We start from the raw sequence: 72,089 nt of genomic DNA, 5'->3' as shown, positions 1-72,089 counted from the left end.
CGAAAGCTATCTCAAAGGAAATTAATCTACTTTGCAAAAATGAACTGAAAGCCAACCAAAACATGGAAACCCTAGTAAACCCTAATCTGACTAGCTTAATCTCTATGATGCAATGGTGGGAGTGCAAGTGTCTAAGAATGATGCCATTACTGCTAGTGATATGAAATGCATAAACTTAAACTACTTCCATTTAAAAGAACATTGTTTTTGTATTTTTGCTTAAGTGGTTGGAGTGATTATGGTTTTGTTTCTTATTAGGGTTTGGCTGTGCAGAGGTGGTGCGAAGGGAGAGAAAGCTTGGGAAAGGTCAGGAGGGCTAGGAGAGGTCCCAGGGGATCCCTAGCATCATTCCACAGAAGTCCACAACGTTCAGGTGCTCGGCAACCAAGTTTGCAGGCTTCTACAGGATGTCTGCAGGGGATCCTACAGGAAACTCAGGAATTCTACAGGAAGTCTGCTAACTTCTACAGGATGTGTTGTAGTTGGAGTTTTGGGTGATGGAGGAGTGGAGGAGTGGTATGAGTGGATAGGTAAGATGGAGATGGAGCTTGTGATGGCTCAAGGGCAGAGAAATAAGATGGAGAAATAGTGCATGAAGTTGGTTGGTGGATAGAAGGGTGGAAGAAGGAAAAGTTAAAAAGATGGAGCTACGTGAGAAGTAGAAGGGTTGGAAGGCTAACGAGCTGAACAGAGGTCAAGCAGGTGGCTTTAGGCGTGGTTGAGAAGAAGAAGAACACGATAACGTGATGCTATGCATTGTAAAAGAAACAAATCCTCTATATCTTGCACAAAACCGAGAATTCCATCAACCTATTCTAACTGTGTTATTAAACCAATGAACAACAATGTAAAGTGTGGAGAAAAATTGTGCATGGTGTTGGAACGAAGCAGTAGTGCTCAAGAGAAAAATGCATGGATGGATCTACAATTGCAATGACTGTGTGGCAGCTTGCATGAAAGCATAAGACTGCGTTTTTGGTGGTTGGTACAGCCCACACCCCCAATCTCTAAACAGAGATGGTAGCGAGTGAACTATCAACCTTTTTTGGAGCTCTAATGAATTACAATCCTCCTACTCTAATCTAAGCAACTGAAAGCACTTGAACTGTAAACTAATCCTACTCAATCACATAAAAGAAATCAAATCAGCAGACTGTAAATTCTAAATGCATGTCAAAACAGAGGAAATAAAGTGCTGCAAGGAAACAAGTAACAATACAAGGAAGAGGAGGTCTATTGCTCTCAGGTTGGGCCCTAACCTGAGAGCTATAGCTCCCTTAAAAACTCAGAATTGAATCCAAAGCTGCCTGCCTTTATTAAATAATCATGAGTCTAACATCATGCCAAAACTGGCTTACAAAGAGCAAAAACCCAAATTGACTAACTGAAATGAGGTCTTAAGCCCTCTTATTTATACAATTTGAGGACCCAACAGTCCTCCTAGAATTTAGGGACTCGGCTGCCCAAAACTTGGAGTTAACAGCAGTCCTACTTGACTTGCTTGGCTGCCCTTGTGTTGATTGATTCGGTGGCCCTTGAACTCCGAGCTGATGGTGGAGAATTCGAGGTAAGGGCCCATAAATGAAGGGGACACCTTCCTACAAATCCTCTAGCTTGTTCTCCCACGAATTTGGCTGCCAAGTGCTCATTAAGACCTTCAATTTTGTCTCCAAATTGACCAAAAAGGCTGGAAGTCGAACGACTGCTTGTGAAGGCTTTTGCTGTTGCATGCTCTGATTCTGCGGTTGCATGCTTGGATCCTTTGATTGCATGAGGTTTGGATGATGATTTTGATTGCTTTTCCTTGTGCAGGTGTCCTTTGGCCGGATCTGAGCTGCATGCAATTGTTTTCACGTTCAGATCTGCACCTTCAAGCTGCTGCTGCTGCATGGTCACAAAATCAGAACTTGTTTTCGCCATTGCTCTCAAACGGTAAACTGGATTGATCTGAAACTCGGTGAGCATGTTCCTATCATCATTATGAATCTCCCATAGCAAAATTGTGATCAATGGATGCACGAATTTCGAGAAAAATGGAAAATGATTGAATATTTCAGAGCTCGATTTCTCGAAAACCGTGCATCGAAATCGGCTGAAACTGCTTGGGTAGGTTACGATCACTCATATGCATATCCCCTTGAAATAGGTTTTGAAACGGTTATGGAGAAAATGAAAAAATGGTTGATGGTTATGGAGGCTGATTTCTTGGAAACCGTGCACCGAAATTGGCTGAAACTGCTCAAGCATGTTGCCATCACCCTTGTACAATTCCCCATAAAACAGTTTGTCAAATGGATGCATGGTTTTCAAGTTATGGCAAAAACAAATTTTGTTCTATGGATTTTTGCCTCAAGGCTTTTTGCAAGTGTTTGCATGGAAGGAAAAACTGAGCTTGGGCTGTGATGCAAGTATGGAGATGATGGAGGAGGAGTTGGAAGATTGCATGAGGACTTCTGAACCCTTGAGGAAGCTACCATGTTCGCCAAACCACTTTTTGAAATCCATGTCTAGTTTCCCACAATTTCTACAGGAAGTTCCTTTAGAAGCACAATGAGAAGCACAAGGAGGTGGAAAAAATGATGGATAAAGGCAAGGGATGGACACACAAGTGCTTGTAGGCCTAATCAACAGATTCCCACCATTAGATTCACTTTTGAAATTGGATTTGGCTTGTCCAAAGGTTCTACAGGATGTTTCCTGTAGAAATACAGAGCTTCCTGTAGAAGGCAAAAAAAATTCTTTTGACCTTGATTTGAGTGCTCCTCCTGTCATGAAACGTCCTTCTTGCAACCTGCAATGTCATTGCTGCAACATGAAATTATTCAATGGAGATTAGCTTTATTTTTCTTTTTCTTTTTCTCTTTTTTTTTTGAACAAAAACTAGGGCGCCTCATGGAGGTTTTCACCCTAATTGCCTGCCTTGGGCGCCTCCAAGGGAGGTTTTCACCCAAAGATCTTATTCTCTTTTCTCTTTTTTTTTCCAACCCATTGACCGCCTCATGGAGGTTTTCAATCAATGAGCCAATCTAAGGCGCCTTCGAGGAGGTTTTCACCTTAGATCTCTATTTTCCCCTTTTTTCATTTTTTTCTTTTTCTTTTTTTTTTCTCTTTTTTTTCTTTTTCCTACCCTACCCTACCTGAAAAACAAAATTGTTCTCAAGTATAAGAATACTTCCAATGGAGCCATGTGCACATCGAGATTAAAGAAAAAATGATGTGAAGGCTCAAAATGCATGCTTTGACAAGTATCCAGATCTCAGAGACCAAATGATCTGGCTTTGAAGGGATCAAACAAAGCTGAGGAAGAAAGTACCGCTGCAACTTAGTGACCTTCTGAAACCATATCTCAATATAGCTTTGATGTCCATGGTCCTTTTGCTGATTTGGGTCATGTTTCATGTCACCTTCTACCATGACTTTCTCATCTTCCTCTTTTTGCTGATCTGGATCATTCTTCATGTCACTTTCTATCATGACTTTCTCATCTTCCTCCTTTTGCTGATCTTTCTCTGGAATACAAGGAATATTTGATGGTAACCATGAGGAAGCTTTCTCGATCTCTGATTCTGATCTCTTCTCTTCATCAAGTGCAGCCCATGGGTCTTTGATCTCCTCTTTTGAATCTTCTTTTGTTGGATGTGATCCTTCAATGCTTTCAAGATGATCTCTTTTTTGCAATACTTTTCCTAAGCCATGGTGAAGATCATTGAGCTCAAAAGGAGTCATTTGCACATGTTGTGCCTCAGCTTTGCAATTGGGTTGAGCTGCTCCATGGTATGGTTTTGGAAATGGTGGTACGGGTAGCTGAGTGGAGGTGTGTATTTGAGATGGATGCGGGTGGGGTTGTGGTTGGGTAGGCATTTGGGGTTGCCTTAGTGGAGGAGGAGGCGATGGTTGTGGATGAGCAGGTGGTGGAGGAAAATTAGCGGGATGAGAGTTGTACTGGGGCCTCCACCCCCGATGAGGTGCATTCCACTGAGGCTGTGGCTGAGCATAAGAGTGAAATGAATGAGCAACTGGTTGGTCATAATATGGATCTGGGAAGGAACAAGGAGGAGGTGTGAATCAATAAGGATGAGCAGGTGGTCCCCAAGAAGGCATGAAAGTGGCTTGATAGGGGTCATAATAGGTCTCGGATGTCCCTTGCAGTTCCCACTGATGAGATCTAGGTCTATGCGGCCAACTTTGGTTCATGTAATAGAGTGATTCAGTGGCTCCTTTGGCTCTCTGATATGCAGCTTTGAATCTGGTTAAGGAAGGGCACTGATCTGTAGGATGGTATTCTTCATAGACAAAACACACTTCTATGGAGTACAATGGACATTCGTTCCTAGGATGCTTTCTAGTGCACCTATGACAAAAAATGACCAAAGCCCTCTTGGCTTTGTCTTGCTTCTGTTGGATCTGCAAGGTATCCAGTTGCATGGCAAGAAACTGCCTCATATCACTCTTGAAATCTTTGATATGATTTTCAAATTCATCTTTGGACAAGATGTTGCTCCCAACATTTCTACTTGTAGCCATTTGCTCCAGAGGAATGTTTTCTTCTTCTTCTCCCCTAGAGGTTCTTTAAATATGCCTTGATGTCCACCCAGGGCTTCTTTAATCATAGCCATCGAAGAAGAGAGAACGTTGGCTGTGTGAAGCAGTGGGGGTGTTGTGCAATCATTTTTCTAACTTATCTCTACTCCTACAAGGCATGAAATGAAATCTTTTTGGTTGATTTTTTATTTTTTCTACTTCTACTTGCAAAACTGAAATAGATTGAACTGCAACTAACTATCTTGCTAAAATGAAAATGCGGAATTGAAATGAAAGCAGGAAAGGACTAATCTATTTTGCTCAAATGAAATTGCAGGAATGAAATGCTAGTCTACGCTTGCGGAATTGAAATGCTAATCTACGCTTGCAGAAATGAAATTGCGGAATTGAAATGCTAATCTATGAAAGCGAGAAATGCTAATCTATGAAAGCGGGAAATACTAATCTACTTTTGCATAAACGAAATTGCATAATGGAAATGAAATAAACTACTTAGAAGAAGATTGTAGTGGAAAATAGAAGAAAAGCGACAATCACCAATACTCTGAAGCTTCCCCGGCAATGGCGCCAAAAAGATGGTGGGCCCCAGTATTGTAGCAATAATGCTACAACTCCTGGAAATCCCTTCTTTAATTTTATCAACCCGGTAGTTCGTAACAAACTTGGAAGCGACGGTGCTGTATGCACAAGTACTAGCTCTTGCCGCAGCTGTCACTTGGTCAGCTGGTACAAGTCCGCTAGGGGCTCAAGCCAACTTCTATGAGCTCTTAGAAGAAGCTTTTTAACTGATGGACAAAAGCTAACTCAAAGGAAGCTAATCTACTTGCGGAAAGAAACTGAAAGCCAAAAATAAATACAAACCCTAGCAAACCCTAATTCTACCAACTAGTCCTACTGATGCAAAAATGAGAATGCAAACTATGAGAAGAGATGCCATTACTTCTAGGAAGGTAAAATGCATGTGTCTAAGTTATCACTATCTGAAGAAAACATCTTTTTGTATTTTTGATTAAGTTGTTGGAATTATCATGCATGTGCTTTTAACTGGCTTTTCACTGTGCAGGGGTGGATCAAGGAGGAGAAATGCTTGGAAAAGGTTGGGATGGTATAGAGAGGTTCTAAGGGATACCTGACATTCTCTCTGAGAGTTTCACAAAGTCTAGATGACATGCAACCGTGTTTATGAACTTCTACAGGAAGTCTGCAGGGGTTTCTACAGGATGTTCTGCAATTCTTCTACAGGATGTTTCGAAATGGGATGTTTGAGGATGGATGGTTGATGGAAGATGCATGGATGGTTATGGAGGTAGGATGGGGGTCTGAAGTGACCCAGGAACTGATGGATGGAGCGGTGAGATGATGTGGGAGGCTGACTTGCATCAACGAAGGTTTAGGCAATGGAAAAGAAAGAAGGGAGGGTTACGTGGCAAAAGAGCAGATGGGAGATGAGGAAACAGACTTGGTGATGGAGGAACTGATCTGGACAAAGCTCAGATGAACGAGGAGGTGATGAAGGTGATAGAGATGCCCTGCACAATGCTCATTCAAACGAATCAATGAATCCTTGCAAACAAACCAAGTCCTAGCTAACTTAATCCAACTGTCAATGAGACGAATAAACAACAGCTTTGTTTGGAAAGAGAACCATGTACATCACGTGAGTAAGAACATTCAAAAAGATCTAAATGCATGACAAACTCCTACCAATCGATTCTAACCATAAAAATCTACTTTAACCATCAAAAACAACCAAAATAACAAAGCAAGATCTAAAGAGCAAATTTCATTTTAAGAACGCAGCAAACACATAAAGATAGTCAAGGGAGGTACTGAGTGCTTGAGATGGGCCCAACCCCAAGAGCTACAGCCTCCCAAGAGAGATTTACAGCTGGTGCAAAGCTAGATTCATCTTTATTAATCAAGAATGAAGAGTTACATTAAAACTGTCCACAAGGAGAACTTGAAAATGAGCTGACAGCAAAACTAATCTATTTCCTAAAAATCGAATTACAAAATGACTACAACAAGACTATGAAATGACTAACTACCAGCTACAAAATGACTAACCACTAGCCAACCCCAAAATGAGGCCCTAAGCCTTCTTATTTATACAATTTGAGGACCCAACAGTCCTCCTAAAATTTAGGGACTTGGCTGCCCAAGACTTGTAGTTAACAGTAGTCCTACTTGACTTGCTTGGCTGCCCTTGTGCTCATTGATTTGGTGGCCTTTGAACTCAGAGCGGATGGTGGAGAATTGGAGGTAAGGGCCCATAAATGAGGGGGACACCTTCCTACAAATCCTCTATCTTGTTCTCCCACGAATTTGGCTGCCAAGTGCTCATTAAGACCTTCAATTTTGTCTCCAAGTTGACCAAAAAGGCTACACAAAGCACCCATTAGACTTGTTGGCATAATGCCTAACCAAATTCACTCTATTAACATAAAAATAATCAAAAACATGCAATAAACCAATGAGAATGGTGGATTAAGTCAAATTAGAAGGTTGAATGAGCCCAAATAATTGTCCATTTTTGGGGCTCATCAGTAGGCAAACATGTAAAACATGATATTGTTAAAAAAAATGAAATAGTAGAAGAAATAAATGAAAACTCTACCAGTGCAGTACGTTCTTTGGTATCCTTTTGAAAGGACCAAACACTTTTAAAGTTTCAATATCTCCTCTGTATGTAGGGATGCATAAGGCGCTCGGGTGCCTCCTTGCCACATTTGCATTTTGGTGATAGAAATTTCAGTGTCTCTGAAGCAATCTCTTGTTCTCCACAAATCAGTGGGAAAAAATACCAAAGACTTACATTTACATTAAAATATAGAACAATAATAATTGATGATGATGTAACAGGAAGCTACAAAATCTCCAACAAACTCAATTATAATTTAAGCATGAGTGCTTTCTTACTTCATACTAGTCTCTATTGGTACACCATCCATGTTACAGTGTTATGATTGATCTCCTACTAAATTTGAACAAGGAATATATCTTTCCATTAATTCATCCATTTCTTCCCCTATTAAGCATCCCTTTAAAGAAATGTCAGTACAATCTGTTTCAGTATTCCCTGATTGCACAAGATCCATATGGTCAGGCACCTTCATAACATGTACTTTGAAGGAATCATGCTTTCAATTACTATGCTTTTCAACAACATAATTTCTTATTCGAGCTAGAACATCTAACGCACAACAAAAGATTCACTAAACATACCTATATTCATAAATCTGGACTCTCCATAAGATCACCCAATGGCTATGGTGCCTTTGACACTCTGATCAAAATCAAAGAAAACTTGTTATCTATCATAGAGCAAAAGCAATTTATTAATTTTACCATTACCAAGATTGATGTTATTTTTTCCCAGTAAAACATACCTTCAACTTCAGTAGAATACCCTTTTAAATTGTGCTTTGGTTTTGTTGTCATAGGCTCGATTGGTCTGTCGTTGCATTTCCTGATTATCATCTAGATACATGTTATGTGTCAAAAATATATTATTGCATGAAAGATGCAGAAAATATTGTTGGGGTTGAAATTTACAGAACCCCAAGTAAATACCTAAGAAAGTTTGTAATTTATCAGTTCAACAACGATATATAAATGCTATAAACAAAAACAATAAAACACAGATGATGGAAAGTAAATAAAATGTAAAACAAAATATATCCTCTTTGATGTATATGAAAACAATATATTGTAGACATGTTTTGGCAAGATATAAGCAACAAAAGAATTTGGTCCCAACAATCAGCATAAACCTTCACCCCCCCCCCCTCCCCCCCAAAGAGCCAAAGAGTTAAATTCTATTATTTTTCCATTCCTTCGTATCTTAGTATTTAATTTAAAAACCTTATTGAAGTGTCAAAAATTATTCAAATACTGATAACTTGAAGCAATATCTTCAATAATTCAAATACTGATAGTATTAACCATGAAATTAAGTGTGGCAAGTCCTACTTAAAGAAAACATTGTACGCATGCATCACAATGCACATTCTAGCATAACAATATGAAACTAATAATCAATCAATAGTAGCAAGAGACTACAAAATAACCACCTAATTCAAGTTTGGGAATATTTCTGGAACCCAACTTCAGAATTATCTCAAACCCGAAACCTAGAAGGAAACATGCCACAATATACTTCAATAATACATATCAAAAAGTCGCATTATGGCATTTTTTCTAAATCCTAACTATTCCCAAAAGCCTTCACATGAACTAGTTTTAAGGAAAATATGACAAACATCTTCTAGGATTGAAGAGATTGATTAAAACGAAGTGTAAAGAGGATAGAAAATCAAGAAACTGCATACTACAAAAATCCCTAAATGAAACACCTATTCACACTCTGCAACGTCCAAACTTTATACCCACAAGTTGCATCTGAACAAATAGTTTCAGGTCCTCATCTTCGTGACCATTCAATGTGCACCCCACTCATATTTCATTCCAAGAAACAACATCTTGGGAAAACATTATGTGCAAATAGAAGCACTTTCTCTGTTTCCCCTAGGATTCAAAATGTTGTAAAGATCAAAATGGTGCATCTATTTCAAGCAAAAAGGTAATGCAAATGGGGAATCCCTTTCAAGAAAAAAAGAATCAACACTAAAAAATTCACTTTATAGCCACTCCGCGATGATATACAACACTAAATGACAACCTTCCCACACACTTCTTTGTCTCACATATACAGGGACAAGAACAAGGTAGTTGATGACCTTTCAAAAAGGCATTGGGGTTGGAGCAAGGTGTTTGAACCATTTCAATTTCTCAACATGAGTGGTGAGCTCCAGTATTGCAGCAATGATGCTGCAACTCCTGGGACTCCCTACTTTACTTTTATCAACCCGGTAGTTCGTAACAAACTTGGAAGCGACGGTGTTGTATGCACAAGTACTAGCTCTTACTGTAGGCTCTCACTTGATCAGCTGGCACAAGTTCACTAGGAGCGTAAGCCAACTTCTATGAGTTCTTAGAAGAATATTTTAACTTTTATGGATGGAAGCTAACTCAAAAGAGGTTGGTCTACTTTCAAGAAGAGAGATGAAAGCTGAAAGGAAATGCAAACCCTAGCAAACCGTAACTTTACTGGTTAACCCTACTTGTGCAAGAAAAGAGATGTACAACTACTGAAAAGGATACCATGGACTATTGCAAAGGTAAAATACATGTGTTTAAGCTACTTCTGAAGAAAAATATGGAAAAATCATCTTTTTGTATTTTTGAGCAATTATATGCAGAATTATTATGCATGTGTTTTAACTATTTTTTACTGTGCAGAGGTTGATTGGCGAAAGGAAATGGAGTGGGTGTTTGCAGGGGGTTAGGAAGGTGTGGAGCGGAACTAAAGGATCCCTAACACCCTTTTGGAGATTTCCACCACGCTCAGATCTCAAAAAATCTCTCGCGTTATCTTCTAGAGGAGGCTGCAGGGGATCTACAGGAAATTCTACAAGAAGTTCTACAAGAACAGGCCGAAAGTGGTTTTTAGAGGATTGATGGTGGAAAAACAGTGGGGAAGTGCAAATGAAGGATGGATAAGGATTTTAATAGGTGTAGGACCTGGTCAATGAAGCTAACGAGTGATGAAGATGGTTGGATTTGTTCAAGGATGAAGAAAGCAATGTTGCACAAAAATGTAGAAATTAGGGCTAGTTGGGAAAGTGTGGTGAATGAAGGGAAGGAATATTGAGTGAGGGACTGGAGCAGGTTGTATGATGGAGGAAGGGTAGGTAGGAATGTATTATAGGTGTTCTGCACATTACTTTCCAAAACTGATCCAAACAAAGACTAAAAAACAGAGATCTATCTATTTTGACCTAATCTGCTCTTAAAAACCAGAAATATGATGAACAACAGTTTATAGATAGAAAATCATGCAAGAGAGCTTATGGAAACTGAGCAAAAATAGATCTAAACATGGAAACACAACTGGTATCAACTTCGCCAACTCAAAATCTAACACTAGCAATTGCATTGGAAGGCAAAAACAATGTTTTTGTGGCAGCAAGTGTACCTTGGTCTCAATTCATGATCCCAAGGAGGGAGAAATGAGATCAAGGATTGCTTGGTAGCCTTTTTGTGGATCTTTTATGTTACCAAATTTTCAAATCAACCTGAAACATGAACAACTATCTTAATCATCAAAACCAACCTAAGGAATGAAGCAAGATTTTAACCTAAATAGCAGAAATTATTCTATGAATGCAAGGAAAACACATAAAAGTACACAAAGGAGGTACTGGCACTTGGGTTGGGCCCAACCCCAAGAGCTATAGCCTCCTAAGAAAGATCAAAGCTGGTGCAAAGCAAGATTCATCTTCATTGATAAAAAAATAATAGTTACATCCCACAAACTGTCTACAAGAGGAAGCTCGAAAATGTCCTGATACAGAGCTGCACTAATGTGAAAAAATAGACCAACAAAATGACTAAAATACCAAGGCTTAAAGCATTCCTACTTATGCAAAAGAGGACCCCCAACAGTCCTCCTTAACATTAGGAGCTTGGCTGCCCAAAACTGCAGTCAATAAGCCACTTCACTAGACCTGATCGGTTGACCCTTGAAATCATCTTTGGTGGGCTATAGAACTCTGAGCTAATGGTGTAGAACTCAAGGAAGGGGTTATTTAGTGCAGTAGACATCCCTACTACAAATCCTTAACATTGTTTCCTCGTATTTGGCTGCCAATCTACTCATAAATGCCTGATCTTGGTCCAAAAATGTCCAAAAATCTGTAATAAGCATGTATTAGACCTTGTGGTAAAGTGACTATTCCCATTTACACAATTAACATAAATATATTCAAAAGCATGCATAAAACTATAGAGAATGGTGGATTAAATGTGAATATTAGGCAAAATGAGCCCATATAGTTACCCATTTCCAGGGCTCATCATCATCCCGTTGTTGAATGTGTTGCTCATCTTCTGAGCAACTAATCCAGTTCATCATCCTTGATTGCTTTCACTACCTCTCTAAGATCCCAGGCATATAAGATGATGTCCTCTTCCCTATCATGAAATCCTACCTTTTTGTCTACCTCCTCCCATTGTCTTTTCTCCTCTTCTTCCTTGACCCCTTCTACGAGCCCTAGCATTAGTGGAGGGCTGAACTTAAGGCCAATCCAATTGGCTTTCAAGTTCTGTATTGATTATTTGTATAGAGGTACTCTTCTCATGGCCTCCCTCATTTTGGTTGGGGAGTGGTATTCTCTTATTTTTAGACTATGGGACAAGGTGTTCCATCTCCTTGTGCAAGCATGAATGCAATTATCACCAAAGAGTCTTTCCATGTCTTAAAAGTGAGCAATGGCCTGAGCCTGCCTTTCAACATAGTCAGGTGCGATATGAGGGTTGTCTACAAGGTACTGATGGGAATATATAAGAGTTGAGGGATCTTTTGGTTCTGCCCTGATCATAAGTGGCTCATTTAGTTCCCTGGCCATAATCTTTTGAATCTCTACTCCCCTCTTTTCCTCATGGCTTAACCAAGAAGCCATGGCCATGAGTTGCATATCTCCTAATACAGTGTTTGGGTCCCATAGATTCATGTTAGGAAGCACCAAGTTGTGTAAATAGAATTTTGCTAACTTGGCCTTGTCTTCAGCTGAGCTACTGTGACACAATTGCAAAAACTAATTGTAATTCTGAAATGGAGTGGTGCCCCTTTGGGCCAATGTGTTAATTTTAAATTGAAACCATTGGTATTTAAGGTATAATGCATAAGATTTAGCAAGTTACCTACATTGTAAGGCTTCTATTGCCCAACTAGCCATGCAAGCCATTTGGGCTTCTTTTTCTTGCAACTGTTGTTTTAAAACTTATATTTCTTTTGCTGCCTGAGATTCCTGTTCTTGCAGCATTTTTGTTAGCATCTCCACATTGGCTTGTAGCTCTCCCTCTTTCTGCTATTTCTCGGTTGTTTCCTTGTCTATTGGAGGTCCTTCTTGCTGCTATTGCCCTCCCAAAATGGACAACCTATCTTCCTTGTGGACTTCCTGTAGCTGCAACTATTTTTTCAGTAGCTCATTCTCCTCCTGTAGCTGGGCTCTTTTGTAGCTTTCTACATGCCTCACCATGGCCAATTCTCCCCTTAATTATTTTAACTTATCCTCCATGTGGACTATGTCCTCAACTCCCTTAGATTTGGCTATTTTCATCCATGTGTGTGTTCTGATCCTCTCTTTCTCTAATTCGAAAAATAATGGTACAACAAATTTCTATGGGATAATTTTCCCACCCTACAACAGATTGTAATATGTGCCCAAATCAGGTTGAGGGGCAGGTTCAGGTAGTTCTTTGGCCTTGCCCTCCCCCTGTAACTGTTTGGCTGCCTTCTCCTCCAATTTCTCTGTCTCTTTTAACTTGGCTAAAATTTCCTGTAGAGATGTTTCAGCTTCCTGTAGAACTGCCTTTCAGTCCGTCAACTTAATTTTCTCTTTCCATGTAGAGGTTTTTGGGCTTCCTCTTTCATAGGTGATGGATATCTTCGAAGGAGACTCTTCATTCTTTTTAGTGGGTGAGTCCTCAATGACAATTGGTTCCTTTGACGATGGCTGAGGTTTTCCCACTTTGATCCTTGTGATTTTTTTGGCTTTAAAGTACATGGAGGTATGCCTTTTTCTTTTCCCTTTTTGTTTTGTAGGTGTGCTTAATGCAACAAGAACAACTGCTGCCTCCCTTGCCAACATTTCATGGGATTTATCTTTCTGTTGTTCTTTCTCTTCACTTCTTGTAGAAATCTCTATGCCCCTTGTTTCTGCTTGTGTCCCCAATATCTCAGGGTGTGTCTCTTCTTTCTCTTGCTGGGTCCCTACCTTGGCTGAGGCAGCCTCCTTTTGGGCCTTCTTGGCCTTTTTCTTTCCAATCTTTGTCTTTTTTCCTTTCTCTGTTTTTGTTGTTTTCTACTTTTCTGTCTTAGGTTCAGTAGTCTTGTCAAATTTCTCTTTTTCCTTTTGTTCTTCCTCTATTTTGCCCTCTGCTGGAATGTCTTGTGCTCCCTCATCAATGTTCTTCTCGGTTTCCTCAGTTTTCTCCCCCTCATCACTGCTGGATGGGCTGATGTTCTCAGCCAAAGTTCTGATGTTATCATCCCTGGACATATTTCTGAAGATATCCCAAGCTATGGGGACAATATAGGTGTATAAAGAATCTTCCACCAATAGGTTGATGAGTCCATGATGGGCTAACTGATCTATGACTCCTGCATTTAGTTTTGTACCATATTCAATTAAAGACTGAAGGAGGAAATATGGGATGCTCAGTTTCTTGGCTGGAGGCAAGTCCATCCCATACCTCAATTCATGTAGCAGCCTAAAATGATATCCATAAATGATGCTAAACCTCCCTTTACATGTGATATACTTCATTATTTGATAGCTGACTTCACTCCAGAGAGGAGGCAAGCTTGTCCTCCTGACCCCGTTTTTGTCTTCTACAGGATGCTCCTCAGGCAGAAAAAATGTTTTCTTAGCCACTTGTCCTAATGACTTCTCCTCTTTGCTCCAAGGGAGCCCCAATGGTAAACCGGTAATTCTATTAATGACATCAAGGGAATGTTCTAGGGTCAAACCCCTAAAACTAAATGTGGCATGTGTCTTCGAATGTGGTCTCAAGGATATCAAAAACTCTTCAGTCACCTCCTCATCATAACCCTAAATTCTGTCAAAGAAGGATATCCAGTTGCCCCTCGTGAAAAGGTGCACCACCTCAGTGTTCTCATACCATTTTCTAAAGGTTAGGGTTCTTTCCTCATGAATCCTCCTAGCATGGTGTTGAGTTTGGGCTTTAACCAGAGAAGAAAATGCTTAGGTGGGAAAAAAAACACAGTCAATCACTGAGATAGAGGATAGCTGAATTTGGTTTTTTCTTAGATCAAAGAAGGAATTTCTCATGTGCTCCTTACAATATCAAATGGAAATAATTCTTTTGTTTGAAAACTGTTGTCACCCAGAATTTGACAGGGTCTCTTCTGAGCACATAGATAGATATGTAAATGTGGGTGTTTTTCAGACACACAGGTTGGCCTCTACTGCTGCATGTATCTTCCTTACAGGAGAAATTGAAAAATGACAAGGAGATTTCGGATGTAGAGAAAAAAACTGGGTAAAATCAATGAAATATGCAGGCAGAATTTCATTTTTTTCTCAATGCACAGGGAGAATTTTACTCTCGTTTTTCAATCTAATGCCATGCTCAATTCACCACCTTGCTCAAACAAATCATACACAGAGAATTTTTCTCGAGCCTACCTCGTTTTGAGCTTGAAATTCGATGAAAGTTCTGGGTTTTCTTTCTGCAGAGCTATTCTCTATTTTTCCTGTAGAACCCTTCCTGTAGAAGTCACCTGGCTCCCGTAGAATGAAACTGTGCTTCCTGTAGAGTCTGATAGGCGGGAGATTTTCGAAAAACAGGCAGAAATTTGGCGGATGACGACTGGTTAGCTACTCTGGAAGTGGTAGATGCATACTCCAGTCGAAACCATCGTGAGTGCAGAATGAACAAAAGGTGATGAACGTCTTAACTGAGCTATGTTTTCATGTGTATTCTCTTGATAAATTTAACAGATATCGCATGTATATACTTTTTTTTCTTTTTGGGTCTTCTCGGTAGCAACGAACCGAAATAACTTTTTTTTTATTCAAAAAAGAGGATTACCCCTTGCTATTCAATATTCGAATTATTTCTCATTATGTGTAACTACTCGACAAAATGGTGTATGATGCTATCAAGAGTTTATTTCCTTATGGTATATTCTGGCTCCGTGCTTTGTAAGAACATAAAGTGGTCTTTTGTTTGTTACGGTTGCTGACATAGTTCTCAGGATTACTCACCCTATAATTTTTTAATAAGAAGTTTTATCTTTTGTTATGGCAGTTTGACTCTGATGTGGTTATTTGCTTAAGTTTGTTCTTATGTATAGTTTTTAGGTTTTTTTTAATAATTAATAGGGAAAATTGGAAATAAATGCATAACATGTTTACTCATGGGTTCGGTTGGTCGCATGAGACTCTTGAAATTTAGTATGTTTCCTCTTATATTTCATGTTAATGAGATAGGGATTTCTCTTGAGTTGTCAACTTTGTTGACTCGACTCGGGAACTACTCTATTCTATTACATGGTTATATTAAGATTTTCACAGTTATAAGATTTCCTCATTTTCTTTAATGGTAGGTTCTCAATAATATACTTTTAGAAAACTATAAGGGTTTTAGTTGTCCATATCTTCTTCCCTAACCTATCTAAAAAGTTTTTGTTTGAAACATTAACTCAACTCCACACAAACTTGCACAAGTTTTGGGAACAATTCACAGTTCAATATCACTGATTACAATTCCTATATTATTAAGCAAAATAAGGTAAACTTTTCTGGTATTTATCTGTTCTCTTTTCCCTTCCATGCTTACTCAAACCAATCATCTAGCTTTCCATAGAAACAATTATCTATATAGGCAAGTTACATAAATCATTTACAAGAGTGAGTTATAAAAAGCAATTCACAATTTTATTTCTAGAAACTAGCCATAGAAAATAATTCGAAAAAAACATATCTTGTAACAAATTTCCACCATAATATATAGAAATACTTATCTGTTCAAGGTCAGTTAAGCTGCCACAAGGAGTCGCCAAGGAAGGGAGAATGCTCCTCCAAACCAATGAGCATGGCCACACCACCATAGCTCCCCTTGAGCTGATTTCCCCTCCAAGACAGTCTTCTTGGACAGTGACCTCTCAAGTCTATCAAGGCTTATCTGACCTCGCCAGGTCCTGCCCAAAATTATTGTTTACACAGACTCACAAGTCTAAACAAAAATTCCAATGACCACATCCAACTCAATAATTTCTCTAAGCCTTGCCTCAACAGAATCCTGTCTGAGGTATATAATTATCCTCTCTTCTTTCTTGTTTAGCTCCCACTTTTCTTTGTTTCCACTCTCCCCTCTCTTCTCTAACAGAGATATTTATCTCTAGGGGGAAGGAGTAATTGTCCCTTAACTACCTGATAGGGGAAATCCTCACTTAACGTTTTATACCTTCCCGTAATTCCCTCAGTTGATCATAACTAATCGTGTTAATTTAATTAGAATAAAATAAACATTTATTTCTAACATTAATATTTACTTTTCAGTGAGGGGTGTTACAAATCATTTCACCAAAACCAAACAATTCATATATCCAAGTATATAGTGAGTGGATAAGTATCGAAATATAAATATTATATATTTTTATTTTTATTTTTATATTTTAATTTGCTTTTTATATTTTTTGGACTTTACTATGAAGTTACCATTAAAAACTCACCTCTCCATCATCACTTCCCAGATATAATAGTTTACCAACCTAACATCAATGACCAGATATAACAGTTTACCAACTAATCATGAATGCATAGGAGTGATAGTTTACACTTATGTTTTATCATTCATTATATCATGTGGCTATCGATTATTGGGTGAATGGTTATATTCATTTCTTTATGAGAATTTATTGGTTTTTCACGTGTAGTGTTGTGTTTGTTAGATAAAGTGATAATTTATTTATTTAATTTTTCTATTAAAAAATATTTTATTTCTTATATATAATTTAAACATCTGATGAGATTATAGAGAAGAGTTGTTGGTATATTGTAATTTATTTATTGACGTGAATCAACAAGTGTGGTTCATCGTCAGCCAAAAATTGTTTATCTAATCCAAAAATTACTTCTATCCTCAATCCCTGGAAAGTGTGACTTGATGAAAACTACTCATCTTTTTACTAAAATTTAACTGGACAATAAAGTTTAAACTTGTGAGTTGATGGAAACCAATAAAATTTACCATGAACGGGATGAAAATGAAACGGAAATTGTGACTTAATGGAAATTGATGGGAACTAATGAACTGAATGCGATACCACGAGACTTGTATATCCCTGAGGTGACTTCGAAAGAGGCTTAATTTCACCACATATATTATTGTATAAAAATATTTGAACTTTACCATTTATGTTATCGCGAGAATGTTGATTAAGATATCACATAAAATTCTCGTGAAAGAGTTTCTTCTGATAGCTCAATAGTTCACACTTTTCAAGGCATATAGAGATGTAGGGGATTGATATCTATTATAGAGCTCTAGTGTTTCACTTGGAATGCTATGTTCTAGTAGAACAATAAGCATGGTTGGTGATGAAAATTGCTGCGAAGCAGCCCCCGACATTCTGGGGTTAGGTTTAACTGTAGGCATGGCATGGTCATGGTCCTTTCAGCCTCATTCGACTTTGTTCTTTGCTAAAGTAAGTGATAACTTTAACACTACAACACAAAGGGGTTTTAAGACAATATTTAAGATAAATTTTGGGAAAATTGTCTTAACTTGAGATAAAAAAAATTGTGTATTGTCTTAAATATTGTCTTTAAGCATGTGTCTCAAATTAAATTGTCTTAAAATATTGTCTCTATAAAGACAATATATAACACAAGCATTTTTGTCTCTTGAGAGGCAATTTCATTTTTGTCTCTCTAGAGACAATAGTTGCGATTAAAGACATAGACAATGTCTTTGATCCTAACTATTGTCTCTGGAGAGACAAAAAAATTACATTCAAAGATAATACATCACCACTTTTGTCTAAAAGAGACAATATAAAATAATGAATCTAGAAAAATATCCCACCATTGAAATAAACCAATATTAAAAGTATTTAATTAAAAATAAACTACAATCACTGATAAATTCATATTAGGACACAGTGGAATCGAACCACCAACCTCATGCTTATAAAGCAGGTGCTCTACCATTGAGCTACCACCCTTTAAAGAATTATGTGAGAATTATGATAGTCCTTGAAATTTCATATATAGGCATTGATTTTAAAGCTAGCAATTGCATCGAGAGGTGCAAAGGAACACTGATAGAAGTGGGAATGTGGAAGCCAATAAGCAAGTGAAATATATGGAAAGTGCAATTACAAAAAACTCAAAGACACCATATCAATCCTTTTTACCCCACCTTGCTTGCCCAATAAAAGTTTTGGAGTACCTGTTCCAACATTTTATAGGCTACTTGAGAAGAAAAAAAAGACACAGAAACCAATGTGACCTGCTGCTAGAAATTTATCAACAATTGCAATCTTCTTGGAAGGCAGTAGGTCAATATTACTCCAAGCTTGAACTTTTCTTTTTTAAAACTTGGCTATTATCCATCTCCAACAATCAACAACTGAAAAACTATTTACCAAAGGACCTACCCAAATAAGAAATAGTCTCCCCAAGATTCATAAGCTTTCATTTATGATTCAGCCAAGTAGGGGATTCATCTTGGCCAAAACGAAACCCTGTTTTTCCTTTCTAACAACTACTCTTGCTCCTTTTGCAAAAACATTCGAGCAAAAATTAATACCCTCCATAAACTGTTGAATCAATGAATGTGTTAAATTTGAGCCATCTGCAAAGCGGAAATTTTGATATCATATGGATAACTTACATAAGAGAAATAATGAAAATCTTTTACAAGTGACGTTTCTGTTGTTGAATGCCAATTCTCCAACACCTTTATTAGATGTAATAATAATTTGATATTTTTTCCAAAGAATATCTAATATTCAAATAATGAGGTGGAGATTGCAAGTTACCATTAAACTGGCATTCATCACTAATTTCAACCACTGAAATGGTTTATATATCAAAGCATTTTTTGTACATAGTAAAAGTGGCCAACTTTTAGGAGCTCTTTCTCTTCGACAAATTCTTGAACTATCTCGGTGATCTTACAAGGGTGTGAAAGGCTTCACCTAACACTCAATCCATTCCCTGCATCTCATCAACATATAGCACCGTTTTGTGATCTTTCTTCAAACAAGTATCCAATCTTGCAAAAGCTAAATACATTACCTAATATTGTATCTAGATACAACAAATCTTGTTGCTATTTGCTTTTGTGTTCGACAAATAGAAGCAAGGAAACAAAATTTGGGAAAAAGTATCCTCTGTAATGGTAATTGTGTCCTCTAGCTCCAGGTAAGAAGATACTAGAAACAAAAGAGAACAGTGGAGCATGAAACTAGATCGTAATAGTGCTTACCAACAACAAGGTTGGCACTACCAAGAAAATAAAATTTTACATTACCCGTGTCTTCTTAGAAGGACTGGTTGGGCTTTGATCCTAAATATAGCAAGGTCAAGGATCGACTTTTGGTAATTTAGTTTTGATCATCTTCCAATGCTTGGAGTATACATTGTCGATGCAAGAGGCTAGAGATTAGGAATAAATTAGTTTTCTTTGTACGAGGGAATTGCATACATATAATTGTCTCTTATTTTAGTATTTCCAAAAATCCCCACAATAACACATTCCATCCTTGAAATGATGATACTAACTGGCATCCCTCACAATAAGTTCTCGCCATGCAATTTTAGAAATGAGTTTGGAAGTAGTATGAAAATCACCACAAATGCAAATTATCGATGATTCAAATAGGCATTCTCCTAGAAATACTAATAAGCCCAAACGCAATCGCCAGTTTCTCACTATGATAGGATACAAATTTTTCTTTCTTCTCATCCTCTACATCGTGCAAAACAAGGTTTGTATTGGGCACATACCTTGCCTCCTTCTTCAACTTGGTTAATTCCTCTAACTTCTCATAGATAACTTTTATTTGTGGATGCCTTCTGTCTTTGATAGTGAAACTATGAACCCTACTTTTGACCTCAATCTAGCTGACTCCTAGTTACTTTTTTCAATCCTTTCTCTTTCATAATTTTCCTCACATTTGTGAGACAATACCACCTTCCAGCTGCAACATATATATTGGACAAAAACACATATGCTGGAGCATCTTGTGGTTCCAACTTGAGAATAAGTTTTGTTTCTTGTTTCCCTAAATCCACATTTCCATGGATTCTATAGGAAGACAACAAGGTCTTCCATACCAAAGAATTTGGTTCAAACAACATTTTATTTATTAAATATTCAGCCTCATTCAATTTCATTGTCTTTCTAATGTCACATGTTGTCTGCTACATGGCTATAAGGTATGGTCACGATGACCTCATATTGTGTGCTAGATAGTCTAACTGAAGCAAACTTTAGTTGTGTGTGTTGTGATGTTGAGACTCGAGAACAATGGATGGAACAATATCAAATGTCTGATGATGTGATGGAGTAGTGAATTAACACTAGTAACAGACATCACCCTATAATGTTCAAAATCATCAAAAGATTGACAAAATAGAACCTGCACACAACAAGTCAACCTGGAGGGCGGCCTAGAATGTAAGTCATTTGTACTGATGGCATGAAATGAGGGAACCATGAGAGTGGGTCTAGGCATAAGCATAGTGCAAGCAATAAAAAGGATAACTAAGAAGCTCATGAATGAATCCATCTGAAAATGAATGATGATGAGGATAGGCAAGAAGGTCATAAATGAATCCATGTGAAAACCAGAATTCTGGATTGCATTCTTTAAATGCAGGAGCTAACATGTGACTACATAAAGCCTACGGGATTGTATGAAAGAAAATGCCCTAGGATTTCTATGAACCATTTTAGAATGCAAAAAAACTTGCAGAAGATTGCTACATATGCTCACCCGCATTTGTTTTATTTTCTTCAACTCCTCAGTTCCTCCGCATCGTCATGCTTCAACCTGCATCTTTCATTCAATAGAGACAGGTTAAGCAAGAAAATTATTATATTGAATTAACACTATGGAAATTCACTAGAATATATATGATGTTACATGTACCTTTAGCTTTTTCTCTGCACTATGTTTTTCACAATATGATTTATGTTGAACCCTTCCACCATGAGTACTCACAGTCAAGTAAAACCCAGAGTCTCTTGCACATAAGGGATGAAAAGTACTTTGGTAGTGGCCAAAATTGCATTGTGAAACCACAAAATATTTCTGTCAGTTAGTGCAGAAAAAAATATAGATTCTGTGAGAATTACCAAGGATAGAACAATCTACTAACCCAACAAGTGTTATTATAAGTTTCAAACTTTCATATACATTGAATCCTAACCTTCAAACATGCACCTTTCCGATGAAAAATACTGCATGGAAACATATATCGTTCTCTAAAAAGTATTTCCTGAATTTCATAACATATTAATCGTTAATTTTAACATGACACAGATCCACCTTCATCAATATGTTAATGACCAAACCATTCAGTGAGATGCTAATAGAGGTCTCTAACAACATCCCACTAGACAGAATCTAGATGCAACAATCGTGCACATAACAAGTAAAACAAACAGTTCAGCATGCTCAAACTTATATGCATTACTGGTAGTGAAGAAACATATCAATTTAAACATACTAGCCCTTCAACAAGCTCCATTTGACCCCTCCTGAATGTACTCTCCAACTGCCACTGCATGTTCACAAAGGAAATGAAGACACCGTAAGGGGGAAAATATATTTCTCCTGACCAAATCATTAACACATAATATAACATCAATAATAAGATTTTGAATAATTAACTTCTTTCATTCTTCTGAAGTGAACACCATTCAATCAAATATTTTTACCTCAGTGTAAAATACATGAACCAACCAGCCATTAGTAGTCCTCTTAAAAGCACCACTCAAACCACCACATAGAGCACAATTCATACCACAACCAAGCATACCATGGCTAGCTATAGTTGGATGCCTCATGCCTTGGAGTTGGTATTTCCAGTTTAAAGTTTCACATGGCTAACAATACCATCCTCCAAAAGAATTCCTTAAAATACCATAGTAACTTTGGTGAACTGCTACATGCAATATAATTTTGACATGAAAATTTTAAGATACCTAGTATAATCCACTGTAACAATACTACAGTAAATAGAGAAAGGAATAGCCAGACTACCCTGAAGTAATTGCAAACACAAATCTTGTTTGATCGAGTAGATTCTGCAAATGTACAAATATCACACAAAGGATATTCTTCTCTTGGTGAGCTAGATGACACCTGGTAACAATCAAAATTCCTTTTTGATGGAACTTTTGCAACAATGGGTTGGGACATTGTCTCTTTAGCCTGCAACATAGTCTGAGAAGAAGAGCTTGAGCGTCCAGCAGTAATGTCCCCTTTCAGATGTTTCTGTAGTGATACTTTCATTGGATGTGATGTAGAAAATATGCCAGAAGAAACACGTTTCACATTATTCCATTCATCCAAGTGTGAACGATTGCTAGGAAATCTAACTTGATGCAGACTATGCTCTTCAATTGCATCTCCAATTCCATCCTTCCTAGATGAACTAATCCTAGGAGAAGTTGCAGCAACTGTCATGGCTGCAACCAAGATAGCATTTGCCTCCTTATGTCTCCTCTCTTTCCTACCCTACTTCTTAGCTTCTCTTTCCTGATTGAGGTAATCATTCACCAACAATGCATCACATCTTTTCTTCCACAATTCCTACTGCTCTTTAGAAAAATTCATTATCACCCTAAGAATTAAATTCTCTACAAAGATATTCATGGAAATATTATTATCAAAACAGACAGGAAAAGAGATATTAAATCAAGATATTCACTGATATATAAAAGAATGGATGTGAAGGGTCCAACCAGAATGAGAGTGATTTTCCCTTGCATTTTCAAGCAGGTTGTTTTGAAAGAATATAATTTCTCCTTCTAATTCATCTTATGGTGCCATATCTAAATTTTTTGTATTCTCTGCCTCATAAAGCTACCTCCATTGAGAATCTTTTGAGGTCATTTCAGTATTGGACAAGATAGAAGTAGCAGTTTCTTGCTTGGCATTTGGTATTCCACAAATGAAATTTTCTCTGGTTACTCCATCTCCTGGTTGTTCTGGTCCAAGAAATATGAGATAACAAAATTTAGTAGGCAAACATGTAAAACATGATATTGTTAAAAAAAATGAAATAGTAGAAGAAAGAAATGCAGACTCTACCAGTGCAGTACGTTCTTTGGTCTCCTTTTGAAAGGACCAAACCCTTTTGAAGTTTCAATATCTCCTCTATATGTAGGGATGCATAAGGCACTCGGGTGCCTCCTTGCCACATCTGCATTTTGGTGATAGAAATTTTAGTGTCTTTGAAGCAATCCCTTGTTCAGCACAAATCAGTGGGAAAAAATACCAAAGACTTACATTTACATTAAAATATAGAACAATAATAATTGATGATGATGTAAGAGGAAGCTACAAAATCTCCAACAAACTCAATTATAATTTAAGCATGAGTGCTTTCTTACTTCATACTAGTCTCTATTGGTACACCATCCATGTTACAGTGTTATGATTGATCTCCTACTAAATGTGAACAAGGAATATATCTTTCCAATAAATTCATCCATTTCTTCCCCTATTAAGCATCCCTTTAAAGAAATGTTAGTACAATTTGTTTCAGTATTCCCTGATTGTGCAAGATCCATATGGTCAGGCACCTTCATAACATGTACTTTGAAGGAATCATGATTTCAATTACTATGCTTTTCAACAACATAATTTCTGATTCGAGCTGGAACATCTAACACACAACAAAAGATTCACTAAATATACCTATATTCATAAATCTAGACTCTCCATATGATCATCCAATGGCTATGGTGCCTTTGACACTTTGATCAAAATCCCAAAAAACTTGTTATCTATCATAGAGAAGAAGCTATTTATTAATTTTACCATTACCAAGATTGATGTTATTTTTTCCCAGTAAAACATACCTTCAACTTTAGTAGGATACCCTTTTAAATTGTGCTTTGGTTTTGTTGTCATAGGCTCGATTGGTCTGTTGTTGCATTTCCTTATTATCATCTAGATACATGTTATGTGTCAAAAATATATTATTGCATGAAAGATGCAGACAAAATTGTTGGGGTTGAAATTTACAGAACCCCAAAGTAAATACCTAAGAAAGTTTGTAATTTATTAGTTCAACAATGAAATATAAATGCTATAAACAAAAACAATAAAACACAGATGATGGAAAGTAAATAAAATGTAAAACAAAATATATCCCCTTTGATGTATATGAAAACAATATATTGTAGACAAGTTTCGGCAAGATATAAGCAACAAAAGAATTTGGTCCCAAAAATCAGCATAAACCACCCCCCCCACCCCCAAAGAGCCAAAGAGTTAAATTCTATTATTTTTCCATTCCTTCGTATCTTAGTATTTAATTTAGAAACCTTAAAGTAGTGTCAACAATGATTCAAATACTAATAACTTGAAGCAATATCATCAATAATTCAAATAATGATAGTATTAACCATGAAATTAAGTGTGGCAAGTCCTACTTAAAAAAAAAATGTACGCATGCATCATGTTAGTTCCAGTCTTCGCAGCCTGTCACCAGGGATCAACATAAGCTCTTACTATGCCTGATTTTGTTAGATTTTTTGCAAATGATGTTCAGCATAAAACATGTCACAAGCATTTCCATCAGAAGTATCTTAGAAAAATCTTTCCAACAGTATATCACACTCCCGTAACCGGCTCCTGGATTAGAAGATATGATCAAAATGAACGGGTTATGCATGTTTTGAGGTCAGTTGCTGCACACAATGACAAATTTAGTACAAAATCAGTTTGTGAAATAATGGTAAGGAATTTTTAAAAAGTGAACGAGGTTTTTGTTCATCACATACCAAATAACAAAAACCTCCTTCAGTTTATGTACAGGTGCTACTATGTGGGAGATATACAGTTATATTTGGAGCCTACATTAAAACAAAGCAAAATTTTCATATTTTTTTTACTGTTTTTGTCATTTTAGTGTGGGGCCATTTTACAACATATGGAAAGTAATTTTGAAAAACCCAAGGATGTTTTTGTTACGCATGAGCCATATAACAAAAACCTCTTTTATTTTATTCACAGGTCTCATGGATTGGGATATGTTACTAGTTCTTTACAGCTCATTTTCACAGATTTAAATTTTTAATGATTTTTTGTTTTAGAGATGATTTTGTGGAACCGATTGCGAGCTACTAGAAATGAATTTCCAAAATTTGAAAGATTTTTTTCTCCATCATGACCTTATCTACAAAAACCTCTTTCAGTTTTGTAACAGGTGTTATGGTTTAGGAGATACGAGTTCATCTTCAACACCTATTTTCAGAAATTCGGCCCAAGTTTAATGTAACTAATTCTATTTTGAATAAAATGGTTGAGCTTAATCCCTTAGTACAAGGAAGAGAAAATGTATATATTTTATGAATTTCATAGTGTAGGGGTTGGTTTTTGGTAGAAGGTTGGATACTTGGGATTGCTTGGCACTCTATTGTACATTTCATTTCTGCAATTTTGGCTAAGGAAAGACCAGGGTTTTGCAGCACTTGTTGGGATCCATGTGGCTCTATGTTTTGATGGTGTTTTTCTCTATGTATTTGTAAGTTCATTGATGTTTATGTGTATCATTTTCCCTTCTCCTTGCTTCTTAAATTAAACAAATGAGTGATTAAGGTAGAATTCATTGGACTGTTGTGCTCTGCCTTGAAATTTTGTTTAATTTTCAATGTTTTCATCTGTTTAAGGAGGACTCTTGAGACTCTCTTGCCCTCCTTGGCTCCTCACCAGTCTGATCCATCCATACATTCAATATAAAGCATCAAAATGATTGCCTTCCTTGCCCCAATCAGAACTCTACAAAAATTTGGCCTCATCCACGGACCCAAAATTGCCTTTCCCTTTTTCCAACAAAAAATCTCCCAAAAACTCAAATCAACCCTTGCACTTCATACCTAGCCTAAGATTAGTTGTTAAATTGGTCATCTCAAGCCCCATCTGATTATCCTTTGCTAAGATTGACCCAGAGAGAGCCCTCTCCTATCCTCGTAGGGCTAGCTACGAGGCTGAGCGTGGTTTGATGTGGACCTAGAATCTTACCTTTTCAGCCTAAGGTAAATCTAGGCTCTAACACATCACAATGCACATTCCAGCATAACAATATGCAACTAATAATCAATAAATAGTAGCAAGAGACTACAAAATAACCACCTAATTCAAGTTTGGGAATATTTCTGGAACCCAACTTCACAATTATCTCAAACCCGAAACCTAGAAGGAAACATGCCACAATATACTTCAATAATACATGTCAAAAAGTCGCATTATGGCATTTTTTCTAAACCCTGACTATTCCCAAAAGCCTTAACATGAACTAGTTTTAAGGAAAAGATGACAAACATCTTCTAAGAGTGAAGAGATTGATTAAAAAGAAGTGTAAAGAGGATAGAAAATGAAGAAATTGCATACTACAAAAATCCCTAAACGAAACACCTATTCACACTCTGCAACGTCCAAACTTTATACCCACAAGCTGCATCTGACCAAATAGTTTCAGGTCCTCATATTCATGACCATTCAATGTGCACCCCACTCATATTTCATTCCAAGAAACAACATCTCAAGAAAACATTATGTGCAAATAGAAGCGCTTTCTCTGTTTCCCCTAGGATTCAAAATGTTGTAAAGATCAAAATGGTGCATCCATTTCAAGCAAAAAGGTAATGCAAATGGGGAATCCATTTCAAGAAAAAAAGAATCAACACTCAAAAAATCAACTTTATAGCCACTCCATGATGATATACAAAACTAAATGACAACCTTCCCACACACTTCTTTGTCTCACATATACAACATCAGGAACAAGGTAGTTGATGGCATTTCAAAAAGGCATTGGGGTTGGAGCAAGGTGTTTGAACCATTTCAATTTCTCAACATGGGTGGTGGACTCCAGTATTGCAGCAATGATGCTGCAACTCCTGGGACTCCCTACTTTACTTTTATCAACCTGGTAGTTCGTAACAAACTTGGAAGCGACGGTGTTGTATGCACAAGTACAAGCTCTTACTGCAGGCTCTCACTTGATCAACTGGCACAAGTTCGCTAGGAGCTTAAGCCAACTTCTATGAGTTCTTAGAAGAAGCTTTTAACTGTGATGGATGGAAGCTAACTCAAAAGAGGCTAGTCTACTTGCAATAAGAAAGATGAAAGCTGAAAGGAAATGCAAACCCTAGCAAACCCTAACTTTACCGATTAACCCTACTTGTGCAAGGAAAGAGATGTACAACTACTGAAATGGATACCATGGACAATTGTAGAGGTAAAATAGATGTGTTTAAGCTACTTCTGAAGAAAAATATGGAAAAATCATCTTTTTGTATTTTTGAGCAATTATATGCAGAATTATTATGCATGTGTTTTAACTATTTTTTACTGTGCACAGGTTGATTGGCGAAAGGAAATGGAGTGGGTGTTTGTAGGGGGTTAGGAAGGTGTGGAGAGGAAATAAGGGATCCCTAGCACCCTTCTGGAGATTTCCACCATGCTCAGATCTCAAAAAATTGCTCGCGTTATCTTCTAGAGGAGGCTGTAGGGGATCTACAAGAAATTCTACAAGAAGTTCTACAGGAACAGGACGAAAGTGGTTTTTAGAGGATTTATCGTGGAAAAACTGCGGGGAAGTGGAGATGAAGGATGGATAAGGATGTTAATAGGTGTAGGACCTGGTCAATGAAGCTAAGGAGTGATGAAGATGGTTGGATTTGTTCAAGGGTGAAGAAAGCAATGTTGCACAAAAATGTAGAAATTAAGGCTAGTTGGCAAAGTGTGGCAAATGAAGGGAAGGAATCTTGAGTGAGGGACTAGAGCAGGTTGTATGATGGAGGAAGGGTAGGTAGGAATGTATTACAGGTGTTCTGCACATTACTTTCCAAAACTGATCCAAACAAAGACTAAAAAACAGAGATCTATCTATTTTGACCTAATCTGCTCTTAAAAACCAGAAATATGATGAACAATAGTTTATAGATAGAAAATAATGAAAGAGAGCTTATAGTAACTAAGCAAAAATAGATCTAAACATGGAAACATAATTGGTATCAACTTCTCCAACTCAAAATCTAACACTAACAATTGCATTGGAAGGAAAAAACAGTGTTTTTGTGGCAGCAAGTGTACCTTGGTCTCAATTCATGATCCCAAGGAGGGAGAAATGAGATCAAGGACTGCTTGGTAGCCTTTTTGTGGATATTTTTTGTTACCAAACTGTCAAATCAACCTGAAACATGAACAACTATCTTAATCATCAAAACCAACCTAAGGAATGAAGCAAGATTTTAACCTAAATAACATAAATTATTCTATGAATGCAAGGAAAACACATAAAAGTACACAAAGGAGGTACTGGAACTTGGGTTGGGCCCAACCTCAAGAGCTATAGCCTCCTAAGAAAGATCAGATCTGGTGCAAAGCAAGATTCATCTTCATTGATAAAAAAATAATAGTTACATCCCACAAACTGTCTACAAGAGGAAGCTCGAAAATGTCTTGATACAGAGCAGCACTAATGTGCGAAAATAGACCAACAAAATGACTAAACTACCAAGGCATGAATCCTTCCTACTTATGCAAACGAGGACCCCCAAAAGTCCTCCATAACTTTAGGAGCTTGGCTGCCCAAAACTGCAGTCAATCAACCACTTCACTAGACCTGCTCCTCTGCCCCTTGAAGTCATCTTTGGTGGATTGTAGAACTCAGAGCTAATGGTGGATAACTCAAGGGAGGGGTTATTTAGTGCAGTAGACATCCCTCCTACAAATCCTCAGCCTTGTTTCCTCGTATTTGGCTGCCAATCTACTCATAAATGCCTAATCTTGGTCAAAAAATGTCCAAAAATCTACAATAAGCACGTATTAGACCTTGTGGTAAAGTGACTATTCCCATTCACACAATTAACATAAATATATTCAAAAGCATGCATAAAACTATAGACAATGGTGGATTAAATGAGAATATTAGGCAAAATGAGCTCATATAGTTACCCATTTCCAGGGCTCATCATCATCCCCCTGCTGAATGTGTTGCTCATCCTCTGAGCAACTAATCGAGTTCATCATCGTTGATTGCTTTCATTGCCTCTCTAACATCCCAGGCCTCTGAGATGATGTCCTCTTCCCTATCATGAAATCCTACCTTTTTGTCTACCTCCTCCCATTGTCTTTGCTCCTCTTTTTCCTTGACCCCTTCTAACAGCCCTAGCAGTAGTGGAAGGCTAAACTTAAGGCCAATCTAATTGGGTTTCAAGTTCTGCATTGACTGTTTGTATAGAGGTACTCTTCTCATGGCCTCACTCATTCTAGTTGGGGAGTGGTATTCTCTTATTTTTATACTATGGGACAAGGTGCTCCATCTCCTTATGCAAGCATGAATGCAATTATCGCCAAATAGTCTTTCCATGTCTTCAAAGTGAGAAATGGCCTTAGCTTGCCTTTCAACATAGTCAGGTGCGATATGAGGGTTGTCTGCAAGGTACCGATGGGAATATATAAGAGTTGAGGGATCTTCTGGTTCTGCCCTGATCATAAGTGGCTCATTTAGTTCCCTGGCCATAATCTTCTCAATCTCTACTCCCCTCTTTTCCTCATGGCTTAACCAAGAATCCATGGCCATGAGTTGTAGATCTCCTAATACAGCATTTGGGTCCCATAGATTCATGTTAGGAAGTGCCAAGTTATGTAAATAGAATTCTGCTAACTTGGCCTTGTCTTCAGCTGAGCTATTGTGACACAATTGCAAAAACTAATTATAATTCTAAAATGGAGTGGTTCCCCTTTGGGCCAATGTGTTAATTTGAAATTGAAACCATTGGTCTTTAAGGTATAATGCATAAGATTTAGCAGGTTGCCTACATTGTAAGGCTTCTATTGCCCAACTGGCCATGCAAGCCATTTGGGCTTCTTTTTCTTGCAACTGTTGTTTTAAAACTGATATTTCTTTTACTGTCTGAGATTCATGTTCTTGCAGCATTCTTTTTATCAGCTCCACATTGGCTTGTAGCTCTCCCTCTTTCTGATGTTTCTTAGTTGTTTCATTGTCTGCTGGAGGTCCTTCTTACACTATTGCCCTCCCAAAATGGACAGCCTATCTTCCTTGTGGACTTCCTATAGCTGCAACTGTTTTTTCAGCAGCTCATTCTCCTGCTATAGCTGGGCTCTTTTGCAGCTTTCTACATGCCTCACCATGGCCAATTCTCCCCTTAATTCTTTTAACTTATCCTCCATGTGGACTGTGTCCTCAACTCCCTTAGATTTGGTGATTTGCATCCATGTGTGTGTTCTGATCCTCTCTTTCTCTAATTCGAAAAATAATGGTACAACAAATTTCTGTGGGATAATTTTCCCACCCTCCAACAGATTGTAATATGTTCCCAAATCAGGCTGAGGAGTAGGTTCAGGTATTTCTTTGGCCTTGTCCTCCCCTTGTAACTGTTTGGCTTCCTTCTCCTCCAATTTCTCAGTCTCTTTTAACTTGGCTAGAGTTTCTTGTAGAGATGTTTCAACTTCCTATAGAACTGCCTTTGATTCCATCAACTTAATTTTCTCTTTCCATGTAGAGGTTTTTGGGCTTCCTCTTTCATAGGTGATGGATATCTTGGAAGGAGAATCTTCATTCTTTTTAGTGGGTCAGTCCTCAATGACAATTGTTACTTTGATGATGGCTGAGGTTTGCCCACTTTGTTCCTTGTGCTTTTCTGGCTTTAAAATACATGGAGGTCTGCCTTTTTTTTTTACCTTTTTGTTTTGTAGGTGTGCTTAATGCAACAAGCACGACTGTTGCCTCCCTTGCCAGCATTTCAGGGGATTTCTCTTTCTGTTGTTCTTTCTCTTCACTTCCTGTAGAAATCTCTATGCCCCCTGTTTCTGCTTGTGTCCCCAATATCTCAGAGTGTGTCTCTTCTTTCTCTTTCTGGGTGCCTGCCTTGGCTGAGCAAACCTTCTTTTGGGCCTTCTTGGCCTTTTTCTTTCCAATCTTTGTCTTTTTTCCTTACTCTGTTTTTGCTGTTTTCTCCTTTTTTGTCTTAGGTTCAGCGGTCTTGTCAAATTCCTCTTTTTCCTTCTATTCTTCTTCTGTTTTTCCCTCTGCTGGAATTTCTTGTGCTCCCTCATCAATGTTCTTCTCAGTTTCCTCAGTTTGCTCCCGCTCATCACTGCTGGATGGCCTAATGTTCTCAACCAAAGTTCTGATCTTATCATCCCTGGACATATTTCTGAAGGTTTCCTAAGCTATGGGGATAGTATAGGTGTGTAAACCATATTCCACCAATAGTTTGATGAGTCCATGATGGGCTAACTAATCTATGACTCCTGCATTTAGTTTTGTACCACATTTAATTAAAGATTGAAGGAGGAAATATGGGATGCTCAATTTCTTAGCTGGATGCAAGTCCATCCCATACCTCGATTCATGTAGCAACCTAAAATGATAGCCATAAATGATGCTAAGCCTCCCTTCACATGTGATATACTTCATTATTTGATAGCTGACTTCACTCCAGAGAGGAGGCAAGCTTGTCCTCCTGACCCCGTTTTTGTCTTCTGCAAGATGCTCCTCAGGCAGAAAAAATGTTTTCTTAGCCACTTGTCCCAATGAATTCTCCTCTTTTCTCCAAGGGAGCCCCAATGGTAAACCGATAATTCTATTGATGACATCAGGGGTAAGTTCTAGGGTCAAACCCCTAAAACTAACTGTGGCATGTGTCTTCGAATGTGGTCTCAAGGATATCAAAAACTCTTCAATCACCTCCTCATCATAACCCTGAATTCTGTCAAAGAAGGATATCCAATTGGCCCTGGTGAAAAGGTGCACCACCGTAGGGTTCTCATACAATTTGCTAGAGTTTAAGGGTTCTTTCCTCATGAATCCTCCTGGAATGGTGTTGAGTTTGGTCTTTAACCATAGAAGAAAATGCTTAGGTGGGAAAAAAACACAGTCAATCACTGAGACAGAGGATAGCTGAATTCGGTTTTTTCTTAGATCAAAGAAGGAATTTCTCATGTGCTCCTTACAATATCAAATGGAAATAATTCTTCTTTTTGAAAACTACTATCACCCAGAATTTGACTGTCTGTTTATGAAAATAATTTTTTTTTACAGAACAGAGCATAAGGACACAGGGTCTCTTCTGAGCACATAGATAGATATGTAAATGCAGGTTTTTTTCACACATTCAAGCTGGCCTCTACTGCTGCATGTATCTTCCTTACATGATAAATTGAAAAATGACGAGGAGATTTTGGATGTAGAGAAAAAAACTGGGTAAACTCAGTGAAATATGCAGGCATACTTTCACTTTTTTCTCAATGCACAGGTAGAATTTTACTCTCGTTTTTCAATCTAATGCCATGTTCAATTCACCACCTTGCACAAACAAATCATGCATAGAGAAGTTTTCTCAAGCCTACCTCGTTTTGAGCTTGAAATTCGATGAAAGTTCCGAGTTTTCTTTCTGCATATCTGTTCTCTGTTTTTCCTGTAGAACCCTTCCTGTAGAAGTCACCCAATTCCCGTTGAACGAAACTGTGCTTCCTGTAGTGTTCAATAGGCCGGAGATTTTCGAAAAACAGGCAGAAATCTGGTGGAGGACGACTGGTTAGCTGCTCTGGAAGTGGTAGATGCGTACTCCAGTCGAAACCGTCGTGAGTGCAGAATGAACAAAAGGTGATGAACATCTTAACTGAGCTGTGTTTTTTCTACGGGCGTGATTTGTGGTGAGGTGATGAGGTGGCCGGACCGAACCGTTGATCCTATGTCACGACCATAATGTTTCTACATGTCGTCTGACCGTCATCACCTCCCTTACTCCCGTTATCTTCTGCCACCACTAACGGTCCTGATTATTTCTTCATGAATGGACATTCCACATGTGCTGGCTACGTATCTTATCAGCAGTTTTGAACTTGACGGAGCACATTTGGATTCCATGAGGACGTGTAACTGACCGAAGGTGGCCAATTAACTGGCCACTGATTCCATTCAATCCGAACCATTCCCATAGTCATGCAGCCTTGAAATATGATTCATGTAATTGCGGAATAGGTTTATGCACTTACCTATGCAGTCGCGACCGTGTTATACACATTTAGGATTCTGGAACCCATTTCTTCATTGTTGTTGCTGCTTGCATTGTGCATGCTCGACCTCAGACTGTTGCTAATGTTTATATGTTTAAACAGAGCTCATGCATGTTTCATAGGCTATACCTTGCTGTCCCTGGCTCTGTAGTATGTTTTTTAGAGGGATCAGCTTCTACAGGAATCTTGTAGGATTTCCTGTAGCTGCTTCTCCTTCTGATATTCAAGCTAAAATGAGTAGGGCTACAACTGCTGACGAGGGTCTCGGTTGGCACGGAATATCAGATGGAGGGTATCAGGTATGGTGAGTGAAAGAACTGTTGTTTTGATTTGTCATTAAAATTTTGTTTGCAGCATGAAAAATAGGATTTTTGTGTGTCACTGTGTAGGGACATGAAAACGAGTGGAATGGAGGTGTACAAAGATGGAAAAGGGTGACATATGGTGAGGGATGGAGGTAGGGAGGTGTATAGGCCTCATAGATGGGTTTCAAACCCTCGGGTCCTCTTCTGAGATCAGTTTTGGCTTGTCTGTAGTTTCTACAGGATCCTCCTGTAGAAGATACAGAGCTTCTTGTAGGATGTGGAATTTCGGACCAAATGAGACCAGATCTTGGAAAAGATAACGATGATGGAGGAATGGATTGTGAGGGATGGATGCATCTTGGTCATATCCTCTATCTTTGACTTGCACGATCCTCCCAAAACCTGCAATGACCTTCCTGTAACCTACAATTTATTCAACAGAAACTAGGTTTATTTTTCTTTTTTTTTTTCCTTTTTCTTTTTTCTCAAATTTTTTTTTTTGAGATAGCTGGGGTGCCTTCAGGAGGTTTTCACCCTCATTGTCTACCCTGGGTGCCTCCAAGAGGTTTTCACCGAAGGATCTTTTATTCTTTTTTCTTTTTCTGTGTTTTTTTTTCTGTTTTTTTTTTTCTCATGGTGTAGGTGGAGTGGAGATAGGGACCTGCTCCATCACCAATACTGATTTGCCAAGAGTCTTAATGAACTCCTGCTTGGAAAGGGGCTTCCTATAGATTTTCAATGTATTCCCATTGACGAGCATGGGGATGGATTCTTCATCAATGGTCTGAATAAGGACCGAACCATTGCCATTGCATGTTTCCACTATATATGGTCCCAACCATTTTGTCCTCAGCTTGCCCTGAAATCATTGTACCTTGAGTCATATAACAGCGCCCAATCCCCTGGCTGGAATTACTTTTCTTTGAGGTGTCGATCATGCCATGTCCTTATCTGATGTTGGATTACCTCTTAGTGGAGAAGGGCCTGCATTCTCTGTTCATCTAATCCATTCAGCTGAAGCAATCTTTCCTGTTGTGCATGGCTGAGATCTAGGTCCAGCTGAGCTACCAACCTTAATGTGTTATATTCAAATTCTATGGATAGCAAAGCCTTCTTCCCATAGACGAGCTCATAGGGTGTGAAACATGTTGTAGTTTTCCAAGTAGTGTTATAGGCCCAAGTGGCCTCAACCAAGCAATCTGCCCAATATTTTCTGCTGCTACTCACTACCTTAGTCAAAATCCCTTCCAAAGCTCTGTTAGTAACTTCCACCTATCCATTTTCTTGCGGATGATAAGGGGTGGAAGTTCTGTGCTTAATCTTGTGATGAGTGAGTAGGTCTTCAATCAGGTTAGAGGTAAACTGACTTCCTTGATCTGTTACTAATTCTCTTGGGTAGCCAAACTTGTATAAGATATTTTCCCTCAAAAACTCAGCTACTTTTTCTTCTGTTGCTGCTTTGATTGCCTTGTTTCTGCCCTCTTTTTTCAGGTAATCTGTGCACACAATGATGTAGGACCTTTGTTTTGAAGGAGGGTTGATAGGACCCACAAATTCCATGCCCCACTTCTCAAATGGCTCGAAAGTCACCTAAGGCTACAAGGGCATCTCATCCCTTGGAGTAGGTTTCCCCATCCTTTGACATCTGTCACGTTGGCTGATGTATCTCCTGACATCTTGATGAAGAGTGGGCCAATAGTATCCTGCATATAGAATTTTTAAGGTGGTTCTCTTTGCTGCAAAGTGGCCTCCACAGGGCCCAACATGATAGATTAGGAGGATGTCAAAAACTTCCTCCTCCCTGACACACCGCCTCAAAATCTGATCTGGGCCAAGTTTTAAAATATTTTCCCCAATCCAAGTGAATGGGGCACTTTTCCTCACAGTCTTCTTTTCTCCTTTGAGGATAGGTATGGTGGTAGCTGTTCTGAAACCAAATAATTTGATATATTAGCAAACCATGGAGAGAGTACTGAAATAACAAACAGGTGTTCATCTGGCATTTGATCATCCACCATCCCTTCTTCACCTGCAGGCAAATCTAGCCTAGACAGAAAATCAGCAACAAGATTTTACTTACCTAGCTTATCAACAAAGGTCAAATCAAATTGCTGCAATAAAAGTGACTATCTAATGATACGATCATTTACATCAGGTTTGTTCATCAAATACCTAATTGCAGCATGATTAGTATGCACGAATGTTTGATAGCTGGTGATGTAGTGTCTGAACTTGTTTAGGGAATGGACTACAGCCACGAGTTCTTTCTCGGTTACAGTATAGTTTAACTCTGCCTTGGACAAGTTTTTACTAATAAGATATATAGCATACGGTAGCTTCTCCTCAACTTGTCCTAAGGCTACTACTATGGCTTTGTTCGAGGCATCTGTGTGAATGTGGAAAGGTAGGGCCCAGTTGGACCTCTGAAGATTGAGGCAGTTATCAGCTTACCTTTCAAAGCATCCAAAGCCTCTTGAAAGTCGTCAGTCCATATGAACTCAAAATATTTTCCCAAAAGACCAAACAATGGAGAGGCTAGCTTACTGAAATCTTTAATGAATCTTCCATAATATCTTGCTAAACCTAGAAAACTCCGAACATCTCTTACATTTTGAGGAGGTGGGACCTTTTGGATGATAGCAATATTGTTGGGATCCACTTGTAAACCTTGCTGAGAAATTGTATGACCTAGCACGGTCCCTTCAGTCATTAGAAATTCACATTTATCAGGACTGAGGGAAAGGTTCATCTCAATACACTTGGATAAAACTTTCCTCAGGTTAGTCAGAGCTTCTTGGAATTTAGAACCATAAGGGGTAAAATCATCCATATAGATTTCCACTGAATCATAAACCAGCTCAGTGAATATACTCAGTACTACTCTCTGGAAAGTGGCAGGAGCATTGCATAAACCAAAGGGAAGGACTCAGTAGGTAAAGGTACCCCATGGACAAGTGAAAGTGGTCTTATCTTGGTCTTCCGGGCTGATTTGGATCTGATTGTATCCGCTAAACCCATCTAGGAAGGAAAATAACTTCTTCCCTGCCAGGACATCTAACACTTGATTGATGAAAGGCAAAGGGAAATGGTCCTTCTTGGTGGCTTTGTTAAGTTCTCAATAATCTACACAGATTCTCCACTTCCCGTTTTTCTTGGGCACAAACACCAAAGGAGAAACCCACTCGCTGTCAAATATGGGGTAGATGAGTCCTGCATCCAGCAACTTCTGCAGTTCTTCTTTGACAATGTCCTTAATGACTGGATTCATCCTCCTTTGAGGCTGCCTGACTGGTTTACATTCTTCTTTAATGTAGATGTGATGGGTACAGACTAAAGTATGGGATCCTTTCATCTCCTTATAGCTCCAAGAAAAAGCATCCAAATGGTTGTTCAATAAGCTACATAGCTCTTCCTCCTGAGAGGTGGATAGGGATGAGTTGATCTTCAAGGTTCTTTCCGAGCCAAATTCCACATTCTTAACTCGGAGAGAGGTCAGATTAGCCACAGAGAGATCAACTAAAGCACTGGCTTCGGTTTCTTCCACCAACTCTTCTAATGGCAGCACACTAGGGGGTGGATTTTGAATCAAATTCTCAATAAGATCATCTTCGGTTTGAGGACCTCCCCTGGTGGCTTCCACTGTGCACAATGGGGCAAATTAGACTTCACCTTCATCTTCCTCCTCCAACCAGAGAGGTAAGTCATGTTCTAGCAGAGGTTGGGCAGGCGGATATAGGACTAGCTGTTTGGACATATGGCCATTCTTGAGGGCCATGCTCCCAGCTCGACAACAAATGTAAGCATCTGCACTAGCTAACCAAGGCCTTCCTAAGATGAGGGGATACCCAGTGATTTTTTCCTTTGGCTGAAGGACCAAGAAGTCTGCAGGGTACTCCCAGGAATCAATGGAGACCATGACATCTTCGACAATCCCCTCAGGAGTCACAATGGAGCGGTCTGCCAACTACAGTACTGTTGAGGTCTTTCTTAGGGAACTCTCAAGGTTGAGTTTGAGAATAGTGTCCCTGGTCATTACATTAATGGCAGCCCCTATATCAATCAAAGTGTGGGGCATTATGGTGCCATTTATGTGGACATCAACTACAGGACTCCCAGGGTCCAAATATTTTGGACAAATTATCTGTCCCAACATTAGGTCAGACAATTGTCCTATGACATTGATAGTTGGGGCATCCCTCCTGCGCCTGCCTGGGTGCCTGAAACACTTCTCTTTGATCAAATTATTGTAGATTGGTACATCTTTTATGGCCTGGAGAAGTGGTATTTTCACACATAACTATTTAAGTTCTCCCAGAAGTTCAGTTTCTTCTAGGTTTGGTTGTGTGGTCCCAATTAGTCTATCAAGAAAGGGTGGAATGGCGTTGGGTTCACTTTCTTGTTTCTCTTCCTCATCCTCCTTAGGAGGATTTTGGCTATCTGGGAGGACCTTCCCAGATCGTAGGTTGATCTCCTGAATCTCCACAGCATAGGTAGGGCATGTGGTTTCCCCAGTATATACCTGTTGGGCCTGTCTGTTATTGGGGTTCAGATTCAGTTGAGCAGGTATCTGGGGTTGTCTTGGAGGAGCAAGAGGTAATGGTTGTAGTTGAGCAGGTGGTGGAGGAAAAAGAGTGGGGGGAGAGTTGTATTGGGGCCTCCACCCCTGATGCAGTGCATTCAACTGAGGTTGTGGCTGAGTGTGAGAATGAAATGAGTGAGTAGCCAATTGAGTATGGTATTGAGGAGGATATGACCAAGGAGGGCATGTGGGCCAGGAAGGATGAGCAGGGGGACCCCAAGAAGGCATGGAAGTGGCTTGATTGGGGTTGTAATAAGTCTGTGATGTCCCTTACATTCCTTGCTGGTAAGGTCTGGGTCCATGTGGTCTCCTTTGGTTCATGAAGTAGAGTGGTTCAGTGGCTCCTTCAGCCCCTTGGTACATAGCTTTGAATCTTGGAAAGGAAGGGCACTGATTTGTAGGATGGTCTTCTTCACAAACAAAGCACACTTCTACAAAGTGCAATGGACATTCATTCCTAGGATGTTTTCTGGTGCACCTGGGACAAACGATGGCCAAAGCCCTCTTGGCTTCCTCCTGCTTATTTTGGATTCGCAAGGTATCCATTTGCATAGCAATGGTCTATCTCATCTCGCTTTTGAAATCTTCCATTTGATTTTCAAACTCGTTTTTAAGGAATGAACTAGATAAGCGGGTACTGGCTCAGAGTTGACTTCCCCTACCTCTCTTTCTGGCTGCCCCAGAATGGTTTCTAAATACAATCTTTATGTCATCATAAGGTAGTTGGTAGATGTCTCCCCCAGCCAGCAAATGGAGGGTGTCTAGAATGTCTTCAGGGACTCCTCTGAGCAGAACCAACTTTTGAGATTCGGGGTCAAGTGTACACCTGGCCCTTTTATAACTGAGTTGAAATCTCTTTTCATAGTCTTTTAAAGATTCATCACTTCCCATGGTCATTCGAAAGATTTCTTCCTTTGTATCCTTTGACCTACAGTAGTCCTAGTATTTGTTGTTAAAGGCTTGCTACATTTGAGCCCAAGTTGTGATATTGTTTCCCGGTAGCCCCATGAACTAGCGGAGTGCTGCATCCTTAAGGGTAGAAGGAAAGAGTTTCAACTTTTGCTCGTCTTCTGCATAGTCATAAGTTCGAAAAAGGACAAAAAACTCAAACAAAAAGGTATCAGGGCCTTCAGTAGTCAATCTGTGGAAGTGAGGTAAGGCTAAGGGACCGATGTTTTTCATTTTTGTGTCCCCATTGGTGTCTCAGATGGGAAAGGTACCTTCTACACTCTCCCCATTTCCTCTACCGTTTCTGTTTTCAGCCATAGTCTCAGGAGGAATCATTTCTTGCTCTTCTTCTGTTATAGGATATTTTTATATCTCTAGAGGTTCACCTATAGGTTCTTCAGGATCACTATCACCAAAGAAGAGAGAAGGGTGACTCAGTGATGTGGTGGGGGTGTTGGGTAGGAATTTTCCTGAATTGTCTCTATTCCTACGAGGCATGAAATGAAGTGTCTTTTTTGGGTGACTTTTGTTGTTTTTTTTTTCTACTTGTACCTGGAAAAACTGAAATAGATTGGACTGCAACTAACTAAAATCTATCTTGCTGAAATGAAAATGCATAATTGAAATGAAAGCAGGAAAGGACTAGTCTATTTTGCGGAAATGAAATTGCAGAATTGAAATGAAAGCAAGAAATGCTAGTCTATGCTTGCTGAAATGAAATTGCGGAATTGAAATGAAAGAAGGAAATGGTCTAATATACTTTTGCAAAATTGAAATGAAACAACTATTCTACTTTTGTTGAAATAAACTACTTAGCAGAATGTTTGCGGTAGAAAATAGAAGAAAAGCAGTAATCACAAAATACTCTAACGCTTCCCCGGCAATGGCACCAAAAAGATGGTGAGCTCCAGTATTGCAGCAATGATGCTGCAACTCCTGGGACTCCCTACTTTACTTTTATCAACTTGGTAGTTCGTAACAAACTTGGAAGTGACGGTGTTGTATGCACAAGTACTAACTCTTACTGCAAGCTGTCACTTGATCAACTGGCACAAGTTCGCTAGGAGCTTAAGCCAACTTCTATGAGTTATTAGAAGAATCTTTTAACTGTGATGGATGGAAGCTAACTCAAAAGGGGCTAGTCTACTTGAAGGAAGAAATATGAAAGCTGAAAGGAAATGCAAACTCTAGCAAACCCTAACTTTACCGATTAACCCTCCTTGTGCAAGAAAAGAGATGTACAACTACTGAAATGGATGCCATGGACTATTGTAGAGGTAAAATAAATGTGTTTAAGCTACTTCTGAAGAAAAATATGGAAAAATCATTTTTTTGTATTTTTGAGCAATTATATGCAGAATTATTATGCATGTGTTTTAACTATTTTTGGCTGTATAGAGGTTGATTGGCGAAAGGAAATGGAGTGGGTGTTTGTAGGGGGTTAGGAAGGTGTGGAGAGGACCTAAGGGATCGCTAGCACCCTTCTGGAGATTTCCACCGTGCTCAGATCTCGAAAAATCGCTCGCGTTATCTTCTACAAGAGGCTGCAGGGGATCTATAGGAAATTCTACAGGAACAGGCCGAAAGTGGTTTTTAGAGGATTGATGGTGGAAAAATAGTGGGGAAGTGGAAATGAAGGATGGATAAGGATGTTAAGAGGTGTAGGACCTGGTCAATGAAGCTAAGGAGTGATGAAGATGGTTGGATTTGTTCAAGGATGAAGAAAGAAATGTTGCACAAAAATGTAGAAATTAGGGCTAGTTGGGAAAGTGTGGCAAATGAAGGGAAGGAACCTTGAGTGAGGGACTGGAGCAGGTTGTATGATGGAGGAATGGTAGGTATGAATGTATTACAGGTGTTCTGCACATTACTTTCCAAAATTTATCCAAACAAATACTAAAAAATAGAGATCTATCTATTTTGACCTAATCTACTCTTAAAAACTAGAAATATGATGAAAATCAGTTTATTGATAGAAAATCATGCAAGAGAGCTTATGGAAACTGAGAAAAAATAGATCTAAACATGGAAACACAACTAGTATCAACTTCGCCAACTCAAAATATAACATTAGCATTTGCATTAGAAGGCAAAAACAATGTTTTTGTGGCAGCAAGTGTACCTTGGTCTCAATTCATGATCCCAAGGAGGGAGAAATGAGATCAAGGACTACTTGGTAGCCTTTTTGTGGATATTTTCTGTTACCAAATTGTCAAATCAACCTGAAACATGAACATCTATCTTAATCATCAAAACCAACCTAAGGAATGAAGCAAGATTTAAACCTAAATAACAGAAATTATTCTATGAATGCGAGGAAAACACATAAAAGTACAAAAAGGAGGTATTGGCACTTAGTTTGGGCCCAACCCCAATAGATACATCCTCCTAAGAAAGATTAGAGCTGGTGCAAAGCAATATTCATCTTCATTGATCAAAAAATAATAGTTACATCCCACAAACTGTCTACAAGAGGAAGCTCGAAAATGTCCTGATACAGAGCTGCACTAATGTGCAAAAATAGACTAACAAAATGACTAAACTACCAAGGCTTGAAGCCTTCCTACTTATGCAAACGAGGACCCCCAACAGTCCTCCTTAACTTTAGGAGCTTGGCTGCCCAAAACTGCAGTCAATCAGCCACTTCACTAGACCTGCTCGGCTGCCCCTTGAAATCATCTTTGATGGGCTGTAGAACTCCGAGCAGATGGTGGAGAACTCGAGGAAGGGGTTATTTAGTGCAGTAGACATCCCTCCTACAAATCCTCAGCCTTGTCTCCTTGTATTTGGCTGCCAATCTACTCATAAATGCCTGATCTTGGTCCAAAAATGTCCAAAAATCTGCAATAAGCACATATTAAACTTTGTGGTAAAGTGACTATTCCCATTCACACAATTAACATAAATATATTCAAAAGCATAAATAAAACTATGGAGAATGGTGGATTAAATGAGAGTATTAGTAAAAATGAGCCCATATAGTTTACCATTTCCGAAGCTCATCAATGGGCATAGAAATGATTTCATTCATGAAAATTAGCTATAAAATTCTCTAGAAATTGATACTCTAACTTCTACAATGATGTATTTTTGTTTTTTAAAGCCATGAAATGTTTGTTTTCTATTGTTGATATAGCTCACAGGTTCTGTGATAGTTGACAGCTTTCAGAGCTTGCTTTTGAAAGGTCTAATATATGGCTTTTTAATTCAAGAAACAATTTTTTTTATTTTTAATTAGCTCACTGATATGTAAGCCATGTATGCAAATCTATTATGAGCCAAATGTGAGACCTCTCACCCAAAGTTAGAGAGGTTACAGATTCAACTCTCTCAATCCCCTAGCAGTTAAGTGCCCTAATTAGGGCCAATGCTTTACTGAATTTACCATTCATGGATTATGGAAAAGTACTTGAAGGGTTTTCCACAAGGTGTTCTCCTAAGAAAAAAAATACCCATGAGGTTTAAAGAAAACAAATATGTGTATATACATCCAGATAGGTAGATAGGTAGGTAGGTAGATAAATAACATTGTTTTTTAGCCCCAATGGTTAGTTCAAGTGATTTGTCATGCCACACCAAAGCCATAATGACCAAAAATATCACAATGTATAATCCACTTGGGTCACTTGAGGGTTGGCACATGTCTACCAACAGCAAAGCACCATTCACAAAATGTGAAGAAACTGTTGGAGGGTTTCCCCAAGGAAGTTGTATATGGAAAAAATGATATTATCATCGTTTATATCAATACTTAAAGAAGAGTTTTATCAACAAAAGAAAGGAGTAAATAACACTCTATTGTTCTCTTAATCAGGCCTATATTAGAGAACCTAGAAGCAATGTTGCACATGCTTGGAACCTGTTACTACATTTGGGAGTGTCAAAGGCTTATGTTTAGTGTTGCTTGTCCTGTCTTTTGATAATACAACTAGTACAAATCCAATGCTCCCACGAGTTATCACTAGCATAGACTGAAGTGGATTTTTATGGGGAGAGGATGAAATGTACAATGCCCTCCATCTATGCCTTAATGTCACAATATGTAGCACTTCTCAGCTTGTATTCATTTGTAGTACAACTACAATCTATCTGAGAGTTCTCACATATTTTGAAGGAATTCCAGATTCTGGTTCTCATCATTAGGATCCTAAATTGAAACTAATAGAATACAATGTTACAACTTGTTTGCATTATGCATTTAGAAAACATGGCTGCAAACAGTATAACAATGGAACTTTTCTTTCTTTTCTGCAACCCTCTTTGTTGTAATATGAATATTAAGTGTTTGACTCCTAACAAAAATACAATATATGAATTTCGATCATATCAAGCAATCAATTGCAAGTCCAAACTACTACAATATCTCTTTCCATTAGTTATTTTGCGTTAGATGTTTCTTATTGACTAAAACTGTGCACTGATTTTACTTTTATTTTGCAGTGAAAAACACAACTTGAAGACTGAAACTATAAAGCAACAATATCAATTGGTAAGTGGGTTTGAATTTTGAAACATATTGGTTTCGGGATCTCTGAGCTCGATCCTCATCTCTTCATTCAATCCAAAATGAAGAGCATAGCATGGGAAATAAGTAAAATGACATCTCATCTCTTCATTCAATCCAAAATGAAGAGCATGGCATGGGACATAAGTAAAATGGAATTTAGAAAGATTATTATTTCTCCTTGACTAGAAGCATGGGTCATGGTTAAAATATTTCTCATGTATGATACTCTTACATGTTGTGGTAGGTCAGTATTTAGACAATATTTTCCCTAGGGCCGTACCATCCAATTCCAATGCTACTTTCAGCTATGAGAATTCCCTGATGACAAGGACGTGAGAGCTGTAAATCAACGAGATGTAGATCTTCTCTATCTATGGAAAAAGGTAGTATATTGATGATAATCCCCCCCATAAAAGTGGGATTGATCCACCTAACTGCATTGTTTATTCACTTATTTATCAAATTGATCAAGTTTGGAACTAGACAATCTTTCAATTCAAAACTACTTATTTTGTTAAGCTTCAATCTCTTAATATAAGTTTTGTTATAACTTTTCCCGTTGAATATTAGGAAAGGAAAGGGATTACATGAAATATCTTGCGGTATTAGTATATGATTACATGAACTATCTTCTAGTGTTAATATATGTTTTCTTTTCAGTCTGGTGTATTTTTGGACTTTGAGGCAAAAGCCAATATCTAGTGACTCTTATGCTTTATTTTGTAGTATAGAAGATCTAAGGAGGGCTCCATTGAAAAGTTGGAATCACACAGACAAATGGTGGACTTGACGACACATCGTATTCATGTTGACAATAGCATGAATCTCATTGGAAAGCTTTTGTTTGGATCTGCAAGGGGTACTAATATGTTGAATACTGTATGACCACTAGGTCAACCTTTAGTTGATGATTGGGACTGTCTCAAAACATAGTGATTTTCTAGTCCTCTGATCCTACTTTACTTTTTTTTGGTGATGTGTGTAAACACTATTGTTTCATAGTTGGGGAGCTATGAACCCAACTCTGTAGCTATGAAACCTAAGTGCGCATTTGCATTAACTTCATACAAATGCCCATTTTGTTAACCTTGCATTTCTCTGATGATGATCATGTTGTAATCCTCTTATTCTACTATCGTTGTCTCTCAATGGTTAGCCATCTTAAAAAATTACACTAATTAAAGCATGTCATTCTCCTTGTAAGATCTGACTCTCAAAGTTCTAAACATAAGCATATATGCATTGTTGTAGGTGTGCACATTTGAAAAACATTGTGGATCTCTGTCGTAGTATGGCATGAAACACATGCATTCTCTTGCAAATATGTGCAATGAAGGAGTCACCAAGAATAACATGACTATGGTATCTGTAGAGGCATGTAATCAAATGCATCCATGTTTAGGGATTCACTTCATAGAGGTTTCAATGCTTGATGATTTCATTTCTTCATAGTCACAAAGAAATGGGTGACTACCATGGCCTCTTTCAATTTCAAGAACAAAGCAAGTTTTTCAACGATCTATATAAGCATAAACACTTATTTGTTATTAATGTTCTTTCCAACATTCACCCTATTATGTTAGTGAACAATGCCAAAATATATAGTAATCCTTATATAAAAACAAAGGATTGACATATTGGATAATAGCATTTGTGGCTTGCAAAATTCCAACCATAATTTTGTTAATATATTTAGATTAGAGTAATAAGGCTTTAACAAAGTCTGTTTGCAAAACTCCAGTGGGAGATTTTTCAAAATGTATAGTGGGAGAGTTTTCATTATACTTATGTAACTCGATCTACTTAGATTAAAATATCAACACTGAAAAGTTAAACAACAATGTACATATGGGAGAGTTTTCATTATACTTATGTAACTCAATATACTTAGATTAAAATATCAACACTGAAAAGTTCAACAACAATATACATAGGCTATTAACAAAGTATACATAATGTATTTAGATTAGAGTAATAAGCTTTAACAAAGTCTCTTTGCAAAACTCCATAACAATGTATAGTGGGGAGAGTTTTCATTATACTTATGTAACTCAATCTACTTAGATTGAAGTATCAAGGAAATAGTTGCAGACTCGACAATTAAAACTCAATAAGGTGTGGAAATAGGCATGTAATCAATAAATTTCAATTTTTTGGTTTCCTGCAGTGATTTAAATTCTTGTTAGTCCCAAGTTGATGGCAAGCAAAAACTAGGCCAGTTACTGTTAGAATATCAAGTCCTAAGTGTTATATTTTTACCTTGTTATCTCAGTAGTTGATTCTCCTTCCTCATAGCACAACTGTAACATCAGATCCATGCCTTGATATATGTTTGCAGCATTGATAACAAATGAAGCTAGGCATATAAATAGTTTTCTTTGGGAGGAGTGTTGTTGTTATGTAGATAAGTTTGTAGGGGGCGGAAGGAAGCATGCATGCATGCACCATCATTAGTTAATTTCCTGTTTTAGATTTAGAGAAGGCCCAATTATCTATGAGAAAAGTGCATGTTGCAGGGCATAGATCCCAAGAAGGTCATGCATTAGTTTTGTCTTTAGTTCAGAGGCTCAGTGCATGCATGCAATACCTAGTCTTCTCCAGTTGAGCACACTATTTTTGGAATCATTATCCATGCATGAGGGTGCACTCAACACCATCACCTAGGGCTAGGGTTAGGTTTTAACACCATTACCTAGGGTGTATCATTGGATGTCTGTAACAACGCCCATCGACCCAACTGAGGGACATTACCCCTGAACTATGCCTCCAATGCCATAAATTTAACATTTCTTTAGCCTCTGTGGGAAGGTAGTTCAATGTCTTCTCTAAAGCCATTTTCAGCAAAAATTTCCTAGGACCAGGTTCTATAGAATAAATTTGGATGTTAGGCATTTTAATTATGGCTTCATTTATAATTTTGTGGTTTTCCAAGATTTTTATCTTTTATTGTATCTACTATGTAGGTTGTGCTTATTAGGAGATAGGAGATGCTTTGTCTTTCTCAAGTTAATACTAGGTTTAACATTTGTCCTATCGATTAATCTTTTGGTCATTTGTGGATAGTAGGGAAATGTTACATTGATTTTGAAAATTCGATGATTTGGAATTTTAACATAAAATCTGCACAAGTTGAAAATGACAAGATTAATAATAATAAAAAAGTACCTCAGATTACCTCTAGATCACCTTGAGCATTTTTCATTGAAAAACCCTAATATTTATCAAAATTAGTTATGCACTACACACTTCTCTTGTATAAACCCATTGTCCTTCATGTTCACACCTTAATAGGCAACTAGGGCCCGTGGCTATACTCATCTCCAAATTTTTAAATATGAATAAGGACAACCAAATACCTTAGGCCACATATGTATGTAGAGCCTTGAAGGCTTTTTTCATCATTATCAATCATCCAAGAATGAGAGAAAACAACCAGAGTCTTATGTTACCACTTGTTACCATTCAAAATTTCAAGGTATTTATTTCTAATTGATTGAAAAGTACATTTAACAAGCCTTGTACGTGATGCATCTCCTAGGTTAAGATTTTGTTATATAGGGAATCTTGAAGAAATATTTGTGTTTTTAAATGACTTGTTAGATTCCAAACTTTCTGCCACCATCAAACACTCTCCCCAACTATTATTTACTGCATAACATTCTAGAACAACCTTGATAAAAACTAACATATCTCTTGACAACCAAACTATCAAATGAAATATAACATAACTAGACAATGGGCAAGAAAAATGATGTGGATAGAGAGGAGTAGCTAACAAATAAAGATAAATGATGATTTCGCCAAGGTGAATTAAGAAGTGAGGAAAATTTGAATTCTAAAGTCATTGATTTTGACCCTTATTATGATTTGGATGATGAGATTCATGGTAAAAATATTAATACGAGGGCTGATGATGACTATGGAAAACATGTCCTGAGAGGGATCCAGTGTGGTTTTGACTCTTGAAGAGTGCAATATGGACTGCCCTTTTGATCTCATAACTTTATTTTCACACGTACCGAAGGGTTTGTAAACATTTATGTCAGGAGTGGATGAATTATAAAGTTCAAATTCGGATAAGTACTTCAAGAGATTGAGTTTATTTCAAATTGGTCAATAACCATCAAATCTTCCAAAGATAGAAATTTGATAAGAGAACTGGAGTTAGATAGAGACTTACTGCTACAAGAAATGGATGGAGTCAAAAGTTCTTTTCCATGGCTTGGTGAGTCAGCGAGCTTCAGGAATGTTTTCCTTCTTCCATAGATTTATCAATGACCTTTGTTGCAGTAGCCTCAGAGGGGTTTTTGTTGCCTATGCTTAGGAAAATGTTCGATTCGTAAGGGGATGTCCAGAAACCGAAGCTTTCTCATCATCTACTCGAGTCCAGAATTTTTGGAACACCCCTTTCACCACCTTGGAGGAGAATGTGACTAGACGCCAAGCTCCAGAGACAACCTGGAGAGAGAGAGGGGTACGTTTTGGGTGACAGTGGAAGGAAAATCCATACTTGAACCTTATATGGGTCTAGGGTTCCATAGCGAAATCAAGGAGCCACACAAGATCTAGTTAGGTGTCCCGTTCCCCTGCACAAAACACCAACAATCCCCCTGTCTCTATCAAACTAGAAGGGAAAAACAATATTTGTGGAAAATCCATTTGGAGCCTCAGATACATTGGAAATCCCCTTTGGGCTTCATTGAGATTCTTAGCTACATTGAAAAAATGTTGAACGTGGTCATTTTCTTAAAGCAGGAGCTTTGATACCCATAAAAACTTAAACATAAAACTAATGACTTACAAGGACTAGCTATTACAGGAACCTCAAACATAGAAGAAATGTCCATGTGTTTTTAACAGGCTACCAAAGGAAATAATCATTGAGAGACAGTTTCAGTGGAAGGATAAAAGAGTTACATGAACTCGTGGCGAAACCCTAGTGTCCATTGCGAAAACCTCCTCCAGAGTTCAAAAATCCATGTTTCGAATTAACCATAACTTGTTCTTCCATTCTTGGAGGTTCCTTAAGGGTTTTTTCTCCCATTCTTGAAAGCTCCTAAAGGGTTTGAACAAAATTTCACCACCCATTATTCTTCCATTCTTGAAATCTCCTTGAGGGTTTGAACAAAAATGACACGGCCCACCTCGAAATTTTATCTCGTGACATGGTACGTGGGCTTTTGAGTAAAAAAACAAACATCTTAAATTGCCACTGTATATATTAAAAATGGTTGAAACGAAATGAAATTTTAAAATGAAATTAAATAAATGTCTTAGAAACTCATTTGTGTAGTAGCGATTTAATGGAATGGAATCATCTTTAAATGGTTTGGGAAATTTTTTTCAATATGTTTTTAGACATTTCTCTTCTTTCTAGATAGTTTCAACCTTTTTAAAGGGGAAGAGGTGACAGTCTCTTGTAGTAGTGATTCAATATAATGGAATCATCTTTAAATTCTTTAGAAACCTTTTTCTAGGATGTTTTCAAACATTTCCCCTCTTTATAGATAGTTTCACCCCTTTCAAAGGGGGAAGAGGCAACAATATCTTGTTTCTCTTTTACAAAAGGTGTTATGTCACTCCTTATGAAAGGGACTAGAGTGACACACCTCAAAATGTCACACTCTTCCATGGTTTGAATCTAGATTTTAAGCCAGTGAGGTGGAAGGGTCTCTAAGCTTGTTTAGGTGTAAAATTAAAAATGAAAATTTCATTGTCATTCTCGTCTTCAAATAAAATCTCATGGGAGAGATCAGTCTTCTCTTTTTATCAATCTAATAAATATTATACATATGGAAGAGGGTATATATTGGCTAAAAATAGGGGCTATAAAGGTTGGGGTGGCATGGGACAAAAATAAAAAGGTCCTTTGACAAATATAGATCCTCTCAATCTTCACCCGAGATAAGGCCTCGGTGCGAAATGGCTACATGAATCTTCAAAGGCCATTTAGGATGAATATTATATTCACAAGATGAAGTTTCATGAAGAAGATATGGGAAAGGATATTGTTGGGACTTTTAAGCAGAATTTAAAGCAAGATACATAAGCTTAGAAACCTCAAGGAGAAGCTCAAGATAAATATATGAGCTCTAGCCCCATCCTAAGTCATCAAATGCTACTTCTTAACAATAAGTATATTATTGGTGTTGGTGGATAAAGAAAAAAAGGAGAAGGATACTAATGATAGGGAAGGGAGAGTGACGACGAGACAGAGGAGATAGACTTCAAAAATACTAAAAAAGAGGAGGAATCACAAGTGGAACCCAAAGATAATTTTAACCAATATCTTTCCTATACCTAGAGTACCTCTGTCATATCTCGTTCTTCATCCCATGTAATTGTTCTCAATACTTCTTATATTGAAGCTTCCTCAATTCTTGTGATATCCCAATTAACATAAATGTACATGCCTAGTGTTGACCCTTCCAGGACTGATCTTTACCTACTCCACCAACCCTGTTCTCTTTACCAACCTCTATTCCTTACCTCACTTATCCAACCAACTTATTGATGGATTCCCCAACCTCTTATTTCTTCAGCTAGGTATCAGGGTACAACACTTAGAATCTATACTATGATCCTTGACTTCAATAAAATGGCCTATGTATCAGAATTTCTCATGCACAAACCTTTCTCCTTTCATATTTCTCTTATGAAATTGGCCTTTGACTAGTCAATCTAAATGTCTGAACCTGGCCCATGGTCTGGAAAATTCTACATAATGAATCTGGCCTATGTCTGGAATATTGAACTAAGAAAACTTGCCTTATACCGGTTAATTATACTTATATAACTTGTCATTGTACTTTGGGATTTCTATTGCATTCACATGCTCTATGTATTGGTAATTTATCCACAATGAACACGGCTTTATTCGGTAATTGATCTTGAATTCATGTGACCTTCTACTAGTAGCTGGTAATTGAGACTTAACGAGCATGGTATTTAGTGGGTAATTTTGACTTTGTCAACATGGGGTTTAGGGCTATTAGGTACTAGAATAAATGTTCCCCTGTCCAAGGAGCCTATGGTTCCATCTTTGTTGTTGGAGGTACACATCCCTCTATTCGGTGTGGGTGGGCAGTGATATAAAATATCCCAAACTATATTTAGAGCGAGTGACAATTGACCTCAAATCCATCTTGAGAAATAGATGATCGATGGAATCACCAATAGAAGTGACAATTATTGGTTTCAATAGATGAAAATACAACCAGGAACAAGAATTGATGGGGCATTATTTTACAGTGTCTTTCTGAGACAATCCATTGACAAGATAACAAGATTTGTTCAAGCTTTGTAAGATCTCTATATTAGTGTAAACATTATAGAGATATGGCACTCATTCCCTTGTAGTAAAGCTATAGGAATCAAGCACAGTAAATATTCTCAAAACACAGGTTGTAATAATTGGTATTTTTATCCTATATGCTCATATTAGAGATATGGAAGTCTCCCTAATTATGGGTACTCTATGACTAGTAAAGCATAACAGGTAAGTCTAAGAATATTGAATACATGATACATTTACTATATTGTATCGTGATTGTATGAGAATACTCAAAACTGGAATCTATAGTAGTATTCGGGTTAATCCTGGGACAACTGCACAATATCAGCCATACCTGGGCATAGTCCCGAAAACAGGCTAGTAAATAAGAACAACTAAATTTATTATCATGAGGAAAATATTTCAGTTAAGCATGAACAACAAAAATACTATACATTCTTGAGAAAATGAATTCACATCGTACAAATCATACACAAATCAAGAAAATCAGAGATTTCTTATGTATAACATTAGAAAGAAGAGTTTAAAACCCTAAGTCAGGCCAACTGGAAACTCTAGAAATACCAAGGTAAAGTATGGAACTGTGTACAATACAGTAATGAAGAAATTTCTATTCTGACCAACTACAACTCAGAATTATAGGGTAAGAACAATCAAAGGTTAATTCAAGAAAAATTCCGAGCGTGGCCAGAAGAATTCCACAATAATAATTAACAACAAAATCCCATAGAAATAAACCCTCTTGATATAGTACAAAACCCCAAAGTGGGCTTGAAACTTCATAGAGTATGGGTGCTAAGCTCAATAGTTATCCAACTTGATAAGCCATCAAATATAACTTAACAGATGATCCAAAGATAGTATAATATATAACACCTGTAAAAGAAATAAATCCTTGGTTAAAGGGTTGAGCCAAACACACCTCACCACTAGAGAAAAGAGGAAAGAAAACCAGTAGCGGAAAATTTTGACACCTGAGAGTTTACCTAGGAAAAATATAGAGACCTAAAACCCAAGAAAGGAGTAAGGAATGGTAATCTGGAGAGTTTACTGGTAAAAAAGAATATAATAAGCAAGTGGATATTCAACAGTTAATTACCTGAGGTCAATGGAGGCCTGACATCTGTTACAGTAAAAATCAGATAAGAAAGATGGGTTCTTGTTAAAATCAACTTAAAAACAAGAATTTAACCCCAACATTATGAGTAATATAATACCTGAAAATAATATAGCACATGGGTAGCTAGAAAAATAATAACATTCGACCCATAAGATGATATTTATTTTCGATATATTGAGTATGGAAGCTTACACCAATAAAGATGTAGAATTGAACCTATGTGAGCAGTGACAAAGCTCTCGACCTGCTTATCGTGCAAATGGTCGACGGAACTAGAGGGAAAACTAGGTAGTTTTTGTTATCCCACCTTGACAAAGAATGTTCATTGATTGAAACTCTTCCCAGATCAACAAAGGAGTTTTACCTAGGTGTACTCAATGGTTCCCTTGAGATAAATCTTCTGGGGTATGTGCACCTAGCCAGTTGGTGCCACTCCACACCCAGCAATAAAGGATTATGTACTCGAGTTATTAAATTAACCATAACATCTAATGCTAAAAGATTTATGAGTGCACGACATAGGTTTATGAATGAGTGAATCAATAAATCCAAACAAGAGTATACACTGGGACAATATTCCTAGGTCCCCTAAGTTAACAATCCCTTTTTATGTTTGCACTATGGCTTAGACATAATAATGTATTGTATGTATGGTATTATTTTCATATTTTAACAAGGTTAAGATTTTGGAATTAATAGGTAAAGTAATTATTTTATTATTATTATAGAATAGTAGCATGTGACAACAACATTAATAAAGGCTTCACAGGAGACATAAACTAGAAATAGCATCGAGAGGTGTAAAGGAACACCGATAGGAGGAGTGGGGAAATATGGAAGGAAACTCTTGCCTTGCGTGACATATCAAGCTACAACATCACAAGGTTGACCATGGATAAAATTGATGACCATGTTTGACCATAACCATGTTTGAACATGGTTGACTATGGTTAAATATGGTCAAATTATGGTTGATCATGAACATGTTAGTCCATTTTTCTTCATTGAAACATAATACAATGATCAGGCATAATTAGGTAATCTAAGCAGTTTGATCACCCTTAGTCTAGATGAATCCCAGTTAGATGGATGTATACCTGCAAAATTAGGTTTATGTGGAAATATCACTCACCTAACTCTTTCTCAAGACTAGCTCTATGGCTCCATACACTCTTCGTTAGGGCTCTTGCAACAAATTAGTTTGATATACATATACGACAATAGGCTTACAAGGATATAAATGAAAATTTTACCATTTAAATGGGAGGATCTTCATTAAGTATGGCATTCTGCTCAATGGAAAAACCTGAAACAAGTTGAGGACCAGGATAAACGAGACTTAACTTACGCCCAAGTTCCTGAAATCTAGATGTAAATATGCAGTAAATCAATTGTACATACTACTAAAAACAATAAAGAGAAATTGCAGTTGCATAAATCAACTCCCAACTCCTGCTCATTTATAAGAATTATTGCTTTTGTTCTTTTTTCTTTCAACTTTTGTATTAAATTGTCAACTTGAATTTAACAGAAAAAATAGATTTGGTATGATGTATTCATCAGTTTTACCATGAAAGAACAATTAATTAAAAAAAATGGCCTCCCTTTACAAGAAAGTGAACATTATAGGCCATGGATCAATTAAGTCTAGCACAGATCTGTCAAAACCCTTGATCTTATATTCCTCATATGTATCATAGATCTATCATGATATTTTATGCCTCAGATACATCCAATGTCAGCCTCTCCTCTAGAATCTGAATGGCCATAGGCCCAATTATGAAAATGAATATCACTATGAATAAAAACATCCTGCCCTATTAGCCTTATTATCATCATATGGAGTTAAAGCCAATCTTCTTCTTAACATAATGGACCTGAGCCCAGGCCCATCATCCTGTCTTGCAGAGAAGGCATTTTTAGTCACCACCTTGTAGACCTCACGGAGGATAGTGAGAAATGCATTCTCAACATTGGTGGCATCAAGAGAAGAAGTCTCAAGAAAAAACAAGCCCTCCTTCTCTACATATTGTTTAGCATCCTATGTTGGGACTTCCCTAAATTTCCCTAAATCAGATTTGTTTCCAACAAGCATGATCACAATGTTGTTGTCTGCATGCATTCTCAACTCTTCAAGCCACCAAGGTACGTGCTCAAACAAGTACCATGTGGAGATATCGTACACTATTAGTGACCCTAGAGCTTCTCTGTAATAAGTGGTTGTGATTGCCCGCTACCTGCTTGTGTTTGATTCCCAACAAAACTAATCAATATGGGCATATCAAACTTAATAGATAACTATATCTCAATGAATTTTAGATTTATGTCGATTTCAGTTCAAGTGAATTCTATCATGAAATTTTACAAAAATTATAAAACCTAAACCTTATTATAAAGAAAACGTCCCTGCAATTTTCAATTTTCATTATTTCATATTAAAAATGAATAAATAGTGGACAATGTCTTGTTTTGAAGTCATTATTTTTGTGGAAAATCTCTCACATCAAAACTAGGCACGAGTCCTCACTATTTCAAAACTAAGGAGAAATTTGGTGCACATATGAGTTATAGCCCAATTCCACAAACCACATATTTATTTGTGTTTTTTTCTTCCTCTTCCCTTTTTGGATGTTGGTGAGGGTTAAAATTTGGACTGCCTTTTGCCAACCATTGAGCCAACGCTCCATTCAAAGACCACATAGAAAAACTAATGGGGTTTACATTCAACACCCATCTCCCCTCATGCAGTTTTGTTGGATACTTTTGGGGAGAATGATTCAGAGAATGTTTAGGGTCACCAAAACCGTTATAAGAGAAATCATTATAAATGGAGAAAACCAAAATAATTGAAAATATGTGAGTGATCATAGTCTAAACATGGATGCCTAATGAGAATGAAATTACTTAACCAAACACCCCCATTACGTACTTTTTTTTTTTTGAATTTTCCTGTTTCAAATGCCTGTGAGAGTTTACAGCTCGAGTGACTTATAAAGCTAGGTTAACCAAACACCTCCATCACATATTTTTTTTTTCAAATGTCTGTCACATTTTACATTTGGAATGAATTTTGCCAACCAAGTACTCATGACTTAATGCACATATGAGGAGGCCCTTCTCTCTCTTCAAAGCCCACAAAGGCAAACAAACTAGGTTTTATGTTTAACCGTCCCTCTCCCCTTAGGCGATTTTGATTGATCCTTTTGGATAACATAATTCAAATAGTGATGTAGAGGCAGACCAATCGATTTTAACTTTTTATGTTCAACAATCCCTCTCCCATCGTGCAGTTTTGTTTGATTTTTTTGGAAAGTGTGATTCTAAGAGAGCTTGGAGTCACTAAGACGACTATAGGAAATTATTTAGTATTCATAATATCTACAATATATTTATCTTTATGCATCACATGTGAAAGAATGCATATTATGAATTTTGTGAGCATTATTGATACCCAAAAAAACTTGTTCGCATTGTCATTGAGTCCTTGGGAGAGAAGTCAGGATCCATAGAATTCTCTCATTTCTCAATTGAAATTAATAGTGACATCAATGATTCTACTTGTTCATTTCCCTTTGTCTTTTTTACTTTCAAGTTCAATATTACCAATGGGTTTTTGCATCTCGCAACCAAATACTACTTCATCTCTGGGAACACATTCTAAGGCCTTTAGGACTTCAACATCCAGGAATTTTTGTCTTCTTTTTTCTCTGGAGGCAAGGTCATTATCTCCAAAAACTTAACACATGTTATATTAGTATCCAAGGGACCAGACTTGGCATATAAAAAAAAGCACTACGTTGTACACATGTTTTTATTACAAAACTAGGTGCACCATACCTTTGTTAAACCCTGAACCCTAGCAGTAAAATTATAGCATTTCATAGTAAGCCTCTAAGTCCTCTGTAGCTGATATCAGAGGAAGATATGGTTTTAGCAGCAGGAGGAGAGATGACCATGGCAGGGAAGCAGAGGGTTTCAAGAAACAAAGAACTGATAAGGGGAGTAGGTCATTTTTCTATATCGAAAATGTATCATAGGAAGAGATTGTTGTAGCTAATATCGAAAGAAGATATTGCTGCAGCAGCATGAGAAGGGATGACCATGGTAGGGAAATAGAGGTTTTCAAGATTGAAAACGTATCAAAAAAGAGGTATTTGGGCCCTCAAGGAAAAGAATGGGGGAAATTTTAACCAGCATGCCCTCTCTCACATCAACTAATGACATAAAGTAATATAAACCATATATTTTACCAGGCCTACCCACAGGTTCATGTGATACATTGTTTCCTAAAATTTAATAATTTCCAAATATAGATACCAAAAATGATTGCATAAAGTTTAAGCAAAACATTTCAAGCCTTAATTTGAATCATGAAAAACTAATCTCTCGAGTTTCTCATATTTAAGAAAACAAGCTCATGTGGCTTCATTCCTTATCTCAAATTAAACCTCGCAGCTAAATACTGCTTCATCTCAGGAATATATTCTAAGGCCCTTAGGACTTCAACATCCAATACTTTTTGTCTTCTTTTTTCTCTGGAGGAAAGGTCATTTTCTCCTGAAAATTCAATGCATGTTATATTAGTATCCAAGGGACCAGACTTGGCATATAAAAAAAATCACTACATTCTACACATGTTTTTATTACCAAACTAGGTGCACCAAAGATTTGTTAAACCTCGAACCCTAGCAGTAAAACTGTAGCATTGTTTGCGTTGTTTATCTCCGTGGAGAAGAAACTACAATTAAACAATGGACTTCCATTAAATCAACTCTGTGTGGTACTAAACATGGCACTCAAGAAAAGGTCTGGGCTTAGTATAGGCATATTAACTAGCACAATCCCATTTATTAATATAGTTGATATACACCTATTTATTAAAATAGTTGATATACACATATTGGTGTCATTTTTATATGTGGATTGAGTTATAAAAGTGGAAAATACTATCAACTATATTAATCAATGGGGTTGTGCTAGTTACAGTTATGGGGTGGATTCATTGACCATGGTTGATAAGGTTGATCAAGATTGACAAGGTTGACCATGATTAAGCTTACATTAATGTTAATGCTAATGTTGCATTAATGCTACAAAAATGGTTGACATGGTTGATGGAGTTGACCACGTTGGAAGAGGGTTGACCATTATTGACCATATTCAACCATAGAGAGTAATTATGGTTGACCATAGTCAACTATAGTCATATTGACAATTGTTGACCATGGTTGACCATATTCAACCATATTTGAACATGATTAACAATAGTTGATCATAATTAACCATGGTTTCTTCATAGTTGACCACAGTTTAATATGATGGAACATAATAACAATATACTTAGTAGTCTATGTGTGGGGTACTAAACATGGGCCTGTGTGTGGGTACTAAACATGGGCCATGCATTCCTTTAGGATCGACTGAACAAAATATCGACATTTAGTATATGCACATATTAATAAACAAACAAGATAACTAACCTAGAAAAATATGAACAACTCATTTGAGAACAACACTTCATGGACCCTTCCATTATCATTTATATTTCTTTTCTAATTTCATCATGCATTCCCTCCAACTGAGGATGTTCTTTTATCCGCTAAACACATTTGGCCAAAAATATCATTTGCTTCAAAAGACAAAGACACTCATCTCGGTTCTTAGAAACTTCTTCAAATCTCTCAAGGATATTTTCCACCACCACCAGCCCTATAGCATCCATGTGTGTTGACCCCATGCCATGGAGGAAATTTCAAACAATTGGCTTGATGTCCCCAGGAGAAATAACTCTCTGCATACCATAAAATAAAAGAAAAATGGAAGAATTTAAATTTAGTAGGAGACTCGAATTTCACATATTGATTTAGATGTAGCAAGAGACTTGAATTTCAAATATCAAAAAACAAATGATTAATGGTTATGAAAATATGGAGGAGGCTTAATACGCACAAAAAAATCCATTGTCTTGGATAGAAAATTCTTTAGCTTAAGTAAGTCTTTTGAATCAATGGGAAAATATTGTTTAGCTCTGTTTGAATTCTGCTTCTTGACCTAAAACAAAAATGAAATGAAAAATCATTCTATTAGCATTATGTAAGTACAATATACTATATAATCCACACTTACGATGGATATGAAAGAATTTAGCCATCCACCTCGACGAGTCACAAAAGCTCACTTATGTGATTGATAAGTTTATGGAAATCATAATTGACCAGATTTTCTCCCTCAACTGCATCCAGATCATTAACTATGTTGTTAGTAGCATCATTCATTGTTTGAATGACTCTAACAACATTGGATCATGGTTCATATTGCTTTATAATAGCAGGAATGGAAGAAGAGGCGCACCTTTAGTAGCATCATAAGTGGAAATCAAACAACGGGTTTTGGGGATTTGGTTGTGATCCGTCGTAATAAGATCTTCTGCAGTAAATTTTTGGGTATCACTACTATAAATGGTAGGAAAAGAAGACAACAGATCTTGACGAGTAACCTAGGGTAACCTTGGGAGAAGAAGACACAATAACTGGAGCAACATGATCATAAGGAGATGCTCCATGTAATCCTTTTGTGCTAGGGGCATCAGTATCACTATCGGCTTAGTAAGAAATTTAGGAAATTGTTTGTTACAAATTAATAGCATAATCGGGACATCAGAACCTATAAATTTGTGTAATATTTAGTTTTAGAATAGAGACGTTACATTTCAACAACACACATATGAAAAAATGTAATTTTCCCACAGAAAGGGAGCACTATTGTAAATAGTTAGAGTGGCCAGAAATTAAATATATATGGCCTTGATATCTATGATCACTTAGCAAAAAACATGAGGGACTTATTTAATATACATATCATCCTCCACAAGAAGCCATAGGCTATGGAACCCTTGACCCTACATAAAACATTTATAAACAGTTGGAACTAAATATAGGGGACAAATCCCAGAATTGGAACCGTTGCAAGTTCAATACCTTAACAGTCAATACAACCTTTGAAGAGGGTTCCAAAAATACTTGGAAAGTAAATGCACTCGAATTAATCCCTTTTGAAGGAAGAATAAACTAAAAATAAGCCAAATCACTGAGGTATCGTAGATCCATACCTATAAATACCCAAAAACCAAATGGAATTTCATCAAAGATACATATATAAAAGAATTGAAATCGAAACCTTGCAGACTCAGGAATCTTTAAATCACAAGGTGACTAGAATTACCTATGGAAAACAGATTGTCAATCACTCTAACCATAATCTATGTATCCGTAGGAAACTCCTTTAGTTTTACATTAAAAAGCAAGGAAATCATAACTACACGGTTGTAGAACTGTTGTAAATTACCTGCATTAGAACCCGTCCGTCGACCATAAATGATAGCATGTCTGTAGAATTACGGTAACTAGTATGTCGGCCATAAGTTATAGTCCTACTAGTAGTTCAAAGAAAAGCTTAGAGAATAGAAAAAAATGGTAATCTCTGAGGTTTGGAGTGAGTCAAGTTCTAATAAATAATAAATCCTTACTTGTAGTGAGCAGTTGGTCATTCAGTACCTGAAGCGAGGCATATGTGAGTGGATAGGAGGAGAAACATTACCAGCTAGTTGTAGAGCACCGCTGAAAACGAAAGCAGAAGCCAAATGAAAGACTTGAGAAGGTTTTGGGGGGTGGGTATGCCCTAACTTGCCCCCAAGTCTCTGAAGTCATCATATCATTGTCTTGATCAATGGTGAGTGCTAGCTTAGGGGGTCCTGACACAGGTTCAAAGTTAGCTATGCAAACCAACAAAACCCTACACTACTGGCCCTTTTGGCAACAACTTGCCTAGCGCAGGCTGCAGTCTCACTCGAAGCAGTATGGGGGGATGCAAGAACCAAGTTTCTGCATACAAAGACTAGTGTGATGTATTTCAGCGCCTCAGATCTTCCTTCACGTAGATCAATACACTTTGAGGGCTATCATTGTAATTCTATTAAACAACCTTTAGACCTCCATGAAGGTCTATGATCAGTCCTTGCAGACCTTCAACAGTCAATTTGTCTACTTAGAGGTATCAGAGAGCAGTCCTAATTTAGGGTTCACGCAAATTTACTTAAGTTATTAGTAAACATCAGATAATGAATCAAAGTATTCATGAAAATATATAAACATGAATTACATACATCATTAACACTTATTCAAGAGAATCGTGCAACATTAAATCAATATTTCATAAAACACATCATTCATCGACATCATATAGCATTAATAGAAATAAACAAAAATACGCAACAATTCTTCGATAATTGTCTTTATTCATCTTCAATTCAAGAGTACAGAATCAAAACTACCCTACGCACACAGTTGCATGGGTCCACGCACTCAGTTGCGGACTCTACCTAGGCCTCCGCGCACTCAGCTGCAAATCTTTTCTTCTATATTACCCACTTCTCCTCGCTATCGCTTCCCCTTTTCTTATCAACAATTATCTACTTCATTTCCTTAGACTCTTTAAGACACACCTATTTATAACATTTTTCATACAATGCCATGGTCCGTGGACCATGGGATAATCTCAAAACTGACTCAAAATTTACATAAAATAAGGGGCTAAACCCCTTTGACTCCTATTCATCTACGTGCTCAGCATCCACAAATCATGGAGACTTTACATTATTTACGAAGACTACATCAAAACTTGGGTTATCTTAACCCCAAAACTGACCCAGGGGACCCCATCCCAACAAACCCCCAACACAAAGATCGTCACTGGCCCTCGAGTCACTCTGTTGGCGTTGCGATCTTACTGCGAAGACCCCCCAGCTGAACCACTGCAACTTTGGTAGCGCTTTGCATTGATGCCTGTTGAACCTCGTCAACCAATTTTTCTATCTGTTGTGTTTGTTGCATTCCTTTAAGCTTATCCTGAATGGAAGTCGTGACTTGATAACCTTCCTCCAGCCAAGGCTACAATCTGGCCTTTAGCAAGGCCTCTTTCGTCTGCACTTCCTCCACCTGTGTCAGCAACTATTTTCCTTCTTGCAAATTTGGCCAGGAGCTACGCTGGTTCTAGTGAGCATGCAGTCACCCCGACTTCATCATATTGCCGCTGCACATCCCATACCTCAGTGTTTTCTGTCTACAAGTTTGGGTCCTCCTGCAGATTGGTCACAACCTCCATAGTTCGCTCGAATAATGCCACATAGTCAGTGACTATGGCATCCAGGGCAAGCATGTCTATCTTTATTGCGGCTCCGCATTGCTCTCAGACCTCAGGTGGAGTTGTGGGCTACAAATTTAACTACAACTCTATAATCTTCATGTTGAGCTCAAACGTGACTCGTCCAACCTCTTCTTTAGCCTCACACACACCAACAACTAGTTTCATGATTTTAGCTTCTGGCTATGCATCCTCTGGTATGTGAAGCTCAGGTATTGTCTTGCATGCCTCTGTTACTGCTGACTCCAAACTTGAACTATGCATCTGAAGTTCCTCCTTTTCCTTCAAATCCTATGTCTTTTCAATGAGCATCTTCTCATTATTGACTTTATACACACTTACGAGGTTGAAGACACATTGCTCCCTGGTTCTCAATTCATATTCCACTCCCGTATGCAGCGCATGGAGGGTCTCGTTGGAGAACTTTGTTATGTTCAGTCCTATGTTCTTGATTATAGTCAAGATAATACGATCGTCAGTGGACTCTACATGAATGGACCTATCAGGCAATGGTATGGTTCTGAGATCTAGGGTCTTTACCATCTCTGCTACTTGGCTTGTCCCGAGTGTCAGGCTCGCTTGGTCCATGCTCACTTGTCCGGTACCCACATGTATTCTTCTTGCTTCAATTTGTAGCTCACGTAGACCCTTTTGGATGCTCCCCAGTGTCTGTATGTATTATTGCTCGAACTGCTGCAACACTTCCATGGTAGTGTCCTGAATTTTATCCTCGATCTCATCGAGATCACCCTCTATTAACACCATGGGATCAACTTGAGACTTATCCGATTTTTGCTTCTTCCTTGTACCACCTTGCTACTCCTTGCCACATCTCTTCATAATAAATGGGCTACTTTTCCCCTCATCCTCTTTGTCGCCTTGTCCTGAAAGTTCTTCTTCCTCTATCTCCGATGAAGGTGACTTGTCACCTTTTTGTGACTTGTGTTGTTACTATTATTCCTACTCTTTAGTAGCGCATTCTTTCTCCACAAGAGCCTTTTCTACGGCTTCCTTCTTTTTCTGTGTTGCCAAAGTACGCGTAGCCTTCTTAGCTACCTCCTTTCTTTATGCATGGTAGAACTTTCCACACCCATGCTTGGTCCAACATCTAATTTTGATGGGGCACGCCACTCTTCAGGCCATTTTGCTACAACCTCCCGGACATCTGTTTCTGTCACCAAATAGAGAAAATCATGACATTTGTACTTTGGATCCTTCCGTGCCTGGATATATACCCAGTGGAAGTCAGCCTTCAATTCCATGTAGGCTGATAGCTATGTGAACAAGGTTAGGGACAACCTCGGATGCTAATTGATGGTCATGTGAAAACTCACTTCCATAAGAAACCAAAATATCTTCATTCTTGTAATTCGCACGACATTCTTTGTAGCCCAGAAGGAAGCGAATTTTGTTGCTTCCAGCAATCCTTCCTTGAGCAAAGGAAATTGGCTATCTTCCGGCAATTCCCATGCAACGAGCACAATCGACAGCAACAACCAAGCATAGTGGAATGGATTGGTTTCATCCCGGGCCTCACGACAGTTAGCTAGGAATTCCTGACAGAGGTATCTTTTCGAATTAAACTATACGCCTTTCGCGCACTATGCACCCAGGGAAACTACTGGCACTGAAACTTCATCTGTGCAGCATTTTCGCATCACCTACCCTGCTAAAATATGGGCAGCCACTTGAATTGTCGGGTCTATTATAAAAATAATTGAATACCCTTGTGACTTATTAAGGAGGCCGTAATCCCTCTTCATCCTTTTTGCGAAGTATTTTTCCCCAGACTTTCCGCCAAATTCCTAAGCCGGGTTCACGCCCTTATAAGGCAGGGGCATGATTCTATGAATGAGCATGTTTTTAATGGGGATAGGCCCTCCTAGACATAAACACCCATCGTGCACCAATGTGGGTAGCTGGCACACACATATCATGTTGATGGGGATGCAGTGGTAATGTGGCACCCATAGCAAATTGAGCAACCCTGAGTGGTCAACAACACGAATCCATTCCTCCATTTCCAATGTAGTAACACCTCATTTAGCATAATAGACCCTCCTCATATACTTGTACATTTCCAAGTGTGGAAACATAGCGTGGTTTGCGAGGTCCCAATCCTCCATTTTCAGCAGCAAGACCCTTACGAGCTGCGGGCCTTCATAAGGGACCTGCTCTCAGAAGCTCTGGCCAGGACTTAATGCAACATTTATCAGGCTAATCCCAAAGAAAGACATGACCTTGGATGCAAGCGGATTCTAACCCATTTCCCTATGTAGCTTTATCTATAAAATTATCTCAGTTATCCTAGTTCAATGATTGAAGCCCCTCTTGAATGAGATCACAGGGCCCGAGTAGCCAACTTTTGTGGAAGGCTGTCAGATAATGGATGGTATCCTGGTTGGGCATGAGGAAGTTCACTACTTACCCACTTCAAAATCCTCAAGTATGTTGATTAAATTAGATCTTTCAAAAGCTTATGAACGTTTGAACTTGAACTATCTTTTGACAGTTTTGGAAGCATTTGGGTTTTCATCCTCATGGATTAGTTAGATCAAATCTATGATTGAAACCCCTTTCTACTCCATTGTTGTAAATAGAGCTCCCTCGCACATCTTTAGGGGATCTAGGGGTCTAAGGTAGGGGGATCATATATCCCCCTTCCTTTTCATCATTGTTGAGAAAGGACTAAGTATGCTTATAATGGTAGTAGTGGAGAACATATCCCTTCATGGGCTAAAATTTTCCTCGGTAGCACCTTCCATCACTCACCAATAATTCATAGATGAAAACATGTTGTTCGGAAATCCCACCCTCAAAGAAGAAAGATAATTTAGATCCATCCTGGAGGACTTTCAACAAGCATCTGGAACATTGATTAATGGTGACAAATATGATATGTTCTTTTTCAATACTCACCCTCAAGTCCATAACCATCTGGCTCGAACTCTTGGCTTCAGAATTAGATCTCTTCTAATCACTTATCTCGGTGTTCCTTTGGTGCCTAATTCCTTGAAATTCTCGCACGGGAAGGAATTTCTAAGTCGTATCGACCAGAAACTCTCCAGCTAGACCTTTCAAGTTTTAAACTCTCCAGGATGATTAGTCCTCTTGAAAGTCGTTCTGCAGGTCGTCCCAATTTAGTAGGTCTCAGCCATTCTTCCCCCCCACATCATAATATACAAATATATCATAGGAAAATTCTATACCTTCCTATGGTCAGGTCCACAGATAGGTTGAAAATGGGCCTTATTGAATATGAAAAATTATGTAAGCCAAAGGTCTGTGATGGTCTTGGTTTGAAGGACCCAAAAATTTTGTCTCAAACCCTTGTTGCGATGGCTACAAGGTGGGTAGGTGATTTGGAAGGAGGTGTGATTGTCTAAATATGGATCAGATCATTGGAAGGAGCCCCTAGAAACCCATAATATCCTACTAACTAGATCCTCAATCTCAAATAGGGAAAAAGACAATCGGGCGTTGATTCAAGACCATGGCTTCTAGGAGGTAAGAAATGGAAGAAAAGTTAGATTTTGGGAGGATGCCTACATGCAGCACCCCAAACTTAGTTTGGAGGACATTCTGTAGGAAATTCAAGCCTTCACCACCCATCTGGGCATAAAAAATGTTAGATATTTTTGGCAAGACTCCACTGAATCATCGAAGTGGAAAGTTCAGAAACCTCCAGATCTTTGGCCAGTTTGGTATCTGCCTGTGGATTGGGAAGCCCTCACCTTGATCATGCAGCAGAGACCCATTCTAAAAACTGGTGAACCAAACAAACTTCATTGGGGGCACCCCCAAAAGGTATGTTCTCTCTTAAAGATTCCTATTCGATAATTTCCACTTCTTCTGACCGGGATTCTGACCCATTATGGAAAAGCATATGGTACTCAAAGTTGTGACCTTAGATTTATTTCTTTCTTTGGCTTATCCAACATGGTAAGCTCCTCACATGGGATAAAATCAGGATAAAAGGCTTATTTGGCCCCTCTCATTTCCCCTTGTGCACTAGGGAGGAGAAATCAACCGATCACTTATTGAACTTTTGTTCTAAATCACAGGAAATTTGGGATCGACATCCTACATTATTAGAGCAAGCGACTTGTCGAACAATAGTTTAAAGGAATTTTTAGGCAATGGGGATGGATAGTCTTCTAGAACCCCATTGTCAACAGAGCATGGTGCATCTCACAGGGATTTGTTCTTTGGGACATTTGGAAACCAAGGAACATAACAATATTCCATTCAGAGAACATCCAGACTGACCAGGTGTGGAAAATGGTGATGAGTAATATTAAAGAACTATTTCAATCTGTCATTGGTTGGATGAAGATTGGAATGTGACAGATAGGGAATGGAAAATCCTAATCGCACTTGACCTCAATATGATCCTCTCCATCACTGGGCTCGAAGGCCCAAGTGCTCTTAAAGCTCGCTCCCCAAATGTTTTCAGTAGCTCGCCACAGGGATTCCTCAAACTAAACTTTGATGAAGCCTCCAAGGGCAACCTTGGTTTAGTTGGCCTAGGGGGAATACTTCGAAATGACAAAGGGAAAGTTGTGAAAATTTATGCAGCCTCGTGCGGCATCACCACCAATAACATGGAAGAGTTTCTGGTGCTGGAAAAAGGACTGCAATTTGCAACTGATCTGGGGGTGGCTAAGTTGTAGGTCATGGGGGACTCTCAAATAGCGATCACCGTGCTACAAAAATTGATAAATGGGTCCCCTCTAAACTGGGTGATTAAGAGTTGGAGGCTCGAACCCATTAGTGAAAATATTATCTTAAGGATCGATTCTTTTGAGTATGTAATTATGGAGTATGATGACCTCGAAGACGGAAATAAAGCAGCAAACAAGCTTTCTAATTGGGGTTGTGATCAACAGGACCAAGAACTCATCAGGGACTGGCCCCCACCCATGCAGGATACATCCATGGAAGATATGAGCAGGATCGTGGCCTCGGAAGATTCCTCCCCAATGGGAGTGAGGAATGGAGACGAGGATGTTCTCGAGGGAACACATGGGCCCCTATGGTAAGCATGTGGCTAGAGGATGGCGGGTTTGCCTCACAACCCTCCCATATTACCTTGAATATGAGAGATATTAAATACCGGTGTGGGAAACCTCATGTCACATTCAATCTTGCGAAGGGTGGTGAGCACATTAACATTATGGAGGGTGGCGGGAGTGTTTGATGGTCATTCTACAGTAGAGATATTTTTGGATCATGTGTGTGGAATGTTGGGAGAAGAGGAGGGTGTTACAGAGGTGCTATGGGCCGGCTGAAGGGTCGACATTGTTGTAGAAGGTTATGCCCCTCGTGGTGGGTGTGGGTAGTTGTCAATTGCTGAATTGGGCTTGGCAAGAGAAGGTATGCAAGGAACGTAGTATATGTGTGTCTGAAGGGGGTGGTTTGTTGTGGCTTTTGGTATGTTTGGTGTGGTTTCAATCTAGGCTGGTTACGAATTTTCCTGTGGTGGAGCGATATTATTGAAGTGTGCCTCCCCAGCCAATTCACGGGGTCCTGAGCTGTGGGGTGGTGCCATTGGCAAGCCTATCGTCTGTTTTGGTTTACTTGAATTATGAGGGGTCGCTTCACGGGGGGTGTATGTTACTAGTTCGAGGTGGGAAATATATTTCTAAGCTGTGGGTGCCCATCATCAAAGGGAGAGGAGGTTAAACTAGAGCTGGTGATCTTGACCCCTACGTGGATTTTTTGGGAACTATTGGAAGGGTGGTATTCCTCTCGCTTAGGTGGTGTTGGGGTTTCAAGCATGCGATGTGTTTCTTGCTCAGGGTGGTCCTTAGCCCAGGTACCACCTAATTCGGGTATGCTAGGTGTGGCTAAGTCCCGGACTCAGCTCGAGATAGTGTCTGCAAGTGATGGAGGGAGTCCGGAAGGTCCAAGTGTAGAGGGTTTGAGTTGCGTGACTTCAGGAGGCAGAGATGGTGGCCAGTAAGGGCATTTTGGACACACGGAGTCAGCAACTCAAGGTAGTAAACACAAGGGGCTCAACTGGTAGTTGGGGCCACCTTGCTCTGCTCGTTATGAGGTGAGGCAATTCATATCATCATGGTGGTTCCAGGCATCGTGCACAATGTGTCAGGGTGGTCGCAGTCCGTGAAAAGGCTGCTGCATGGAGCACTGTCGAGATGTGGTTCAGTCAATTATGGATCGTCTGGAGAATTCAAAGTGGGTTAGATAGGAGAAGCACGTTGAATTGATAGCAACTCTGAACAAAATGCATTATTTCTAATGTCATACCTGAGAGTTTTTTGTGGTGGTCTGATGCAGCTAGAATTTGCTATAAGAGAAGGTCGAGAAACTGGAGGCATGGATGACCCATTTTGAGGAGCATGTCCAATTCTCCTTTTTTCCTCTGACACCTCCTGGTACATCTCTGGACACCCCATCTTCCATCACCTTTGACAACTAGCATGGATACATGTGTTTTATAAGTTCTGTCTGTTTACGAGGGCTTATGGCCTTTGAAATTGTGGACTATGTCTCTCTTTTTTTTTGTTTCATTGTCATATGATTTCGGTGGTAGTCAACAAAATTGGTCGGGGTGAGACTACCTACATTTTTCCTCTGATGTATTCCCTTTTGAAACTATGAATAGCAATTTGACTTACAAAAAACAAATATTAATATTATTAATGAAATTAACATTATTACCATAAATAATATTAACAACATTTATTATTAAAAATAAAATTAATAAATATTAATTTAAAATATTTTTATTTATTTTTATTAATATTAATATTAATTAATAACATTTTAATATAATTTATAAATAATAATTATTAATATTAATATTATATTAATTAACATGAATATGAATATTAATACTACTTTTAATATTATTAGTATTTATAAATATTAATTTTAACATTAATTATTAATATTAATAACATTAAATAATATTATCATGGTCAACTATGGTCCAACATCACATTGTGAAAAAAATTGTCTCAATATGAAAATCAATCATCGTCGACCATGGTTAACCGTGGTCCAACATCACACTGTCACAAAGATTGTCTCAATGTGAAAGTCAACCATGGATAACCATTGTCAACTATGGTCAACCATGGTCAATAATCATGATCACATTGTGACGAAGATTGTCTCTTTGTCCAACATCACATTTTGACAAAGATTGTCTCATTATGAAAATCAACCATGCTCAACCATTGTCAACCATGGTCCAACATCACATTATAAAAAATATTGTCTCAATATGAAAATCAACCATGGTCAACCATCTTCAATCATGGTCAACCATGGTCAAATGTCGCATTGTGACAAAGATTGTCTCAAAATGAAACAAAGCATGGTCAATCATAGTCAACCATGGTCAGTCATGGTTAAAATGAAAATCAACCATGGCCAACCATGGTCCAATGTCATATTGTGACAAAGATAGTCTCAATGTGAAAATCAACCATGGTCACATTGTGACGAAGACTGTCTCTTGGTTCAGAATCACATTATGACAACCATGGTCCAATGTCACATTATGACAAAGATTGTCACAATATTAAAATCGACCATGGTCAACCATGGTCCAACATCACATTGCGACAAATATTGTCTCAATATGAAAATCAATCATATTCAACCATTGTCCAATGTCGCATTTTGACAAAGATTGTGTTAATATGAAAATCAACCATGCTCAATGATAGTCAACCATATTTATTTTAGGGCTTATAATATTTATGTTAGGGTTTATATACCTTAGGTTTATAATATTAAACCCTTGGGTTTAATATTATTCAACCTAGGTTTATTAATATAAGGGTCCATATTCCTAGGATATAATATTATTCATAGAGTTTATAATATTAATCCTACGGTTTAATATAATCCCTTGGGTTTATATTCATCGTCAACCATGGTTGAATGTCACATTGCGACAAAGGTTGTCTCAATATGAAAATAAACCATGTTCAACCAGTGTCAATCATCGTCAACCATGGTCAAACATGTTCCAATGTCACATTATAACAAATATTGTCTCAATATGAAAATAAATCATGGTCAACCATATTCAATCGTGGTCAACCAAGTTTAAATGTCACATTGCGACAAAGATTGTCTCAAAATGAAAATAAATCATATCAATCATGGTCAATATAAAAATTAACCAAGGTCAATCATGGTCAACCATGGTCCAACATCAGATTGTGACAAAGATTGTCTCAATATCAAAATCAACATCATCAACCATCGTCAACCATCATCAATCGTTATCAACAATGGTCCAATGTCGCATTGTGATAAATATAGTCTCAATATTAAAAACAAGCATGATCAACTATGGTCAATAATGGTCAATGATCATCAATAGCCATGGTCACATTGTGACAAAGATTTTCTCATGGTCCAATGTCACATTGTCACAACCATGGTCATCCCTGGTCCAATGTCGCATTGTGACCAAGATTATCAATATGAAAATCAACCGTGGTTAATCATGGTAAACCATAGTCCAACGTCACATTGTGACAAAGATTCTCTCAATATGAAAATCAATCATGGTCAACCATGGTCCAACGTCACATTATGACAAAGGTTCCCTCAATATGAAAATCAATCATGGTCAACTATGGTCAACCATGTTCCAACGTTGCTTTGTGACAAATATTATCTCAATATGGAAATCAACCATGAAAAACTATGGTCAACCATGTTTTTTTTAGGGTTTATAATATATATCTTAGCGTTTATATACCTTGGGTTTACTATATTATCATTTGGGTTTTTAGTATTAATCCCTTGTTTTTATTAGTGCCTTGGGTTATAATACCAATCCCTTTGGTTTATTAATCTTAGGGTCCATATTCCTAGGGTATAATATTATTGATATGGTTTATAATATAATATTAATCATAAGGTTTAATATTAAGCACAAGGTTTACAATATTAATTCCTTGGATTTATTAATTTTAGGGTTTAATGTTATTCCCTTGAGTTTATTCCTTGGATTTATATTATTAATCTATTGGGTTTATAATATTAATATACTATTAATCTTAGGGTTTTGTATTCCTAGATTTTAATATTAATCCTAAGGTTTCTAATATTAATCATAGGGTTTATATTCCTAGGGTTTAATGTTAAGCCTATGGTTTATAATATTAATCTTAGGGTTTAGAAATCCCGTGGGTTTAAAATATTGATCATAGGGTTTCTAATATTAGTCATAAGGTTTATGTTCTTAGGGTTTAATATTAAGAATATGGTTTACAATATTAGTCGTAGTGTTCAATATTAATCCCTTTAGTTTATAATCCATTTGGTTTATAATATTAATCCCTTGGATTTATTAATCTTAGGGTTTATGTTCCTAGGATTTATTACTAACCCTAAGGTTTGATATTATTCCCTTTGGTTTTAAAATTAATCCCTTGGGCTTATTAATCGGTTAGGTTTATAATGTTAATCCTTAGTTTTATAATATTAATCTCAGGGTGTAATGTTTATTTTAAGGTTTATAATATTTACCTTAGGGTCTATATCCATTGGGTTTATAATATTAATTCCTTGTGTTTAATATTATTCCTATGGGTTTATAATCCCTAGGGTTTATTAGTCCCTTGAATTTATGATATCAATCCCTTGGGTTTATTAATCTAAGGGTTCATATCCCTAGGGTATAATATTATTCATAAGGTTTATAATATTAATCTCATGTTTAATTTTTTATTTTTTTTATGAGTTTAATATTAATCACTTGGATTTATAATTTGTAAAATTAGGGCTATAATATTAATGGCCGAGGTTTATAACACTAATCTATTGGGTTTAGTGATCCCTTGGGTTCATTAATACCTTGGGTTTATCATATTAATCCCTTGGATTTTTAATCCCTAAGGTTTTCAATATCTTTGATTTATAATATTAATAATTAGTTGGGTTCACTAATCCCTTGGGTTTATAATATTAATCCCTTAGGTTTTTAATCCCAAGGTTTTATAATATTAATCCATTGGGTTTATAATATTAATCTTAAAGTTTATAATATTAATCTTAGGGTTTACATTCCTAGGATTTAATATTAATCCTATGGCCTAATGTTATTCCGTTATGTTTATAATCCCTCATGTTTTTAATATTAATCCAATGCGTTTAGTAATCCCTTTGGTTTATAATATTGATCCTAGGGTTTTTAATATTATTCATTAGGTTTATATTCCTAGGATTTAATATTAAGCCTATGGTTTATAATATTAATCTTAGGATTTAATATTTTCCCCTTTTGTTTATTTTACCTGGGGTTTATAATATTAATCCCTTGCGTCTATTTCCCCTTAGGTTTATAATATTAATCCTTTGGATTTATGATATTGCATTTTTTAATTTTGGACTTATAATATTGCATTTAGTATCATGTTTGAAATGTTGGGTTTTTAATATTGAGGTATATAATATTATATTTTTTAATATTAAGATTTATAATATTAATCTTTGGGTTTATAATGTTGGATTTTATAATATTAGAGCTTATAATAATTGATTTAATATTTTTATGTTGAAATGGTTCATAAATCTATCATTATGTATATTAATCACTAAGATAATGGTGGGAGATAAATAAGTATTATTAGTAATAACTTTACACTATTATTATATCATGTTAATTTTGTTAATTATATATATATGGTTGTTATTATTTATATAGTTA

At 37.7% G+C, this 72,089-nt stretch overlaps 1 non-coding gene and 1 pseudogene across 1 annotated transcript; one reads left to right on the top strand and one right to left on the bottom strand.

Annotated features, from left to right (window-relative positions):
- Positions 1-17,725: 17,725 nt before the first annotated feature.
- LOC149231657 (vacuolar-processing enzyme gamma-isozyme-like) lies at positions 17,726-45,208 on the top strand (annotated as a pseudogene).
- TRNAI-UAU (transfer RNA isoleucine (anticodon UAU)) lies at positions 18,290-18,361 on the bottom strand. Its single transcript has one exon. It is a non-coding gene; the product is annotated as a tRNA-Ile (tRNA).
- Positions 45,209-72,089: the final 26,881 nt, after the last annotated feature.

This window comes from Pinus tabuliformis, chromosome J (assembly GCF_031772625.1).
Source record: "Pinus tabuliformis cultivar Carrire ecotype Pingquan chromosome J, CPIR1, whole genome shotgun sequence".
Lineage (NCBI taxonomy): Eukaryota > Viridiplantae > Streptophyta > Pinopsida > Pinales > Pinaceae > Pinus > Pinus tabuliformis.
This window is presented reverse-complemented; position numbering and strand designations above follow the sequence as displayed.